The sequence below is a fragment of the Pteropus medius genome, unplaced genomic scaffold (genome assembly GCF_902729225.1).
Source record: "Pteropus medius unplaced genomic scaffold, Ma_sr-lr_union100, whole genome shotgun sequence".
Classification (NCBI taxonomy): domain Eukaryota; kingdom Metazoa; phylum Chordata; class Mammalia; order Chiroptera; family Pteropodidae; genus Pteropus; species Pteropus medius.
The window spans coordinates 13,767,127-13,839,215 of NW_024354499.1; the positions used below are offsets into that span (position 1 = coordinate 13,767,127).

At 38.7% G+C, this 72,089-nt stretch overlaps 2 protein-coding genes and 1 long non-coding RNA gene across 3 annotated transcripts in view; 2 read left to right on the forward strand and 1 right to left on the reverse strand.

The window, feature by feature from the left end:
• Positions 1-1,184: 1,184 nt before the first annotated feature.
• SUCLG1 (succinate-CoA ligase GDP/ADP-forming subunit alpha) lies at positions 1,185-35,961 on the reverse strand. Its single transcript, XM_039852773.1, is given in 10 exon segments — positions 1,185-1,430; positions 2,945-3,133; positions 8,471-8,622; positions 10,326-10,409; positions 17,825-17,882; positions 18,028-18,240; positions 21,207-21,323; positions 26,443-26,546; positions 35,849-35,924; positions 35,926-35,961. Coding segments are annotated over 10 exon segments (1,041 nt in total). The 5' UTR covers positions 35,947-35,961; the 3' UTR covers positions 1,185-1,403.
• Positions 35,962-36,152: 191 nt separating this feature from the next.
• Positions 36,153-37,061, forward strand: LOC120594607 (uncharacterized). Its single transcript, XR_005650644.1, has 2 exons — positions 36,153-36,401; positions 36,502-37,061. It is a non-coding gene; the product is annotated as an uncharacterized LOC120594607 (long non-coding RNA).
• A 25,856-nt stretch (positions 37,062-62,917) lies between these two features.
• The window catches only part of DNAH6 (dynein axonemal heavy chain 6), a 236,789-nt gene continuing 227,617 nt past the window's right edge, over positions 62,918-72,089 (forward strand). The window contains exons 1-4 of the mRNA XM_039852518.1: positions 62,918-63,057; positions 64,255-64,487; positions 68,680-68,850; positions 71,762-72,015. Coding sequence (XP_039708452.1) covers positions 64,263-64,487; positions 68,680-68,850; positions 71,762-72,015 — 650 coding nt within the window. The 5' untranslated portion in view covers positions 62,918-63,057; positions 64,255-64,262. The remainder of the gene's footprint in view (positions 63,058-64,254; positions 64,488-68,679; positions 68,851-71,761; positions 72,016-72,089) is intronic.

Sequence of the window (72,089 nt, forward strand, 5' to 3'; positions counted from 1 at the left end):
TTTCCAGTGCCATCAAGTAATTTTCTTATAAATTATTTGTCCAGATTTAATAATAGTTATCTGTTGGAAGATTAGTCTGATCAAGCTATTCCATTATTACTGGAAGCTAGAATTCCTCCACCGCATCCTCTAACAGAAATGAAAGAAATCTTCGTGCTGTGAATCCATCTCCTGACATCGCTCTTTGTGCCGTCAGCTACCTGGGCATGGTCAGAGGAACTACTGAAACACCCATTTCCCCGGCATCCCCAAATCTCCTCCAGCCCCTTCCCGGGCTCTCTGCCCTCAGGCACCAGGCTTTCCTTCACCTCCACAAAACAAGTTCTTCCCTCCTCCCTGCCTTTGCCTAGATGCACATCCTTTTTGCATGGCTGGTACCATCTCAGCTCTCAGGTCCCAACTCATGTCTCCTCCTCAGGGAGGCCTTCCCAAACAGTCTTTCTTCAGGGGCTTCTCCCTAATGTTATTTTTTGGAGCTCTTTTTGATTCCGTCAGAGCAGGTACACAATTTGAAAATATTTTGTGGCTCTCTTGCTTCGGAATATAAGCTCCTGACAATGGACACCATCTCTGTCCTGGTTAGTGACAATTATCTACTGGAATTGCTTCTTGTTAACAAGGTCCCCTTTAAATACTACGTAGGATGGCTAACAGCTCTCCTGCTTTCTTGCAGTGAAAGTCTGAAACCTCAAGGAAAGAAATGTAGGCTCTGGATGGAGAAGGAAGGGAAGAGCTCTCTGCAGAACCACAGAAAAATAGCACTATTGAAGGCCCTCTATTTCCCAATTAGACAAAAAGTGAAACATGGATAAGTTTCTGCCTGTAATCCTGATGATGATGATAATGATGCTGTGATTATGGTGATGATGGTGATGATGAGAGTTCCTTATTATGTGCCAGGAGACTATTATATATACACAAGAGAAAACTAAGACTCATAGTAACCTTAGGTCACTCTACATCTAAGATAATTAGATAAATGCCATACTGAAATTTTTAGTCTCATCCTCTCAAAAGTTTTAGTTAGAATATTCTCTACAGAGCCCATTTCACACACACACACACACACACACACACTCACTCACTCACTCACTCACTCACTCACTCACGCATACACATATCCCTCAATTTCTCCTACTCCCCAACTCCCAATACTGGAACAATAAAAAGTCTCTAAAATCATATTCAAGTCAAATGGTAGGTTTATTGGCTGTCTCTGTTACACAGATGAAAAATGTCTCAACGTAGGGCGTTCTAAACCTTGTTTTGGCTTCCTGCTGTGCTGGACGCCCAGCGACAGGAGCAGAGGCCGAGGATCAGTAGACAAGAGAAGCAAACTGCTGCTGGTTCACACTTCTACAATGATTCATTCCACAGGCTTAGGGAACTTTTTGTTTTTTCTTTCAGAGCATCTTCCTCTTTTCGAATTCCTTCAGAAACAGAAGAGAGGGAGAAAAAGAGGGAATAAAAATATAAAAAATCCAAATTACATTTATAGTCAAAGTGATTCTGAAACTTCTTATCTTTAGGATTCTTTGAACAACCAAATATTACTGGAGTAAAATGTACCAGGATGAAAGTATTTGAACACAAACTAACAGCTTTCAAATTAGTCTGTCAGCTTGAATTTCACTGAACTAGATGCAGAGCTTCAATTTTATGTCTCCTAAACAAAGAAAACAAGAGGCTGTGCATTCTACTTTTTTCTACTGCAGTATTATTATTAGCATTTGACAAACCTGATTGTGCTTATCCAAACCTTTAATGCAATACATGAACCATACTGGCCCTTTAATAAAGCAACAGTAAGAAGTTTGCTTGGTTTCTCAGAGAATACAACTAAACAGATTCAGTAAGATTTGAACAAAATGTCAAGAACCTCAGAAACATCTGGAAAGGAAACAATACTGAAAACCATATTTCTCTAGATTGTTAACAGTTAGAATACAACAAACGTGTAGATAGCTGCTGCCACTTACTGGAGTAAAACGGTATCGCATGTCTCCAATATGAATTTTTAAGCATTTGCTTTTTCTTTTTCTCCTCTTTTAAATAAAATTTGTCTTCACACACTTACTAACCACCCAGAATTCATTCAAATACTATGGCACACAATGTCATATTCCATAAGACAGGATCATGCAAAGATTCAATAAAATGAGGAGTCCATTTTATAATCCTTAAAACAAGGGCGAAGATTGCACCAAGACACCGTTCCTTCTTGGGGATACAATTTGGGCCTGTTTTCAGCATGCTTAAAAAGTTTGGGTTTTTTGTTTGCTTTTTTGACAAGGCTATAATCACAGTAAAAATAGAAAGAGAGCCTTAAATGATAACTCAAAGAGACAGGCTGAAAATCATTATCAAGAGATTATGGAAGATACCAAATCATTTAGAATATTTTAAACAATGTCCTATTTAAAAAGGATAAGAAAAGCAAGTGGTTAAGAAGTCCATCCTCTAACCTGTAACAACAATGGCATCCCGACTTAGCCAGGGCCAGAAACTAAAGGCTGGAACCCCCACCCTCTTCTATAAATCTGCCTTCATCCCAACGCCTTTTTCATTCAGCTTTCATTTCTTGTTACTCAGCCTTCAACCCCTCCCCCTAGAAACAGAAACCTATGGGATCAGGGTAGCTGCATCCCAAAGGCCCTCCACAGAAAAAAAAGACAAAGTAATTTTCTGCACCACTCCCCAAATGGAATTCATGGCTTTCCTGTATATCATAGCTTGCCATTCACAAAAGTTGCCAGAAGGTAATTCCTGATCAGGCCCAATTAGGATGTTAGGATGTAAACAGAGTTGTTAGAGAATGTTAAGCTGCACACCAGAAAGAATAAACAGATGAGAAAGAAAAGGCCATGGTTTCCAGGTACCCAGTGTGGTCGCACACCATAAGGCCCGTAACTTCAGAGCAGTTAGGCCACTGTGAAGAGCTCACCTTGTAGATGGTAGTGCCCAGCTGCGCAGGAGACATGCTGACCACAACTCCTGCATTCTGAAGGGCAGAGATCTTCTCTTTAGCTCCACCTTTTCCTCCAGCAATAATTGCTCCTGCATGACCCATCCTCCTGCCAGGAGGAGCCGTTAAACCAGCAATGAAGGACACCACAGGCTTGGCTTTGGGACCCTAGAAAGTGATATTTTAAACACTCTAATGAATAAGTTGATTAAAACTGAACCCCAGTTTCATGACTGTCAGTAAACGGCAAATGGCTGGGACAGCGCCCATTATTCAGCATCATTAAGAAAACGGACGCGAATAATAAGCTGACTGAAACCACGGCACCCTCTCTTTTTGATGACCCAGCTTTTCATACAAACTCAGAAAAATAATTTCTGAGTAAATTTTGTAACTGTTTAGATATTAAACTTTGTCTAAACTTCATCACTGGCACAAGCTATTTTTACAAATACACATGTGACATCTGAAAAAACAAAAAAGCGCACTTGAAAATATCTAAGTTATGAGATTTGTTTTACTTCAACCTGATTTTATGTCTTAATTCATTACCACTTAATCCTTAATGCCCCTGCTAAAAGAAAAAGAGGAGGTGGGAAGGTATCCTGGGAAAGACAGGAGTAGGAGTCACCAGACTTAATTTCCAACTGACAAAAACTGCATGACCGCGGATAAGCCACATCACCTCTCTAGAGCTCTGCTTCCTTGTCTATGAAACAAAATGGCTAAGCCAGATTGATGGCCCAGGGTCCTTTCTCCTCTGAAATTCTATGATGTCTAAAAAGAAAGACCAGGACTAATTTTATTCAACAAAAATCCATTCTAATGTGCAACCTCTGTGTGCAGAAACAGCACTGTATTATGTTCCGAAGTAAAAATTAAAACACGCTCACAGAAAATATAAGAATTTGTATGCTCTAGGCTTATAGTATAGTTGAAGAAATAATATAAACTATGTATACACATCAGTAAGTTAGAGATACTATAAAGCAATATATGAATATACGGTTAAGTTTCATGCAAATGAAAAATACCATGTTCATAACAGGATTCCGGAGGCAATAAAGAATCCAGGTGAAACAGGGAGGCTTGCGGAAGGCAGAACTTGAGCACAAGGGGAATCCGAGTACCTTCTTTCAGGCACTAATGCCTTCCCCTAGGCCAGCAGTTTTCAAATCATTCCATCTTGGGACCCATTATACTTATAAAAATTACTGAGGATCCCAAAGAACTTTTGTTTGTGTAAGTTATAACTGATATTTACTGTCTTAGAAATCAAAACTGAAAACTTTTTATATTTATTAATTTATTTTAAAATAACTTTTAAAACTATTTTTTAGAAAACAGGAAGAAGAGTAGCACTATTTTACATTTTTGCAATGTCTTGATGTCTAATAAAATGCAAATCAATATTAATATCTGCTTTTGTATGTAATCTATTACAATGTTGACTGAAGTACAAGAAGTAAAAGAAGAAAATCCAACCTCACACACATATGTGGTTGAAAAAGGGAGTATTTTAATAGCTTGTCGGATAATTATGGATATTCTTCTTTGATATGACAGGAACCTCTTCAAGTATTAATTTCTTAAAGGGTAGATGCAATCTTGGAATCTGAAACCATAACAATGAACTTTTTGGCCTCTGTTACTTTAAAATCCATTAGTCTGTCTTGCCTTTGAATGGATCTTTAGACTACAGTCATTTTATAACATGCACTGGTCAGATGGAAAATAGGAGTCCACGGAGTTATGTAGATCTTCCCCAGGCTGACACATTTCATCATTCAATATCAACAGATCACACTCATCACTATCACTATCACCATCAATCTCATTAGAAAAGTTTTAGCAGGGAGCAGTTGTCAAGTTCACAATGGCAAATATAAGTTTTTCAAAATATTATTATTCACTTGAGAGCTCAAATTTTATCATTGGCAACAAATACTATGAGTTGTTTTCCTTGATATGGCAGGTTCATTTTGTTCATTTTTGAGATGAGTTCTGCCAAATGCCCAAGTCTAAATAACCAGTTTGTCTGCCAGTCGTTCTTTTGAGGAAAAACTGGCATTCCATGAAAAAAAGCAGCTAGTTCAGCTCAAATCTCAACTGAGAAAGTGCTTTACTTCCCATTTCATCACAAAATACTGACTCAAGGGTCAAGATTTAATTAAATTAATAATTTTTACTGCTTCATCAAGGACATTCTTAAATAAAATTGGCTTTTTTCTTTTTACTGAGAGTACAAGGCAGATGACTAGCGCAGTTTGCTTCCACTGCCCTGATTCACGCTAAGATGCCAGCATGCAGGTTATATGTGCTCTGGCACTGCTTACTCCAGCCTCGTCTCCCACCATGCTTCCCTGCCCTCTATCTTCCAGTAATCCCAGACTGCTCTGCCGCTGTTTCTCTGCTGAGGATGTTTTCCATCTTCCTTGGCTAGCTGGCAAATCTCTACTTAACCTTTAAGACCTCTCAAGACTCCTCTTCCTCCATAAGCCTTTCTAACCCTCCCAAACTCTCCACAAATGCCCTCACAGTCATCCATCTTCTGTTCAGTGACCCTGCTGTGCCTTTTGCACTTTTCCATTCTTATACTTAGTACACAGGCAGTCACTTATTTCCCATGTGTTCGCCCTCCTAAACTATGAATTCCTTGAACACAGGGACTATGTCCTCATTTGAAAAGACTCCACAGTACTTATGCATTCACTTGTGGGCTCTGCAGAGGATATGAGCATCTCATATTTGAGTGGCACGAATTCCACTTGATCCCTCTGTCCCTACACTCAAATAGTGGGACTACTGCACTAGAAAGGAACAAGATTATGATGAGCCTAAAATGTCAAACAAGTTTACACTATGTCCTATTAACAAAGAAGAGCCACTTGAGATTTTTAGGCAGAGAAAAATACAATTAAAAGACTGGGGGAAGTGTAATCTGAAATTACGATAAGAGTAAAAGCCTAAAAACAGAATGACCATTTAGGATGCCACCAATATAATCCGAGCAGACACTGAAGACTGCTGACTCTTGTCCTTAAGCCCTGCAATTGACCCCTGATCCCTCCATGGTGTGATGGAGCAGTCAGGCAAAACTGGGTACTAATCCTACCCCTGGTTCATTTGTTATATACCCACCATAGACAAGTTATTAAGGTCCCTGTGCCAGTTTACTCACTCATAAGAGAAGGGCAAAAACATCTTACTTACAGGGTCAAGGTAAAGGGTAAACACTATTTTTTGCAAATCATATTGTCATTGTAATGATGATAACAATAGTAGTTGCAGCAGCAGAGAGCATTATTGAGAGTTTGCTCTGTGCCAGGTATTGTGCTAAGTGCTTTATATGTCAACTGAACTGTTCTACTTAGCATCTTGGACACAGCATGTCCTCAATAAAAATTAGCTCCATATGAATTAACCAGGAATAGGAAAACATGTACCACATAAAACAAAATGTATACATTTAGTTTGTCCCATTATATTCTAAGCTATTCAAGGGATTCAAAGTTAGACCTAAATATATTTTCATATTCACTTTAACACAGTGTCATGTCATATCGACCTAAGTTTTTTTTTTCTAAAAAGCAGTCAGTTTTTAGCTAAATTTCCAACTTTATAACTTTTCTGAATTCAAGAGACTCTAATAACATTCTACTCCAAGCTCAACATTTATTAGTGCCTACTGTGCCAAGGATTGGGCTGGGCACCAAGGATACCAGTTCTTTGCTGTCCATAACAGTCCAGAGTGAGAGTCAGATACCACACATGCTTCGCAGAAGGAATAAGCAAAGTAAAGTGAGAATGAAAACAACTCGCATGTCAGAGGAGACATGGATCTGAAGAGGAAGGTTAGAGTGGTGTGTGAAGACTGGAATGCCATGCTAAGTCTGGTCGTTAGCTTACATGTACCTAAACCAGAGCAGATGGACTAATAACAGATGATGCTCTCAATTTCAACATACTGCTGAAATCTCAGAGACACATGTTGGTAACTGAGTGGAAATGAGAGATGAGAGATATAAAAGATGATGCCTGAAGGATGATGTTGTTTACATGCAGTAATCACTCACACTTAAGAAATAGGCACAGAAAGTAACTCCAGGGAAAGATAAAGAGAAGAACCCAGAGAAAAAATCAAGAGATGGAGAGGATGAGGAATGAAGTGAGGCCACTGATGATCTCTGCAAAAGCAACGTCACAAGAGTAAGATTCCCAGCAGCAGCAGCAAACAACTCAAAAAGGGCACTTACTACGTGCCTGGTGCGACTCTGCTGTATGCTCCCAAGTCATTTAAACATCACAGTCCTTAAACACAACAATGCTAGTAGGCAGGCACTACTGTAGCCCTATTTTGCCAAAGAGAAAACTGAGGCACAATGAAGTTAAGTAACATGCACAAGGTCACACAGCTTTTAAGTAGCAGGCAGAAGCCAAACTGCTGAGGATTAGGGGGTAAATAAAAAAAAATAATAATAAAAAAAAAAGAGATCCAGAGAGTGAGAGGAAAGTTGAGTAACAACTTACATAGAGATCAGAGTTTCAAACCACCACAGAAGAAAATCAAGTATACTCAAATTAGTCCTTGAAAATTCCTTAAATCACACATAAATATGTGTTGTTTTATGGATACTACTCTGTAAGTGATACTATTGGTTCCTTTAACTCTCCAGTATTTATTATTTTTCTATGGTATTTAAGTCATTCACTCCTCAATTTCTTTCACAAACATAGAAAGTTACCTCCCCCTGCCTGCCTGGCCTCCTGAGGGTGATTCTTCATTCATTCATCAATGTCAGGGAAATCCTAGAAATCATTCCCATTGTTGCCCCCAGGTCTTTGCACACATTCACTGAGTGGGGGCTGGTGGACACCAAGCTGCTTCAGTAGTTACTATACCCTCTCTCTCTCCTCCACCCCAGAAAGATTCCATACCACTTTTTACATTTAATTCCAAGGGAGAAGCAACTAGGAAAGCCTTCATAGGTCATAGATAATAAAGCCTTCTACTTAACCTTTGAAGGGAAGCACTACGCTACAAAGAAAGACCAAAGCTAGAGAGAGGTGAGATCCTGGAAAAGGGTATAAAAAGGTCAGCCCTAAAAAAGAGAAAGAATGCTTATATACTCTAAAATCAGAGAAGGAACACCAACGATAAGTGAAAAGTGCACCAGCAGGTTAAGTGAGGGCTTTCGGGCTGATGACCGGAATAGTTCTCCATTTAGCAAGAGGCCAACTTACCTACCACAAATGTGTGAGGTGATGCCTGGGGAGGAGGGCTCAGAGTAGATAACAGGCATTGTGAGAAAGAAGGAGAGTCAATCCAGAAAGAGTCCAAAGTTTTCTGAGTGCTAGTACTAAAGGCCCAGCTCAGGAAGGTTTGATTTTATCTTTCATGTTTTCTTGAAAAGTTAATCGTTGAAAAAATAAAAACACCTTCCAAAACAAGCCAGTGATATTTTTCAAGAGCAAAAAGCTATATTTTTCCAAAGCCAAACTTACTGAATTATGTTGCTTCAAAAATTCTGCAGCATTTTCTTCTGCATTACCACCAATTTCACCAATCAATATGATGCCTTCTGTGGCTGGATCATTCAGAAAGACTTCAAGGCAGTCAATAAAATCTGTTCCATTAAAAGGATCACCTCCAATGCCTGAAAAAGTCAAAGAATATCAACAGCATAAAAATTAGGTCAAGAAATGTTGTTTCAACTGGTTTCTCATTTTGCTTACTCTGCTCACCAATATTTTTAAATGTATCATCACTGTAGCACTAAACATAAAAAAATCACAAAATAGTACATTTATTTAGAGTATTATATGAATACTAAATGATGGTTGGATTCTAATACACACAAAGAAAACTCTCTTTTTGTTTACCTCCTTTATCAATCCTCTTCCCTCCCACAAAATTATTCCTAGATGTTTAAAAATGAACATTTTAAGAAAATATGTTTGCGCTGCAAGCAAATGAGAATTTCTCTGATTAAACATTTAACAAAACCCTTTGAACAAAGGAACTATTAGACGAGGCACGCTGCAGAGGAACCACTCACAAGTTTTAAGACACAAGTCCCAGTGACGGATGCGGGGGTGGCGCCCTGGCCCCTCTTCCCTCAGATCCAGAGTGGGTAATGACGGAGACTACATGTAGGGGCTCTACTCCAAGCACATGACATTTAAGAAAAAATACTTGAATAGAATTAAAGTAAATGTTCCTTACAGGCTGACTGCCATTTTTTTTTTTCTTAAGTTATAAACTTATTGAAGGCAGGATTGATTTCCTACCTTTAATGCAGCTCTGAAGAATGAATTTGAAGAAGGGAAGTGAGATTTATTGAGTGACAACCATGTGTCAAGCACAGTGTCTCAGCACACATTAAACCTGCTATTTCCTAATTCTATCTGCCTCTCTGTGACAGGGACATTATTATTCTCAATTTAAAAATTAAAAATAGAAGCTGGAGAAGATGGAATTGGCAACTCCGTTTCAAAACCTTTCTTATTCTCCATCATACTAAGTTAGCTAGTGTCTAAGATTGTGCTTTACACATAGAAAAGCGAGATGAATGTTTCCAATACTGATTTGATAGATCTAAGTCTTAATAAAAAGCTTCCAAGCCTATATTTTTTCATTTTTATTTTATAATAAAATATTTATGTAAATATTATAAAAATAGCTTTTTACAAAGCTATTTTTGAAATATCTTTAAACGATACCCTAAGAATCTGAAGAAATAGTTATAAAAATGGGAAATTTGCCTGGCTTTTGGCAACAAATACCAAAATTATTTTTAAAATACATTATTTAAATAACTTTTTTATTTTTAAAAGTGGGAGGCAGTACAATGTGGTAAAAAGAGTGGTTCTAGGCAACTCAACCTTCCTCAATCTAGGTTTTCTCATCAATATATAGCTTTATGCTATACTAATAAAACTTTTAAGCTCAGAGGTACCTTAGAGGGTTACCATAAGAATCAGACAATGAATGGCAAAGAATTCAGTAACTATGAAGCACTGAATTGTAGCTTATAATGATAATAGATGACAATTATAGTCACAAAAGTCCTAATATGAAGGACCACTTCTTCACAGCAAGCAAAGTAAGTGATGTTTTCAGGCACCAAGGCTCTCCAGGAGCCACATGTCTGAGGATGTTTGTTCTTCGACATGGAATCTTGGACTATGAATCTTTAAACAAACCATAGAGCTTTATACTTAAGCAAATTAAGTTTGAGATCATGACATATTTTTAATAAAATGGTATCAAAACCTCTTGCAAATAAAACAATATTATTATACTCATTTAATGAAAATATTGCTTTCCAATAACATGATTTTAGCAAAAATCCCTCACCAATGCACAAAGACTGCCCCAATCCAACTTGTGTTGTTTGGTGAACCGCTTCATAAGTCAGGGTGCCAGACCTGGACACGATACCTTAAAGAAAGAGAATTTAAAAATATTAGACTATCACAGAATAAACTAAATTACAAATATGAGTATATATAATATCCATTCCATGATTTGTCATCCAAATCAATATTATCTTCAAATGATGATATAAGAAGAAAAGGCTTAAATTAAAGCAGGAAAGTTTTAAAAGTTAGACATAAGAGAAAGTACATCATTAGTTAGTGTTATTTTATGACCATAAAAGTAGTGCAAGAAAAACCTAAATTACCTCTTCTAAGAAATCTTTATGAAAGTGGTAATATCCATATGACTTGGTAGGTACAATCCTGCTGAGGGCAGCAGAACATATAGCTTAGACTTATAGATACCCAAACTATTACACTATTAAAACCACCATTAGTCATACTTAGCAATGCTATCTATCTTTCCCACAACTATTTTTCTAATAATTTTCAAACAATATATGTAAGCTTTAAAGGAAACTGGGAAATAAGGTCACAATCCCTCTAAGTTCAAATCTACCACCTAATTTCCATTCTACAAGAGGCCTATGTGAAAGGACCTCACTTCACATCTGGACAAGCCGTGTACATGTAGAGGTAGGGGATGGGCGATGGCAGTTAGACATGTAGTTCATTAAGTCTGGCTGAGCTACAAGAAAGCTAATTTATTTCATGCCACAATCCATATGCAATGTGTGGATCTCTAATTTTAATCGGTTGAGAAGTATAAATGAGTTACTTTCGTTGTTAGAACACAAATATTTTTAAAAATAAAACAACTATTTTTATATGGGCTAAATCAGAGCATGGATTCTGGGGTGATGAATAATTCTAGTATGCCCATGGTTCACTTTCTTTTAAGCTTCTGCTTGGAGCACTTTTTATAAACTATGAAGATTCTTTTCTAACAATACGATCCCCCTATTAGGACAAAGAGAATTCTTGTCAGACTAAGACAAAAACCATAACCATAAGCTGCCTCAACTTCGGTACAGCATATTTACATTCTTAAAGTTTCGTGTTACTGTCACTGTATACTCATGGGTACCAAGTACGTGATCTGTATATAAACATCCATCTTCTCACTAGGAATTCAGGTGCACATAACTTTAGATTAGTCAAAGTTGATCCATCAAATTAAAAGACGTGTTTGTATCTTGGTCAGCATGAGACAGTTCCCTACAGAACACTGTCAGGTTGCTTTTAGATTAATTTCACCAAATGCTGAGAGCTATATCACTCCGTGACACAACTGTTCACTTCATATGGAACTCTGCACCAAACCCTCAGCCCAGCATTGTTCCAATCTATCTCTCCAGATTCGTTTCCCATTTTTCCATAATCTAGTGAAACTGATTTATTCCTCAATTATTTATATTTGTTCTGCTTAAAACAGAACCCTCCCCTCCAATATCTGAAAATAACTCTAACTATCTATGGTGGTCCATATTAAAAAGTTAAATGTCACTTTCTCTTTGAAGTCTTTACTGATTCTTCAAGTAAGAACACTGTTCTCCTGCCATTTGGTTCAGTAAGAGACTGCCCATGATGCTCGAGATTCTGTGGTGACTGTCCTCCTTGCTAGACTGAGACCTCTGAGGGGAGTCAGTAAACGGGACTGTTTTCCCCAGCCCTGTGTTCCCAGCATCGAACACAGTTCAGGCACAGAAGGAGCACAGTAAATATTTACTGAACATGTCAAAACTGAAAAACCTTCAATGGAGTACAAGTCTCTGCATAGCAAAATCTAATTCCAGTAGTTTTAAGACTATTCACTAACTGGAGCCTAATTCATGATAAATGAGAATTACTACCACCACCCCCATCTATCTCTTATCAGTTTTTCCATATTCTCAGAGCTTCCTTTCTATCTAAATCCTCTCTCCGTAACACAGTCCCTCCTCTGTGGTACCTTCCATAACTAAGAATGTTAGGTAGGCAATACCTACGTACCTATAAATTTGGTTCATTTCGTTTTTAAACAAAGTATAAACAGTAACTTCTTAGTTATACAACTTGTATGCAATTATCTAGTCTCCTCTTCACTCCACTCCTACTTGATTCTTATGGTAAAATTATGTTTTAGGTATCCATTCAATGTCTTAGATTACTGATAAGAACAGCTATTTTACTCTAGTCTTTTGATAAATCAGTAATAACAATCAGTGAAAAGTAACACCAAGATCATTCTTTTAAGGAGTTTTCATATTATTATATAAATGATATTTAAATTATATAAATACAAACTGCATATATATTGAAGGTACTGAAAGTAACATGTTTAGGGTAGATTACACCTGCCATCCTTAAAGCGTACTATCACTTTCAATGATCTATCAAAAGGGTACTCCTGCTTTTCTTCCTGCTATTCTTCCTGCTAAGTACAACCAGAAACCCTAGGCAATATATGTAAAACAAACGTAAGAAATCTCTGAAAGATGGAGAGAAAGCAGAGTGGCCAGGGACCTCAAGACTCAAGAACTGATATAGTGGTGAGTTCCCTGGATTTTCTTGTCTCATGTATACCAGCCCAGACATGGAGCTGAAAAAGCCAGCATCCCAGAAATACATAAGGACACAGGGGAGAAAAAAAAGCCCCATCCTCAAAACCTGTTCTCTCTAGCTAAAGAACCACGAGCAGGACAGCCTAGCAAAACAGAAACTTTTAGACAATAATCACTCCATACCAGTCAAAGACTACAAAAAAAACTGTGTGTGCCTCCACCTGCATTTACATGAGCAGTGGCCAAAAGGGAATCCCATCCACATTTTCGAGACTGTAAAGAGGCACACAATACACCTGCCAGGACGGTGAAAGGAAAGGCCAAGTTGGCAGTCAGGACTGTCATCTATGCAAGCTGGTAATGAGCCCCTCCTCACGCCACAGTATCAGTGGAAACTATGTGGGGATCCTGTATGTCCTTCCTCATCTGGCAGTAAGGTACATCTCTGTCTCCTTGGCTGGGTAGTATCAGAGAAGGCCTAGCAGAGAGTCAGGACTTTCACCATCACCCAGCAATAATAAGGCCACGCCCACTGAAGTGTCAGTGGAGACACTTCACTGAGGAATGTGGAACTATCATCCCCAGTAAGGAGCCCACCTATTCTGGTATCAACAGAGGCAAGTAGGGGACTTAGACTTCTACCTCAACCTGTCAGTAACAAGGCACGATCCCTGCTGAAGGCTTGTCAATAAAGTCAGTGAAAACAGAAGTTCAAACAAGATCCAGAGTCCCACAACGTAATACCCAAAATATCCAATTTTCAATCAAAAATCATTCGGCATGCCAATAACCACAAAGATATCAAACTGAAAGAAAAAAAACAATCGATAGTTGCTAGCATCAAGATGAAGGGGACATTAAAGAATTATCTGACAAAGATTTCAAAGAAGCCATGACAAAAATACTTTAACCATTATAAATATGCTTGAAACAAATGAGAAAATAGATAGCCTTATCAAAGAAATATAAAGTCTCAGCAAAAATATAGAAGCTATAAAAAGAAACCAAATAGAAATTTTAAAACTGAAAAATATAATAACCAAAGCTAAAAGCTCAGTGAATGATCTCAACAGCATAATGGAGAGAAGAGAGGAAAGAATCAGTGAAACATGAAATAGAACAATGGAAATTACCCAATGTAAATGGTAAAGAGAAAACAGACCAGGGAGAAAACAATGAAGAGAGCCTCAGAGACCTACAGAACTGTAACAAAAGACCTAATATCTGTGTTATCAGAGTCCTGGAAGGAGAAGAAAAAGAGAGCACAGGGCTGAAAAAGTACTTGAAGAAAGTCTTACAAAATCCAAAATTTAGTAGTAGACTCACTATATATTCAAGAGGATGAGCAAACCCCAATCAGAATAAACCCAAAGAAATTCACACCAAACTCATCATAAACATCAGAAAAGCAAGGACATTAAAAAAAAAAAAAAAATCTTAAGAGCAGCAACTCCTTACCTACACAGGAAAAACAATTAAAATGACATCAGCTTCTCATCAGAAACCATGGAAGCAAGAAGTGGAACAAGATTTTTTAAGTTCTAAAAGAAAAGAACTGTCAACCCTGAATCCTACGCCCAGTGAAATTATCCTTTAGGAATGAAGGAGAAATAGAGATACTCTCAGATGAGGGGAAAGTAGAGAAGTTGTCACCAACAAATTTATCAGAAGAGAATGGCTAATGTAAGTTCTCTAAACAGAAGGGAAATGATAAAAGAAGGAACCTTGAAATATTGGGAAAAAAGAACACAGCAATCAGAACTATGAGTAAATAAAATAGACTTTACTTCTCTTAAGTTTTCAAAGAGGAAGAAATAAATCTGTCCCTATTTGCAGATGACACTTTCTACACAGAAAATGCCAAGGAATCTACCAAGAAATTCCTATTAAGTTCAGCAATTCGGCATGGACACAAGATAAACATTAAAAAATCAATTGTTTCTATATATCATGGACACCAAATGAAAATACAATAAAATATACAATTGCTTTCAAAAGAAAATACTTTGGTATAAATATAATAAAATGTGTACAGTACTTACATGCTAAAAACCACACGATGCTGATGAAAGAAATCAAAGACGATCTAAATAAATAGAGAGAGCTACCATGCTCACGGACTGATTTGGCAGAATAAAGACATCCATTCTTCCCAAACTGACATATAGATTTAATAAAATTTCTATCGAAATCCCAGAAAGAGTTCTTATAAATATAGATAAGATCATTCAAATATTATATGTAAAAGTAAAAGAGCTAGAATAGCTAAAATAATTTGAAAAAGAAAAAAGTGCAAAGAAACAATTTTAAGACTTATTATATAGCTATGGTAATCAAGATTGTGTGGTACTGGCATTAGGATAGGCACATAAGTCAATGAACAGAAGAAAAAACTTAGAAATAGACCAACACAAATATGCCAAAATGATTCTTGACAAAAATGCAAAAGAAATTCAATGGAAGAAAGATAATTTTTTCGAAAAATGGTGCTGGAGCAATTAAAGATCTATAGGTGAAAAAAAACTTTGATCTAAATTTTACATCTTATAGAAAAATTAACTAAAATTGGATCATGGATTTAAATGTAAAATGCAAAACTTTAAGGAAAAAAACAAATCTTTGCTAGGCAAAGAATTCTTGGACTTGACGTCAAAAGCATACCTCACAAAAAAAAAAGATTAATAAATTAGACATAATCAAAATTAAAAGACTTTTCTCTCTGAAAGATCATTCTAGGAGGATGAAAACAGAGCTACAGAAAGCTATAGAATGGAAAAAATATTTGCAAAACATCTAAAAAGTACTAGTATCTAGGAAAGATAAAGAATTCTCAAAACTTAACAGTAAAAAAAGCAAATGATCCAATTACAACATGGGCAAAAAAAACATGAAGAGGCTTCACTGAAGAAATACAGATGACAAACAGACATATGAAAAGACAAACAATATCATTAGCCACTGGGTATATGTAAATTAAACCCACAATGAGATACCACTAAACAATTATCATAATGGCTAAAATAAAAAATAGTGGCACCACTAATGCTGGCAAGGATGTGGAGGAATCGGATTACACATACGTTGCTGATGGAAATGTAAAATGCTATGGCCACAGTGGACAACAATCTTTCCTCTCCTCACTTCCTCAAAAATCTTGTAGTGTCACTCTTTGTTTCAGGCAAATTTTTTTTTTTTTAAGTACTGTTTTAAAGGAATTAAAAGCAGTCTCCCAGATGACTGCCTCATCCCTGTGTTATGGACATTCAGAGAAGCAAGATCTAAAGGACTTCCCTTACCTTCTCAGTTTTTTGGTTTTCAGGTTTATGGGCACCTAGAAAAGCAGGGTAGTGATCAGAGAGGCAGCTCAGCACAGCTGAGTTTCCCTGATGACTAAATGACTTTTCAGGTGCTTATAGGCTACTTATATATCTTCTTTGGTGAATTATCTGTTCAAGTTTTTTGCACATTGTTTTTTATTGGGTTGTCTTTTTATTGTTGATTACCAGAGGCTCTATAAATATTTTGGTTATAAGTTGTCAGATATATGCAGATATTTTCAATGCTCACCTCAAATCCACAGCAGTAGCCATTTAAAGCAGACCAAAGAGCACAGACAGTACTCAAATATGTCCAAGAGCATCAGTGACTACATGGCTTAGGCCCCCACTAGAGCTCAGATGGTCTACGGAATTCCCTTGACAAGTACCCTACTGGCAGCAGGGCTGAAGCTCGAAGAGACATTAGTAATAAAGAAAAATCATGACCTTTAACCCAGTCCTATAAACTACACAACTGACATTCACCTACTGTATGTTGATTATTCTTATTCAGTATTAATAATCATGGCTTATAGATAAATTGCTGTAACCATCTATTGTGAAGTAACTATAACTTAGTGAGATTTAGTGTGAAGAGTCTAAAAATGGGCATAATGGGCTAACTTTGAAATGAGAATTTGGTTCTTAACTTGAGGAACTAAACAGGTAGCTGTACAATTTGCCTAAAACATTCTGAGAAAGTCTGTGATATCCAAGAGGGCAAAGTAATTGTAGGACAGGACACACACAAAAAAAACAACAAAAATATCCACATATATCTGACAAAGAACTTAAACCCAAAATATTTATAGAACCCCCTATAATCAACAATAAAAAGATAACCCAACGAAAAATAATGTGCAAAAACCTAAACAGATAAGTTACTAAGGAAGATATATAAATAGCCAATAAGTACCTGAAAAGTCATTTCATCATCAAAGAAACTCAAAACCATGAGAAACCATTTCATTTCCAGTAGAATGGCTAAAATGAAAAACTGACAACACTAAATGTTTGTGAAGATGTGGAACAACTGGAACGCTCAAATACTGATGGTAGGAAAGTAAAACTGAACAGCTACTTTGCAGAATTATTTTAAAATTTCTTAAGTTGAACATACTTCAACCCTATGACTTATTGATTCCATTCCTAGGTATCTTACCCAAGAGAAATGAAAATATGTCCACAAAAATACCTGTATACATAAACATTCGCCTTAGCCTTATTTATAACGGCTAAAACCTGGAAAAACCCAAATATTCATCAATGGGAGAATGAACAAACAAATTGTGATACAATTACATAACAGAATATTACTTAGCAATAACATGAAATCAACTACTGAAAACACATGGAAGAATCTATGGCATCTGAAGAGGAAAAGAATCTTTAAAAGACGCCCAAAATATCTTCATTTATCCTGTAGAATCATTATTGCTTCTCAAACTCATTCAATCTAGGACACAGAATTAATTAACTACAAAACTTCCCTGGTAAATTCTATTGAAATTAAATTAATTAAAATGAATTTGACTTACACAATTATAAATTCTCTTTGTAAATTTTGAGCTTAGAGCAGAGAACTTTTTTTTTTAATCTATGAGAAACATACTTACCAATTCTTCCTTTCTTGTGAATATGGCCGGGCATGATGCCAATCTTACATTCTCCAGGCTGAAGAAAAGTAAATCAGTTTCAGAAAAGAAAAAAAACACAACTATAATTCATAGTTCAAACTCACATGTACACCTAGACTGATTTGAAGCTACTTAGCCTCTGAGAGGCTGAAACTGGGCTTAGTTTTCTTTTTCACACTCACATTGATGACTCCAGGACAGTTTGGCCCGATCAGCCTTGTCTTTCCCTGGCGCAGTAGTCTGTGCTTGACCCGAACCATGTCCTGCTGTGGGATACCTTCAGTGATACACACGACCAAGGGCACTTCCGCCTCAACAGCTTCATCAATAGCAGCAGCAGCAAAAGGAGGAGGGACGTAAATGACAGAAGCTGTTGCTCCTGTCTGTTCTTTGGCCTGAAAGATTAACCATGAAGCACTTTATTATTCGTTAAGTCATAAACATTAAAAAATGAATTCAATACCATGATTTTAATAATGTCTTGGAGTCAGAAAAGGATACCACCAGGAGACATCGGATGTCTTCATGGCCTTCTCTCTGACCTCGTGAAATGCCACTCTGAATTGAAAGATTCTGTGACCTCTCTCAGGCTATGGCATGTCAGTAAACATGAAAGCGCTGCCTGATTTGCATTTGTGTCTCCTCATTCCTGTGGCCACATTTATTTTTGTTGCTCTACAAGACATTGTACCATCTATTCAGTCCTAAGACCCTATACTTCCTTGGGAGAAAAAGGACTACTGAGTCCCTGAGGCTCAGAACTAGTCTCTCAAACACCTGTTTAAAAATACATCATACTTGATAAAAACTATCAAGAAACAGCAAAAATGAAGGGGTTTTTTTAGTTGACAATTTTTAGTCTAAACACATGTGTATTAGAAATAAACTAAAATGCACATGCATAGGTGGCCATAGAATAAGAATGTGGGTGAAATAAGCATTAGGGTCTACTTTACACCATCCCTCACAATACAAAGCACTTAAAGACATCAATTTGACCATCATTCTTCTCTCTGTGGACACAAGCTTACGTTTGGTCTTTACATACTCTCTATGTCCATCAATACGATGTATCTTTCCCACTTCTACATGTGGCCATGTCTCTTGTGCTGTACTGGAAGATCTTTGAAGATGAGCAGTGATCTCTAACTCTACAAGAGTAGCAGCATCTATTCTGTGAGAGGGCTCTACATAGGTCTCAGTTAAGGCTTCACCACAATCCTGCATGCTTAGTATCCTCTGCTACAAATCAACATGCTGAGGCCAAGAGATATTAAATAACTTGTATGAGATTACACAGCTAGGAAGTGGCAAAGCCAAGACTCAAACCTCAGTCTGATTCCAAAGTGTCCATTCTTTTCAGTTAATGGCAAGCTGCTTACCTGCAAGTGTTAAAATGTAACTTAGTTACCACATAAATCAAAATCTTTTAAAAGCCTGTGCCATGAGATTTTACCATGGATACAAATACTAAGCTATAGAATATACAGGTACAAGTAGAAGAAGGCAAAAGTAAAAGACAGTGTCTTCGAGAACCATCCCTGAATGATTCCCCATATCCCCAGATAATGAGAAGCTTTCCCTATTGCATCCCTAATAAAAGATTATCTTGACAATGATAGAAGAACAAAGCCAAAGGATGCTGACAGGTCATCCATAAATGATAACAAGGATTAAAAATAATTTTTAAAAATCTTTCAGGTGATAACAGATAAGCAAGAACAAAAAATAAAAACTAAGTTGGAACCAAAAGAAGGCAGATTATAGGTATGTAGGTATTTTATGGAAAATATATCCCACAGTTCTCTACCTCTTAAAGCTACAAATACTGTCAGAAACTAGGCTCTGACAATAGGGTCTACGCTGATAAGTAATACTGGATGAAAGATACCCATCCTACTCATTCAGAAAGTTCTTTGTAAGAGGTGTACAGGTGAGAAATAAACAGTATCTGTCAGAGAACTTAAATAATCCAAATATATCTATTTGTATCATGATGAATAATAAATGAGTTGCTTAGCAACAAAAACTTTCTTTGAAAGAGCAAAAACAGACTCATGACAAAAGTCAAATCTACCTAGAGAAATAGCTCCTCTCTATATTTTGAGGTCAGGAAAGCAATCATAACAGAATTTAAGTGGAGGAAAAAACAAAAAATTGAAGCAAAAACATTCTAAACAATTCTTCTAAAGAACGTGATCTGTAACATTTACTCTTTAAAATACAGTACACTTAAAACACACATACACACATATAGTATACACTATTCTCAAATTTAAAGTAAAATGAAGTAATCAAACTAGAATATTTGTTTTTTTCTTACATTTTAGGATTAAAAGTACAAATTAATTTCAACTTGAAGTTAAGAGTCTGAAAAGAGAATGTCTATAAATTTGTACTTAAAAATTTCAATATTTTAAAATATGCCTTAAAAGGAAAGGGGGAGGAGTGTATTATTTATCATTAATACATCACTCCCAAGTACTAAGTTTATTTCCTAGATATTTTTAATGAAATAACTAAGAATTTGTATAACTGTTTCTTTTAAAATACTATTGTTTTTATATATAGTCATGTAAGTGTAGACAGGAACAAAAGAATACACATAGCTTAAATTAGCTCTCTATAAGGGCAAAACATGAGATGTGAAAAACACTATAAAATTTAACTTTATATATCTTTATATCATCTGAATTTGTAAAATAAGCGCATATTCATTTTGTAACAAAGAAGTAAAGTTTAGTTTAAAAATAATTTTTAAAATATTAAGAAATCAGTTGTTTGGGAAGAGACTAAGACTCTGTGATTTGTCAATCTGACTCAACAGACCAGTTTTTTCACACAGGGACACCACACGACCTACTTGAGCCATGCTAAGCCTGCCAGTTACAGGCAGTATCGTTGTCTTTAAAATGGAGATGATAACAGCAACTACCTCAGAGGGTTGTGCTGAGGCCTGAATGAGGCAATGTATAGGAAGCACCCAGCACAGTGCCTGGCAAAGAGCCCATGCTCAGTAAGTGTTAGAGGGTAAGTGCTGACATATATTCTACTGACATCCTGGAACAAGAAAGGGAGGAAAGGATAATAAGGCTAACAGAAGCCAAGGCACAGCATGTCTTCCCTTAAGAGCTGATGCATGCCTCTAAACAAAAGTGACACAGCCATGGAGAAAACATCCTGAGTCTATGTGACTAAAGTGATTCCACTGGTTTTTATTGTGATTTAAATTAATCTAGGTTACTGGATTTTAAAATGGCAAGTGACTCTCCCAAAGGAGACACAATTAAGATCTCTATCCAAAGAATGCTTGTCCTTCCCTGTTTTTCTTTTCTTGCCAAACTTGGGTCCCATTAATTACCTCCTTTACAGTATTAAAGACAGGTAAGCCCAGGTGCGTCTTTCCTCCTTTCCCTGGGGTGGTTCCTCCAACAAGTTGGGTGCCATATTCCAATGCCTGCTGGCTATGAAAGGTGCCCTGAGGGAAAAAAGCACAAGACTCATGAGAAAAGGCAGGCTGGGATGCCTGAAGGAGATCTTCAGCAACTTGGAAAAGAAAAACAGGTAAACTACTCCCTTGAGTATAACATTAACATATATCCAGCATTCTCATCAAATTACTATAAACAAAGCTTTGAATCTTGAAGCAAAACAGGCCTCTGCAAAGCCAAAATAGCTGTTTGTCAAAAAAAAAAAAAGGGTCTCTTTTTAATCCATTTGCAAATTTGGCTGAGGATCAGAAACACCCTGGTGTTTACTTCACATCTCTCTTTCGCTGTTTCTCAGCTCCTGAGGTCTTCACATCCCCCTTTACTCTGTTTAAAATCCATGGTCAGTCATTATACTCACACAACAACCTTTGAGCTCTCTTACTTCTACACACATCTGGCAAAATCACAACCTTCATTAAATCCAATTCTCCACCTACTCTAAGATGGCACGAGTGCAGCCAAACAGTACCTGCAGAAAAACAAAACCATGCAAACTGGTCTCACTTTAAATTAATGATCACTAACCTTAAGTGAGCCCTTTAACGCTGCCCTGTCTACACTCTGTACTTCCCTATCCATTCACTCTCCCTCCACAGCCTTGGCATTACTGACATTGTGAACATGTTGATTCTTTATTATGGGAAGCTGTCCTGTGCTCTGTACAAAGTTTAGCAGCATCCCTGGCCTCTACTCAGTAGATGCCCGTACCACATCCTCTTCCCCACCCCAATCAGCTGAGACAACCAAAAATGTCTCCGAAGATTAAAAGATTGTTTTTCACTAAGCTTCTGGGGCTCTACCTCCCCCTGGGTCCCTTCTTCTCTTTCTCTCTCTCCTTAGACTTCTTTTTCAACTGAATTAGTGCCCTTGGTGATCTCATTCCTTATCATGGCAATAAATATCCATATGGTGACCCCTCCCAGAAACATGCAGACACCCACCACACACACACACACATACACACACCTATCTAGCCCAGACCTTTGCCTTAAACTTCATACTCACATTGTCAATTGCCTCTATGACATCTCCACGGAGATCTAGTAGGCATCTCAAACCTGAAGTGCCCAATACTGAGTTCCTGGTCACCCCCCTCCACAGTCGACCCATCTCAGCGGCAATTCCACCCACTCCTAATAGATGTTCAGACCAAAAATACTGAAGTCATCCTTAGTTTTTCTCTTTCTCTTATATCTCACATCAGGTACATTAGTAAATCACATTGCTCTACCTTCTAAATGAAACTGACAACATCTCACCCTTCTACTATTTCCACCTTGGTCTAAATCACCATCAGCTCTTGATAGAATATTGCCCTTGTTTCTTTCACTCTATTCTCAACACAGCAGCCAGTAATCCAATTAAAACATAAGGAAGGTCATGTCACTCCTCTGCTCACAACTTCCAGTAGTTTTCCATCTAATTCACAGTAAAAACCAAACTCCTTACACTGGCCTACAAGTCAGTATCCAAACTGCCTCCCCAACTCAGAACTCCTTAACCTGCCTGACCCTGTTTTCTGTTCTCTCCCCTGCTCGTTTCACTCCAGTTACACTGACCTTTCAAGCTTCCTTACACGCCTGGCACATTCCACGTCACAGCCTCACTGTCTCCTTTGCAGAATCGCTGGCCTCTACCCAGTAGATGCCAATACCACACTCTCCTCTCCACCAATATACTGCTCCTACATATCCACTTGGTTCACTCCCACAACTCAGTTAGCTCTTGAGTCAGGGGTTAGGCTTCCCCTGAAAAGCTGACATAAAATCTCCCCTTCCCCATCCCAACCACTACCACGACTCCACGCATATAGACACACTCTTTCTTTCTCTAGTTTATTTTTTCCAAAGCATTTATACTTTCTAATGTATCACATAACTTACTCAATAATTTTGTTGATGTGTTCTCTCCCCTGCAACTAAAATGTAAATTCCATGAAGGCAATGATTCCTGTCTACTTTGTTCACTGCGAGATGGCGCCTAAATCAATACATGATATACAGTAGGCACTCAATAAGTACTTGTTGAAAATTGTATATATGGATCCATGTGGTCATTCTACAAGGACCTAAAAATGCTGATCCAACTGCTCAAATTCTATTAAAGGCATAAAAATTAGGGCCTTAAGAGAGATTTCGAAATATCCTGATTCAACTTCTCCATTTTTTTAAATAAGAAACTTAGTCCCAAGCATATGAACTGACTTGTCTAAAGTCAGTGGTAGAATTTTGGAAAGAATCACAGCTCTCTCTTTAAAGCTGTGCTGTTAAAAGACACTTGCTGGTCTGCAGTGACAGAAATGCAAAAAGGAAGGGAATAGGCGGGGTGGGGAGGAGAAGGAAGGAGAGGGAAGAGGAGAGGTGAGAAAGAAAAAACAGGAAAATAAAAATCTAAGAAAAACAAAATAAAAGTGAGAATGTTTGCAAATTTTTATAGCAACAATATTGCTTCAATTTTTACTGCATTTTGCAAAAAAGTACTGATCTGCATTAGACAGAAAAGAAAAATTAACACCCAAACCGATCTTTCATTCCTGATAGTTTGACAAGCACTGCTTTGACTACACTGAAAGATAACTTCGAATGACCCAATTTTTTAGTCATAATGTAATGTTAAACAGGAATAACATTTCCTGTTAATAAGCTTATTCCCATTATCACTAGCCAGTACACAATTAAGAGCAAGAATAATTTTAGCATCTATGCAGGCTAGTACAAGAAATTCCGTCATTGGAAATCTGCATTGTTGGAATGCATTCTGAAATACAAATATTCCTCATTCGTATGTGAAATAATGTGGGCACTGAAAAAAAAAAAAAGAGCTGAGACAAAACGCAGATTTCCCATGAGATAAGCTCTAAATTTCACACTTTATCATCAGAATGATGACCTCTATAATATTAGAATCTTAACCAAGAAATCTAACTGAATGAGAAGCAATATAATTGCGGTAACTGAAAGACACAGAAACCAACTTTGGATTTCCATACTTAGGCAAATCATCACCTAATCAAGGAATTAGAGACAGTTCCAAACAGTACTTACACCATGGAAGATGGTTCTTTAAAAGAAAAAGGTCAGAGGATAAAATGTCATAAGATCATATAAAGTTTAGCAAACAAAAACAAAATTATACATAATAAACTTAAGTGGGGAGTTTGGGTTAATCAAACATTTGGTTATATGCTAACGAAATTAATATATAATTGAAGAGGGACTGCATATGATTTTAATAGGCAGGGAATGATAAAATGTATTTCAAATCTTAGATGAGCATCAACTCTCTTTAAAATGTATATATGTAAAAGTGATACTCACAAAATATATGGCTATCAGAATAAATAAACCGATTTTATCTATGAACAAAATTTCAAAGTTTTGTAGGTGTTTCCTTTTTTGTTGGTAGTGGCCTTTTTTTTAAGAGAGTAGAGGAATAGAAAAAAGGTCTACTGCAATTCATATTTTTGTGGCCAGTTATTTCAGAAATAAGTCAAAAAGCAAAAGGACATTTTAAATGAAACAACCTTCTAACCAAATTCATTCTTTAAATAAGAACTATATAATCTTAAAGTAACTTCTAAATACTTTAAAAATAAAAATTATAGAAATTTGGGTACCACTCTCTAGATTGAGGGTTGGTAAACTATGGCCTGAAGGATTTGGCCTGCCACTGGTTTTGTAAATTAAGTTTTACTGACATACAATCATGCCCATTTATTGACATAGCCTATGGCGGCTTTTGCTGTCACAATGCTATTGAGTAGTAACAGACACAGCAAGGTCCACCAAGCCTAATATGTTTACAATCTAGCCCTTTACAGAATAACCTTGCCAATTCCTGCTCGATGACCAAAATACTACATAATAAACATGACAATTCTTTTAATTACAGAAAAATCAATAACTTTTAAGTTATAAAAAAAAAAATCGTTAACTGGTTTTATCTTGCCATATCTCCTTTAGTAATAAAGAAAAGGACACTCTGAGTTAAGACACGTGGTTATCTTTTAATTGATCTGGTAGTATTCCCTCATTTATAAAAAAAATGCATCTACTATGCATCTACTATGGTGGAACTATAAATCTGTATAAATGTGTTAAAGGGCAACTTAACAGTAGCTGTTGAAATTTTAAATACACAGAAACTGTGACATCCAATTTTACCTTTAGAAATCTACTTTACAGACATATATCTGTATGACCTATATTATATACTGTATGTGTTTTTTATATATTACATATTGTTCTATTCAATAAACTATAGTATGCACATTAAATAAGTATACGAATGCCTGTACAAGCAAGAAAAATATCTGGAAGAATATATGTCAATTTGTTAACAGAAGAATTCTAGGAGAGTAGAATGGCGGGAAAGAGGAAAAGGAGATTCTTACGTTGCATTTTATTATGGAGTCACATCACAGATGAACTTATGCAAATTCTATGATACAGGCAAGGGAAAGGGAGAGAGAATGAATATAAATAAATGAGAACAAATTAAAATGCTTCAGGCAATTCTTCTGGCCAGTCTCCTGGAAGGCCATTTTCCCAGAGAGAGTATAAGACAGGAAAAGTCAATGAGCTGCTTCCTCCATCTCTCAGATCCCATGAGGCTCTCTGGGCTTGAGCATTTCCCCACGCTGAAGGTAGATCCATGTTTAACTGTGGGATTGTTTGTCTATTTTTGTTTGGATGGTTGGTTGGTTGGTTGGTTTTTTTAGTACAAAGCCTAAACACAAGCAATCTACTTTACCAAGTGCTTAATTAATAGTGATCTGTTACAATGTTGGAGAAAAACCAGTGGTGTTACACTTGCTAAAGAGAATATGTGGGTTTCCAACATAATATAGTCCTCAAAAGGAATTTTCAACATAATATAGTCCTCAAAAGGAATTTTCAAGGTTTCAATTGTTTAAACACAATTTTCATCTTACAGACTGAGTATAGCAACTAACTCCCTCCTAAGATACAACTCCATTGCTGTACTATTTTACTTTTCTGCAACAAACATGTATTATAACTTTTATGATATTAAAAAAATATATAAAATAGTTATTTTTTTGGTATCTCTAGTATATATCTTATAAAAAAATCTTGATATACATACCTGCTTACCAGTGAAGCCCTGGCAAATAATCTTTGTATTTTTATCAACATAGAGATGTTTCCGGGAAGCTGTATAGGAACAATGCCGAATTCCATTCTGTTGCACTGAAAAGCAAAGTAAATACGGCACATTATAATTTTTCCAAACTTCTGGATCATCAAAAAAACATCCTCTAATGCAGGAGCTATCTTGTAATCATGACAACTATAAATGTTACTTTTTAAATAAGACATATTGACTATAGAAATAGATTAGAGAAACAAACAAACAAACAAAAAACACTATATTATTCTCCAGAATCCCCTTTACTGAGAACCACAATCTTGTAGCTTTCCTGAGCTAAAAAAGAAAAGCTCAGGTTCATAATTTTCATTCCTCAGAAAGAAAACTGGGGCTCAAAGACAAATGGCTCAAACAAAATCCAGGGACTGAAAACTAAGTATCGATCCTACTAATAGTGTTTACTAAACAGCCACATGCTTTCCCCAGGGACCCAAGTTTTTAAGCCCAACATCTATAAACAACGGGCGAGCTAGGAGGCGAACTACTGGGCAATTCATTCCCCAATAATATTAACATTAAATGTTAAGTCATAGAATTAAACTTAAGATATAATCCAAAATTACTTAATTTCATCTCTTCTGATATAAGACTCAAGATCTCACATATAAAAGAAATAGTGAAAATAAAATAAATAGGAAAAGTAGGTAAGGGAGAAACAGGTTTAAAGAAAAATCTGTTATTTTCATCAACCCCCCTCAACGAAAACTGAGAAATCTAAGTTGTTATTAAAAGTTAGTTGCCCATATTTGAAAAAATCAGTAGAAAGTAGAGCACAGATGAATTAACACTGTGAGCTACTTCTGACTACCTTTAAACTCCCATTAGAGCCCCAAACTCCTATCTCTCTGGCCCACCGTTGGCCTTTTCAACGTGCCGGGCTAGCCCATAAAAGCTAACTCCACAAAAGAACATTGTGTCACGTATCTGTCCAGGGTCAACTCCATGCTTCTGGTCATGAATCATTGCCTCAAGCCCTCCTAAATCCTCAGAGCTTAGGTCCCAAAACTAATCTGCGTCTGGCCCTTTGAGCACCCCTGAGTCATCTTCAACTCACATACTGACCTCAGCTTTTAGTAACTTTGAATTCTGGAGTCCCTTCGACCTCTTGGGAAGAGAAAGGCCCAGATTTCATCCTTACCAACCAGGAAAGGAGTGTTTGTGTGCACAAATTTGCTGGGTAACAAATAGCTGCGTTCTTGAACTGCACTAGGCTGAACAAGGGGCCTTAAGGAAGCGATGATGGTCAAGTCCTGGCACACTGGGTTCAGCTATGGCCCTGAACCTGGGCCAGTAGACACTACAACAGGAATTTGTAGCCTAAGAGTCCACCCTACCCAGTGCTGTCACTCAAGGCCCATTCTTGACCTTAGCCGCCAGTTCTAGCGGGATACCCACAAGCACAAGAGCCATGCAAGAGCTATACCCTTTCTTCCCCTGCTGCTATTCCTGGCAGAATCTGCTCCCCCAGTCCCTCCCATTCCTGGAATCTCCAATAAATAGCAGAAGATTTGATTAAAGATCAAATGATAAAATCATTTTATCATTTTTATCATTTGGATATCTGGAGCCCTTACTAAAAGAAAATACTTGTTTTGGAAGATAAAGCTTGGTTTTCCACATGTATTCTTATACTCACTAACGTACAAAAGGAGACATCAGACTGTTTTCTCCTTCCACAGGGGAAGGAGTGGCTCTCTCAGCCTGAGAAAAGACAGGCCTACCTTTGTACATAAAGCATGGCCTCAACACCAAAACAACCAAGATCACTACCTTCTCCTACCCCATCTCCTACTCCAGACCTTCTAGATCAACTCTATGGAGCTCAAGCTTCATAATGCTAGATCTCTGGTGCTCATTAAAACTGCACTGAAAGTGTGATGAACAGCAGCTCATCTTCTAGGCTCCAAGCCCTTTGGTAGTGTTCAACCTGTGCAATGACTCATATTCTAAAGCATCTAGTAAAGGGGAGCTTGGGAGAGCTATCACACATGGTGTGGGCACGTACATGTACGTGTGATCTCCTCATCTACTGTATGAGCCCAAGCTCATCAGACCTAATTTCAGGTAAGCAAGAACTAACAGGCTATCACCTTTGAGCCAACCCCAAAATACATGTTGAAAGACGAGGAAATGAAATTCTGACCACATTTTGTCCTGACAAGAAACCTGGATGATGCCAGACAAGGTATCTTTGGTACTGAAATGAGAGAATGCTATTAGAATAATTGAGTACATATCCCAGTTCCTGGGATTGTCATGATTATTCATTTATTCAATCAATATTTGGGGAGCATCTATGCCAAGCCACAATGCTGAGAGTCTAGGAATAAGTGTTGAATAAGAGACTCTTGGTCTTCAACCTACAATCTGTCTGAACTGACATAAAGTGGGCCATAACTGCACAGTGTGAAACGTACTGTTGAAGGACTAAGTCTTGGACATTTTGGGTAGATATTCTCCTATCCCAAGTAAATCTGTGGGGCAGGGGGAGGGATACAGGCTGGGGGTACTGAGAGGGTAGGGTTAAGGGATGTATTCTTCATTGGGGCTACCTCCAAACTGAGCTCTGGACTACTGGCAGTTTACTCCTAAAATCCAATACTTGACCTCCAATCTCCTAAAAATAGAAGTCTGTCTAGTTTCTGGCCATGGCTGTACTCTCTCAGGAACTGAAAACTCTCTTCACCTCTGCCCTAGTCCCAAGCCATGAACTCAGCTTAGCCCCATCCCATCCAAACTGATACCTACACCTGCACAGTAGGGATAAACCACTCACAGGAGGTCCTAGATAAGGACTCACTGACCATTACATCCCTCTTTTTCTGGAATACTGCTCTAGGACATGTAGGTCAACTAAGTAAGAAATGCTGGCAATCAAAATGGCCTCTGAAACCCAAAGAAAAACCTTGAGATACCCCAGCAAGCCATGATGGCATTCCAGAATCACCACAATGCCTTTTTCATCCCAGAAACTCACCCCACACTGGAAGATGAGCCTGTCCCAGCCCTTTACACCAAGCACACTCTCCCACTGCTATGGCTGTGAAGAAGACCTAAAGGCCAGTTGTACGTTATAATTCTCTTCGTCTTAACTTCTGCCTCCTCTACACTTTCAGGTGACACATACTCCAGCTAGGATCAACCTTCAGTCTCCCACCACTCTACACCATCGTGACACAGACAAAACTGGCAGATATATTTAAGGTAATACTGTTATTAAATCAGCGATGTCTTACCACTGCTGATATCATAGAATCAAGGAAATTCTTTCTCTTTCGCTATTTGTTTGCATTCAGGCAAAAATAATGCAAAATATGCTTATATTCCAAATAAAATTCACCAAATTTTAAGTCACTTATGTCATTCTTCTCCACCTTATATAACCCAAGGCCCAGCATCACAGGCTGGAGGCCCCCCATGAGAGCAGCCTCTCCTGACCCTTACCTCCGCATCTCCCCACCTCTCTTCACCTCCCCTCCTACAACTCCACCACTCTATAAGCTGGGCCAGTAAAGACTGAAAACTACTAACTGCTCTAAACATTAAGTCTGTCAGATTGGCTCTCTGCATTTTCTTTCCCTACTTGATTTCTTCTCCACCCAAATTAGTAATCAAATGTCTTAAGTTATGAAAAATAGCCTATTCTACTTCTGCTGAAGAATGTGATGTGGTTTACAGCATAAATCTTCAATTGTCTGTCTTATACTTAAAGAGGCTCAATCATATTTTGGTTTTAAATATAAACCTAAGTTCTATGACAAAACCAGCAAATAACCAGAGTAAGCTATTTGCTACAGTTAAATCTAGAATATAGGGCATACATTAGTGGCCAAACCATCTTGCAAATATCTCCCACCTTTCAACCAGAGAGTTAATGTTCTCAATTTCCTGAGAATTTCACTTGCATTAATTCACATAAGTTCATGTTTAAATAAAACATTGTACAAGAAAGAATCCTTAAATTTACACATGACATTCACAACTTGTGAATATAATGGGGGTTTTATAGGGGATCTGAGACTAAGAAGAATGAAACCTGAAAGTATGTGGATGGCAGTACATATTGCTACTTTCTTTCCTGAATTATTTCTATTTAAGGATAAATTTATTTCCAGATTATTTCAAGTACCACCTAAATATGTGTAGAACTTCTAACTGTAAATCCCTGACTGTAAGAACCATATCTTATACATCAGGGTGTCTCCCAGGGTATATAATACAGTGTCTTACAGAACAGGTGCACAGAAAAAAATGTTTGAATTTCAGGACAAGAGACAGGGTCTATAAACACACACACACACACACACACACACACACACACACACACACACACACACACACACACACACACACACACACACACCCCCCCAAGCAAAATGTCCTAAGTGCCATCTCTTTTTGTGTGATTTGGAAAATGTTAATCTCAAACTCCTACTCAAGCTCATCAGGAAAGGGTGGGGGGATACACATCTATTTTTGTACCTACAAAGACTGAAGGTTTCCCTAAAATTCATATAAAGATTGCACAGAAGTCTAGCCCTAAATGCTACTAGCCGTCCTCAAAGCTACATCAACCTAGTACAAATTCCATGCTAACCTTTTAAAAAAAAAAAAAAATGAAATCCATAAGCAGCAATGTAATACAAATGGACTATTTCACTATCAGAGAAAATAAAGAGCTTAGAGCAAAACACACCACAAGCAGAGTTAAGGCAGTGACAGACAAGGAGAGTGTTTTCATGACATTAACAGCCAAGAAATTAATGACATGAAGCACCAACAAAAAGAGACCAAAAGCCTAACAGAACAATGAATAAAGGCCCTGAACAGGAAACACAACTGATGGCAGACAAATGGCAAATCAATATATAAGGAGATACCCAACTTTAAGAAAACAAACATTTTTAACTAAATATCAGGGAAGTAGGAAGGCCTGAGGCTGGCCACCAGGAAGACTTTCCCCATGGTGAAGGCTGTAGCTGTCACACCTTGGGCCATCTCCAGGGAATGTGGTGGAGTCACCTCCTCTTCAGGTTCTTAGAAATTGGCCCCTAACCTTGGGACAGAGTCCCAGAAGTAGCTGAGAACACAGTGCCAGAAATCAGAAGACCTGATTTGAGCTTGAGTTTATACTCAGCTGCTCACCTGCCATGTGACCTGGGGCAGGCTTTTTGATCACCCTTAGCCTCAGTCTTCCCATCTGTAAATGGAATAACAGCTGCCCACAAGGATGCTGTGACATTGATATGATGCCTTTAAACTGGGCAGCAAAGTGCCTGGTCTACTCCCCAAACTGGGTTCATATCCCACATGAGCACAAAGGTAAATCATATCCTAAAAAGAGAGCACGCATAATTCACATATTAAAATAAGCCCAACCTGAATATTTTATATATGTCTTCATGCATATGTTTATGTATAAAAATACTAATCCATTCTATATATAATGCATATATGCACACACGTGTAAATTTTTAGCATAGAAAACATTTTTAAAGATGCAGCTGCACTGTAAAAATAGGGATACTATGTACCTCACAGGTGATATGAGAATTAAATGAGTTCATAATATACAGGGCATGTAAAATAACGCCTAGGGTAGAGCGAGTGCTATTTCACTATTAGCTATTTATTTTCATTATTACTGATGCAGAATGAGAAGGCCAAACTGCTTTGAGGTGTTCATTGTGCCAGGCTACCTGCCAGATTCTAGGGATTCAGGGCAGGACATGATGGACTCAAAGGAAGCACCTTGCCCTGTAAAACAGCTAAACATTAAACAAAGAAACATGAAACTACAAAAGTGCAAAGTGTAACAAAGGCTAGTAAGGAAAGTGACTGAATAATCTGCAAGAGATGTGCTTGCAACAAGGATGACAAATTTGTATTAACCACATGCTAAATCCTCTTCCCTGTAACGAGCAACTACATCATTTATAAAATGGCTGTGGGATTGATGAAGCTGTCGCCAAATGCACCTGCCTAGCTGTGACTCTAACTGTGGCCTTGTATGACCAGTATCATACTCCTAACCAATAATCTGAGACTCTGTTCATGAAAATACTCATACTCCTCCTCCAACTCACCTCACAAACTGTGTCTTTGTTGCTCATTTATTCATGCATGTAACTCATGAATTTAACAAATGTACACTTATTAATCATATATATTATGTATATGTAATATATAGCTATGGTGGTCCCTACCTGTCCTGTAGAAGCTTAAAATATAGCAGAGTAGCTTAGTAGCCACTTACTCCTAAACCCAAAACAATTCACTATTCAAATGCAAAAATATACTCATTTAGTATTTACTTACAAATAAAGCTTAATTAGTGGACGCATCATATCTCATCAAATCTAAAACACCATTGATTTTAATTTTAGAAATGCTATAATGTAAAAAAAAAAAAATGTGGGTCTATAGCAACAAAATACCTGTTCTTTGGTGAAATAAAATTGTCCCCCTTACTTAAATTATTTTGAACATCCCCAATTATGTTTCTATGGAAGAACAAGTTTGAGTTCAGAAAATCAAATCCCTTTCTCATGGCTACATTGATACATTTAGATCAAGGCCATTTTGTATTTCTGAAATAAAGTCTTGGTTCTTGGCTGCAATGGCAATAGATACTAGTATAAGAAACATCACTGTTGAGTGTCCCCTTTTCCCGACTACACTTCTTAATGTGTTCTCCATTCCAAAATCAGACCTACACAACTTGGCAAACACATGGAAAAGGCAGGTGGCACACCTTTAGCAGGGTAATCAGTCACTTTTTCAATAAACCACTGGGACTGCCAAAAAAAAATCAGAGCTTCAAAAAAAAAAAAAAGGCTCATAGTACCACGCAACATGTATTAGTGGAAAGAACTACAAAGTCAGAAGACCTGCATTCTATAGTGTCCATTCTGATGGTGGGTAGGAAACATTTTTGGATTTATTTCCTTATTTGCCAAACAAAGGTATGGGATTGTAAGGTTCACTTTCTGGCTAAAACACCATAATTCTGAGGTTTGAAAATACTGGTTCTTCTTATTCTAAAAGATTCATTTTATAGGAACTCCTGGGCTTATGTTTAAAAAGATCTTGCCTTGCTTTATACTTCTTGAAAAACTTTACTATCTCTACTTCAAAGGTGTTTATAAAAACCTTAAACTTGCTCATGGAAAGTCTTCCTTATCTTTCATATTATTTTCTCTCCCACTTCAACTGGATTTTCTCCCTTTTTTCACAAGCTATAAAACTGGGTTTAGGGGAGAGTGGGGCACGTGCTAAGGAATTTCTAAACTTTCCAGGCTGCCCCCAACGGGGCTCTAGAAGGCATCTGCAAATGTTTAGGGTTTTTTTCCTAACTCAAATCAATATTGCAACACTTGACCTTCAGCACAAAATGTACCATCAATTGACACTTAAGAGAATAGAAGAAACAAAATTCCCTAGCATTTCTAGTTTTATTACTAACTTCAGAGGCTAAATAATTTGTGACCACCTTAAAAAAAAAAGTTTGCAAAGCACTATTGTTGTGGCTGCTGTTTTTCTAGTGGAAACAAAAATGAGTTTAGAAATATGGCATGAGAAAGGGAAGATTTGGAGATTTAGAGGTTTTTATACATTAAACACAGAAGTCTGTAACCCCTCTAATATAAGAGATAAGTTGGTTTAGATCTCAGATCTCTCAGATTCTTAGTAACAGGTTAATCACATGACTAGGATAACTGAAGACCTCCCCAGCAGCAGGAAGCTAAACTAGATGATCTCTTAATGCCTTGTGGTCCTGAGGGTATAGGAAAAAAGAACTTCCAGTCATATGAGAAGAGAATTATGAAGTCTTACTAAGGGTGGATTAAGGATCCTGATCTTTTAGACACTCTTCCTTTTTCTACAGACTCTCCTCCTACTAAGAGAGCCGAACTATCTGAGGCTAGGATTTTTCAGAAACTCGGAGGAGCAAGACCCCAGGAAACAAAGATATGGGTGGTATAACTAAATCCATTTTTCCTTTTGCCTACAACACCTTCAACTGTCTTTTAAATTATACAATAAGAATCTCCAGAAAACTTTCCCAAAGAAACTCAACTTTTTCCTACTTGCTTATATTATCTAGCCAGATCTTTGTCCTCAAGTAGTCTGGTAACTAAGTGTAGCTATTGAGCACACACCCATCACTATACACTTTAGAACATAATCTTCTCAAGAAATGAATTGTTTTGTCCAATATTTAGTACAAGCAGTAGAATTAAGAGCAAAGCACAAGGAAGAAAAGAAAATAAACTTTAGTGCCTACTACTCCCCAGGTGTTTTATATAAATTGTTTCATGTATTCTGCACAATGAACCCGCATCATCCTAGACATCATCATTTCTAGGATACACGGTTTTTCACTTAACATTTCTTAAATCAGGATGCATTTGACAACCAATGGTGTGTTACAGGTTTAATAAGCAATCATTTTCCACTGTTAATGATAGACAAAACAATGATCCATCATACAAGTGATGATGTTTTAGATTCATTAAAATATGGCTATTTTCATGGGATTTAAAACAGAAATTGAGAAACAGATATAGAAGTGGTTGTAAGGGGCTAGCCAGACCTCAAACTCTGATGTGGCTGATTCCAAAGTCTCTTCCTACACAACCTACCTTAAAACAGAGACTTTGAACATCGCAAGAATTTTCAACAATCAGTGTTACTCAAAGACTAGGAACCTTGGCATTATGTTTTCGGGAACTGAGGGTTCACATCACCTGGTGAAGACACTTCAAATAAGCTGATTAAGGTCTCGGCCAACCCTAAGCTTCTAGAAGTCTTTTGGGCTATGCTGACTCTGTGTGCAGAACCCACCTCTCTGCTAAGCCTACAATCTACAGAAAGGACAAACAGAAATGTAGGACCCTTCCGTACAATGGAGAGTCTCGCTTCTCAATTTTCTAGAAAGGCATCCTTCTCCTAACTATGAACCCAAACGCTCACCCTTCCAGCTGAGCTCCTCCTGGACGACTCCCCAAAAGACCAATCTAGATGTCTCCCCCCATCCCGCCACTCATCGCCACGGGGACAACAGCAAGCCCCCGGGTCTGCAGGGTTCGCAGACCCGAATCCTGAAACAGCCATTCTACGTTCCTATCCACCAGCAGCCTAAGTCATGCCTCCGCCTCACATAATCAGCAAAGTTTCCAACACCCCCGAGAGTCCCCGACTTGGGGCCGGAGTCTCGGGGCTCCCAGGCCCCCGCCAAAGTCCTGCCTCGGAGGGCGCGGGTGCGGCCTGCACCAGGACATTGGGCCCGGCGGGGCCAGAAGGTCGCAGAGCATAGAGGAGAGAGTCCCGCGGGACTTACGGAGGAAGGAGCGCGACAGGAGACGGGCGGCCGTGAGGCCACTGCTACCGGAGGCCATGGTCGCAGTGGCAGCTGCAAGCAGCAAGGGCGGCGGTCATCCACCAATGACACTCCCAGGCCCCCGGGGACCTTACAGAGGCCGAGGCCTGGGGAGAAGGTAGGTGGCTAGAGCAGTCGCCTGAATGAATTTTTCTCCGCAAACAATAGGACCGCAGATGGATTAGGAAAAAAAGGTGTCTTGATGGAGAAGTAGGTAATAATAACTCGGAACTGTGGGTTTGATTCAACATTAATTACAACGGCAGCTTAGGGAAATCCCACGCGAGGCTGGTCGGCGCGTGGCATTGTGGGAACTGTAGTCGTTTGTCATTTAAGTGGAGACTGCGGGAAGGGAAGGAAGTCAACTCCAGGAGATGAGGTGTCAAAAGGAGTGAGGAAACAGTGAGGTCAAGGAGTTTCCGTGACCCTTGGCCAATCTGCACCTCATTTTCCTCATCTGGCATATGGAGAAGGTAATACCGCCAACCCTTGCGAGGACCCAGGATCACTTAAGGTAACTGGCCTCTGAACTCAAGCTAGAGTCCAGGGTGGGTAAGGACGGGACGACAAAGACCAAAAGCTACTTTACTGATGGTTACTCTATTGGAATATAGATCTTTTGCTAAAACAAGCTAGCATACAGCCTTTGACTAGCAGTAATTGCCACTTCCCCTGGGGTCCTGGAGGACTGAAGTTATGTCAAGTGTGACTGCTCCAGCTTTGCACACGCCAATCACTCCTCTGTAAGAGCTTAAGAAGGAACCTCAGAAAGTCCCAGAGTCAAAAGGTAAAGGAGATAAAGTAATCTACCTCCCTGACTCCATCGTGCCCCTGAGATTCTTCAACATTATCATCAATGAAATTATAATTTTAATTTCTTCAAGTAGTCATTATAATTTACACTGAGCTGTGTGATGTGTGAGTGGAGATTGCCCAGTATGTCCTCTATGACCCAGATATTGTTAGTCCCAGGTTGTACTTGACTGCACACAAAATCCCTCCTTCATCTAATGAATCATGTCCTTGTGATCATTTAAATAGCATCAATGATTTTCTAAATAGGCCCAGTATGAAGATTTGTTTTAAATAGCAAAGTTTTTCCAGAGATGTCACATGATAATAATTATGTTTTTAGTTTCCTTTAATTGGTAAAATGCACAATGACAAAAAAAAAGTATAATTTTGGCATGATTTTCATGAATTATTTCCACAAGGAAAGGGATTTTAGTTTCTTTTGTACACTGATATCTCTCCCTAACACCTAGAACAAAGAGAGAACTTATTATTTGTTGAACTGAATTGATATATAAGAGAAATAGCATATGCTTTTATCTATTGAATTCACACACAATGTTTGAAGAACCTAAGGATATTTCAGTCCCTTAAAACTACACCTCCACCCCAATTTCATAGATCATTGGTGACAGACTATAGCAGTACACTCTTAACTATACCACTCATCTTTATGTGCAGATTGATTTTTAAGTCAAACAGACCTGGATTCAACTTCAAACTCTGCCACTAGCTATGTGACCACTGGGTCTCAGGTTTTCTCACTGAGATGGAGATGAAACTCCCTAACTCTTAATAGTGTTGTGAACAGTTAATGCATTAATATGTAAAGTTCTTAGTACCTTGTAAGCCTTCAATAAACGGTAGTTATTGTCATTAAAGATAACTTTCTGCTTTGCATGGCAGGATGATATTTTGAAGTTTTTACTAATGTGAGTAACCAGATGTGGAATAGGACATTCTATTTGTCTGAAAACATTTGCTAAAGCCCCAGTGCTGAGGGCAATAGGCCATAAGTACCTGCACATTCTAAGAAAAGCAGTCTAGAAACTGTCTCTCTCCAGTTTTGATAAGAGGTGGCCAGACTTATTTCTGGATTTTCACCCTCACAGCCTAGCAGCTTAAATAAGTGAAAGACCGGAAAATTCATTGAATGAGGGAATTCTTCTGAGTCATAAGCTGCCAGCTTGATGTTCTCCTTTCCTCCCACTCCCAGACAAGTTGATGGAAGAAGGCCCCTTACAAAAAAGATTGTCATAAAACCCCAGCCTAAATCTCTGCGGAACTCCAGAAATTCATGAGCCCACCTCAGCACTCTAGTAAATCTGGCCAAAGAGTGCTCAGAAAAACTTGAGTTTGGATGGCAGACGTAACCCAGAAACTAATGTCTGCTTCCTGCCGGGAGAACTCAAGGCAGGAGGCTGGCTGGCCCTCCTTAGCAGACAGGTCAGTATTTGATGTGGCAACATGTGTAATAGTTCCATGGGTGAAATGGATACTAGGAAAGAAAGCTGAGCTTCCCTCTAAGAGGATCTTCTGCTGGGGCAAGCAACTCTAGCATAAAGGACCGTGGAAGACTCCTCAGGCGTAGGAGGGGCCGAGGGAGATCAGCCCAAGAGCACAGTACACGTCAGGATACTGTGCAGATGGAAGAGGAGGAAGAGGGGAGCTACTGAAAATTCCACAGAAGCCAGAAATCCAGAGTTTATGGACCATCAGGAGAGAACCGCAAATAACACCATCTAAGGGATTTATCCCAAACCTCATCCCACCCCTGCAGGAGCCAAGAGTAGGGGAGTGAAGGGAAGGAGGAGCGAAGGAAGGAGAAGGAAACAGAGCTTGACTCCTTCCCAGCTGCAGGTTGCGGAGCCGCAGATTATGCCAGACCTGGGAGCAGGGAAGGAGCTTTGAATTAGGTATAATTAAACTGAAGCGAATGGGATTTATTAATTTTTAAAATTTTATTCCCATGTATCAAAATTCAAAAGGTACAAAAATTTTATATAGTAAGAACTGCCAGCAGGCCTTTCACTCTACGTATTCTTACCTTTTCACGCTACATACTCTTCCCCTTCCTCGCTGTATGTCCATATCAAAGGAAATGGGAACTAAAGAATGACATATAAACTGAATTCCCTGAACACTCTGGGTCCCTGTCATGCCCCCTCTGTCTCTTACTTACTTTTCACTTCTCTATTGTCTCACCATCCCTCTCACTGTCCTCGTCTCTATTGTCTCTGTCCCTCTAGTTCCCTCTCAGTACCTTTACTCTTGTCTCTCACTGTCCCTCTCACTGTCTTTCTTACTCTCTACCTCTGAGAGGAGATCATACCCTGTCTGTGGAATGTTACCCCTCTTCCAATAAACTTCCATTTTGACGCTAACGTTGGCATGTGTGTCGAATTCTTTCTACACTCTCCGCCAAAGAACACTCTTCTTTTCTCAGTATAGAGTTTGGTCTCCCTGTCACTTGGGGAAATTTGCCCTGTCCTGCATCACACCTGTCTTCCTACCATCCTGTTCTCCCCAGGAGAAATCAATATTATCCAGTTTCTTGTGTTTCCTTCCAGATCTATTTTGTGCATATACAGGCATACACATATATCTATCCCCTCCCCCCTCTTATATTGCCACTAATGTGGGAATAATCTAAAACAATTAGGATTTATAATCAGGGCAGTTCAGAGACTCAGGAGACTTAACAGTCAGGGTGACTAGTGTCCATGGTGACAGCCCCTGAGGCAGTGTCTTTTTCTAAGTTAACCTGAAGTGATCTCTGTCTGCTCTTTGCAACCAAGAATCATGATAGGTCTGACTCTAACAGGTTCAATCTGTTAGAGCAAAGTCTCTTATTGTTTTTAAGGAAATAAATCATTCAGCTGTAGTCATTGTTACATGTAAGCCAATCAGACCAGAAAAGAGAAGTGTCTGACCGAGACTGGTGGGGTTTATGCCATCTGCTTTCACCAGAGGTTTATCTAAATTTCTGAAGTAATGCTGGGGTGAGGTGGATAAGGTGGAAGGAGCATTTTGGTCCTCTGATCATGCTGGCATGCCCTGATATGTACATCTTTCCATCTAGTTCTCAGCTGCTGGCCAGGCTACTCCTGCATCATCCCTTACTCCCACTTGCAAGGTCCCTTTGCTCTGGCTCTATCGAATATCTCTAGGCTTTTCTCAGGTACATGAGAATCGTTCAGCCTCTCTGGTGCTATGCTCGGCCACAGGAAACATCTTTGCTTACCTAGACATATTTAGCTGGGTCTTGCCACCAGTTGGCTCACTCTCTTGCTCCCCTTCTACTTCTAATCCTGCCAGACATACCAAGAAGGCAGGCGGCTCTCTGCCTGCAAGCCAAGAAGAGAGCGCTCACCAGAAACCAAATAGACTGGCACCTTGATATTAGGCTTCCCAGAATTGTGAGAAAATAAATTTCTGTTGTTTAAGCCATTCAGTCTGTGGTACTTTGTTTTGGCAGCCCAAGCAGACTAATACAGGCAGCAAAATGACTGGGACTAACTGTGACCAATTACAACATTGGTTAGTGCTATAAATGGACACCAGAGGCAAAGAATCACAATTATTAAAGAACAGAGAATTTTAGGGGGGCACGGTGAACCCCTAATCTTTATGTTTACTGAGAAACTTCCCAATACCTCTGTATCAGTTACTATTGCTACATAACAAACCACCTAAAGCTTACCCTGCTTCCTGTATTCCTCAAACCTTTATAGTGATTCCTTTGACTACTGGGACAAGAAACTCTAGCATAAAAGAACATGGAAGGGATTCTTTTTACCTTATCCCCAAACTGAGGGAGATAACACTGAAGCTCTTTTGGCTTCCTCTCTTCTTCCCTAGCCTAGGAATCCTTTTCTGGTCTTGGAGACATTAGCTCACATTTTTGTCTTAAATCTAAGTTATTTCTGTTGTTCTCAGGGGCTTTGAAGTACATGTTTCTTTCTTGGGACAATGGACTGAAAATGCCAAACAGAAATTAGTAAAGGGAAGAGGTGTAAATATTGCTGAGTAGGAGGTGAAAGAATAGAAGGATATACTGGAAGGAAAAGCATCTTCCTCCCGATATCTGTGTGCGCCAAAGCTTTGTGTATATCCACCTAAGCAGTCTGACTCTGCCATGTGGAAATGGAATTTAAAAAACCTTCCCTAGTGTCTTAGTTAGCTCTGGCTGCTGTAACAAAGTATCAGAGACTGCTAGGTGGCTTATAAACAATACAAATGTATTTCTCACAGTTCTGGAGTCTGGAAGTCCAAGAGAGAGTGTCAGCATGGCCAGGTTGTGGTGAGAGCCCTCTTCCAAGTTGCAGACCATCATCTTCTCCTTATATCCTCACCTGGCAGAAAGAGGGCAAGAGCGCTATCTAGGTTCCCCTCTATGAGGACGCTAATCTCATTCATGAGGATATCACCTTCAGGACCTAATTACCTTCCAAAGGCCCCGCCTCCGAATACCATCACATTAGGGTTGAAGATTTCAGCATATAAATTTGGGGGAGATTCGGACATCCAGTCCATTGCATGTTGAGCCAGTTCTACCAAATTCTTTCTGGGGGAAAAAACTGCCTTCTAAAGGGAAAAATAGCCGCTTCATCCCCAGCGATACAAGTACACTTGAAGAGAAATGCATCCATGAGAGGCGAGGGCCTCGGGGCTGACAGCCAGCCTGAGCACGCAGCCCCACTGCGGATGTCTAATCCCGTCACAAAACAAATGTAGAGAATGGGGAGCTTGTATCTTTGGCCTTAATTATGGAATATGGTATGACGCAAATCGGAAACACTTAACCTCAGACAAATCTTCAGCGTTTGAAAAACTGGGAGAAGAGATGAGCCAAAAAGGCTGGGGCTTATTTTCATCTGAAGGGCAGCCACAAAGAGAGGCAGAATCACACAGCCCAGTTCTAAGAAAGAGCCAGCTAACACCACTGGCTGATGTGAGCAGAGGCCAGCTCTTCTCTCCCCTTCCAGGAACTGACACCGCTAGCTCAACTGCTTTTCTAAAAAATGAGGACAAAGAACTTTCAGAGCACTTACAGGGCCCTCCTCAAAGCCTATTGTAGTTTCTGAGTGACTGATCTGCTCAGCACTTCTGAAGGGGAGGTCTCATCTGTACCTTATAGGAATGTCAAGAGCTTTGGCCTCTTCTTAAGCAGAAATGGTTTCCAAATATAACGTTTTCCCATACTTGAGCCCTGTTTCAGATTTGGCCCCCTGGGAAGGAGACCGTGAATAGCCCATGCAGGAGGGCCCTGGCAGCCAGCTCCTGTAGAAGGGAAGGGAAGAGAGCAAGGCTGGCAAAGGGAAGGAAGGCCCAGCTGCAACACAGACCCAATGACAGTCTTGGCCAGTGCACTCTGAAATTGCCCTGAATGGGGAAAGATGGTCAGGACTTTATACCCCCCATACGTTATCACTAGGTGTGTGTGGGCGGGGGGGGGCATGGTCGTGTATCCAGGAAACTTCTAAAGGAAGGAGAGACAGCTGAAGGGCAGCACGTCCTTCATTAAAGGGGCATCTGGCTGGTACATCACAGTATCTACCAGATGTCTCTTCCAGGAGAAAGTCTGATGAAAAAGCAAGAGTCTTCAGCAAAACCATAAAGAAGACAGCTTGGTTTGGTGTCCCTCCTTCCCCACTCTGTGGCCCCCTCCTTCTGAAGCCCGAATCTTTTCTTTTTCCCTAGGTAGGCAGTACTCTCATCTCATGCTGTCCAGCACAGGGTCCAGCCATTCTCTCACCGTCTCTGAGAATGGCAGACCTTTGCCTTGTTTCTCAGGGCACTGCTATCCCCTAGAGAACAGATACACTAGGACTCCGGCCAAATTACGTTTGTATTTTAGCAGAAATTGCCAATGTCACATAAATTAATGATTTATGTTGAGAATTTCTGGAATTACCACAAGGAAAGCTATTTTTCCACACAGCCTCCTCTAATCCTTCTAGGATAACTTTCTTTCAACGAGAATATGTTCTAGAAGTGTTTCTCTTTCTCTCTCTCTCTCTCTCTCTCTCTCTCTCTCTCTCTCTCGTTTATTTTATTTTTTATAGCACATGAAAATCCAAGATACCAGGAAAAAGCAAGATTCCCTGAGAACCTGGAATGTAGCTGAAGACATGGTGACATTGTGTCCTGCTCTGCAGCCTAGTGGAGGAGGCAAAGAAGAGTCCCCAGAATTAGTACTAAAAGGAGATAAAAGTAAGGCCCTAAGGCCCAGGGAAGGAAAGAAAAGAGTCTTGGGATGCTGGTTATGGCTTAAGAAAGACTGCAAGGTAACGGAGAATGGCCCATGTTCCTGGAAGGCAAAGGACCCCACAAAAAATAATTCCAATGGCCACCAGGTGACCAGGGCTCTGGCTCAGGCTTCAACACTCTCCTTTGTTCAGCATATACATGGTTTGGGGCTATGAAAGTTACCTTGTTCATTGGGGCTTTATATATTTATGTAATAAGTGAGAGTGTTGGGCTTTAAAGAAGTTGAAAGGGTCTGGGGACCCAAAAGGATTCATTCCCTTTCAGTTCTATCCCGGAACATTATCTAACATGCCCACCAAATCGTTATTTTATTCTCTAGAAGAATAAACCTTTATTTAACTTTGTTTCATGGTCAATACAAAAGTAATATACTTGTTCATTATAAATTCTACAGATAATTTCTACTTTGGGATTTATTATTTTCAATATCTTCCAAGTGTTCTCCAAGGTTAACACATTACTTTTATAACCAGAAAGAACAATCATTAGTTTTTGGGTTTTTTGTGGATGAAATAATGTGATTAGGATTTAGACTCTGAAACTCTATGATAACTTACAGATTTTTGTCTGGTAGAGATACAAATTATTTGTATCCATCAAAAAAAATTAACCCCAAAGTTTATGGTTTCATTGTTCTGTTGGGTATTTCCTAGTTTTGCATGTCACTTGGAAATCTCTACGCCTCAGTTCCCTCACTTGTAAGTAGGGTATGAAGTACCTACCTCATAGGATTAACTGAGATACTTTATGTAAAACACATAGAAAAGAGACAGCAGATAGTAAACATTCAATACATGTTGGCTGTTATCACAGGCTCCTTTAACTGAAAAAATCTAGGGCGTACCCTTCAGACATAGCTCAAATAAGGCATGAGGATGTGCATCCTCACAACTCCAACCAAATCCTTCACTAAAAGAATGCTTCTGTCTTGGTTCCTCTAGCAAGTACATTGGGACTAAACCAATTTAAAAGATTTGGCATACACTTGTAGGTGCAGGTGCCAGTGGGGTGGGCAGCCTCAGGCAACAGGTGTTCCAGACAGAGGCAAAGGCACAGGCAAAGGCGAAGTGACTCCATACCCTAGAATCTCGGTCCTGCTATCATGACTTGAGGCCCTAAAGTCATACATTGACCCCAGTATCTCTGCTTATTCCTACCTCATGATTTTAGGCTAAGACAAATGCTTAATAACAGCTAATATGAAATATTTCTTTAAAGACAATTCTCTATGAATTTACCCAAAGAGGGGCACGATGAAATGGTAAATAGGAAAGAAGCAAGATTTAAATTGAAAATCAAATAAAAATATCCTCTGCATGTCTACCCAGTGCTGGTGAAAGAGACACACCTCACAAATATATGGAACAGAAAACACATGGACTTCGTCACCAGATAATCCTGAGCTCAGACTTCTGCCCCCGCACTCACAGCAGTGTCACCTTCGGAAGTCACCTAATCTGAGTCTCAGGTTCCTCACTTGTATTTAATAATGCTCAAGGAGCAACACATATGCTCTGCTCTGTTCTCCATATGTAGGAAATAGCAAAGAGATAAAAAGTTCAGGTCTGCCTCCCATTTTGTGCCTCTTAATGTTATGACAATCTTAAAGGCGTGGGAAATGACCCACCTGGCTCTGCTACTCTGACAGAAAGAGGTGGCAGAGGTTCAGGCTGTAGAAGCCCCTGTTCTCAGGCAGCACTGCTGATCCCCACTCTCCCACTGAATCCTCCGTCTCCCACAGTGACCCCGGAATACTGGTTCAAGACTGGTCCAGGTATCTACCACCTTGCCGATCCACCATCCTCCTCTGTTTCTGGTGACTCATTCTTCTCTCCGAACAATTGTGGCCTCTCCTCTACACCTTCCTCTGAGAGAGGTCACATCTCTGACCCCCAGTTGGTCCACTACTAGTGTAAGGGAAGCGCTTTCAAAGGCTCCCAGGTGATTTCCTGCCTCTGCCAATACTGTAACATAGGTGGCAATTTCTCTTACTAAAGAAGAAGGACCTCCCCCCCCCCCTGCCCCCCCCCACACACACACCTTCACAAATTTAATTTTTGGAGAGTACCCATTTGTATGGCTTCCACAAGCCATATACTTTTTATGTTTCTATATAAAATATGGATTTAACACATACTTCACAGGGGGTATTATAAGGACTAGAAGGAACAACATACACAAGAAGTACATTGCCCACTTTGGGCACATGGAAGGTCCTTGGTAAACGTTAGTTCCCTTTCCCTTTGATCCAGTCAGTTCTTTGTCATGGTGGTGTTGGAGCTGACATTTAAGTAATGCCTCCGGGTTAAACAGATGACCAAAAGTTTTGCATCTTCCTGAAAGTGAAATAAAACCTGACAGGCACTTAATGTATTAAGCTACTGAATACCATCACCTTACTTAAACAGACTAAGAAAGAGAATGCCAGCTGCTCCCTCCTGAGGAAGCTAAGAGCAGGTTGTCTTCCTGGAGACTTAAGCCAGCCTGGAGGATCTGTCCAGTGCAGTCATTGTCTAAATCATGAAAGGCAGCAACCCCAAATTCGCAGCTCCATTTTCTACAATAGCTACTACTCAGGAAGCAGCTGGTCAATTTGAATGTCACTTATCAGAGCCTGGCAGAGCCTCGAATGGCACTCTAGGTTTGGCAGTTGATTTGTCTCATGGTCCTGAGTCAAGTATAGTGTTCTGAGAGCAGAGTTGCAGTGCAGGGCGGCTGGGAGACCTTCCGTGCCTACCGGGCTTTCTTTCCTGCCTGCAAGATTCAGGCCCCCAGGAAGAGGCAGGTAAAAATGCAAGTGTCAAACAAGCGGAAGGTAGCAAAAACAAAGTAGTGAGTGTAACCCGTTTTATTTAACTCAGGTTTTTCTTGTATTCCATTTTATTCTGAACATTAATCAAAATTTGGGAAGCAAAACCTCTGTCATAAAAAACAATATGCTAACCAGAGTAAAGAGAAATGACGTGCCCCAAGTAATATATTTAGAATAGAACAGATCAAGGGTTATCGCCATCTCTTAACATCTAGGCTCAGTTGAGTCAGAGCAGTAGATGGAGCCCGTCAGAACCACCGCAGCATTGGTTCTATGATGCTTCTTCAGGATCTAAACAACTAGAATTTCCCAAGTGAAGCATCTCAGGAATTTATATTTTTACAAAGTTCCCCAGCTGATCCTCATGGAGCTCCTGGCATGCTCCAGGCAATTCCCTGCTTTTGACTGGTAGTTCTTAGGAAGTCATACATAAAGCCTTGATTACGCCCCTGACCTGCTGTACATGCCAGCGTGCCAGGGTGCCAGCTGGTGTTGAAGATAACAGAATGTTGCAAAGAGAGACAGTGTTTCAAACTATTTACCAATTGCGAAACAATTAGAAATTAGCACTGTCTTCGTCTTTGCCCACCCCTAGCTGCACCCTCCACCCCTCAGGATATACAGTCACCGAGCATAACCATGAGAGGATGAGAAAGAAGAGAGCACAGTTTTTAGGGTGTTTTTTAAATTTTTATTTTGAAATAATTATAGATTTAAAGGAAATGCAATGACAGTTCCGGAGGTGGAGATTGCCTTGTTGCCCCTGAACGATGGTATAAGTTCCAGCTTCCCACTTAGCCAACTCTGACACCGCCCAGGAAGCGAGGGGGCAGGGAGCCTTATTACTGCTGGGTGGGGTTGGGAGTCCAGTACTCAACGTGGCCTCTACTGACTCCTTTGGGGAAGGACTTTATTATTACTGAGTAGGGGTGAAAATGCCAAGTCTTCTTTGGGAGGCCCAGGGCACCTTGATCAAGGATGGAAGTTTAGGTCACCCACTTGGCCTTCGTTGACAGGACAGGCATGGGCCATATTTTTTCCACAGTGTCTGGCTGGGATAGGGTGGAGTCAGAATCTGTTCAGGCCTCTATAAAAGAATAACGTAGACTGGGATGCTCATAAACAAGAAAAATTTATTTCTTACAGTTCTAGGGGCTGGGGAGTCCAAGATCAAGGTGCTGGCAGATTTAGTGTTTGATGAGGACACCCTTCCTGATTTATAAATGGATGTGTCTCCATTTTCAAATATCTTCAATCACCATAAGATAAATTTTGTGAGCTACTAAGTTTTTTTTTACTTAGTAGATTTTTACTTATTAGTTTCAAGTATACAGTACGTTGGTTAGACATTTACATTGTTTATGAAACGATCCCCTCGATGACTGTATCACCCATCTGGCTCTACACATGGCCATTCGTCACTGCTGACTGCATTCCCTATGCTGTGCCCTCTATCCCCATGATCATCTCTCCACTACTAATTTATACTTCTTCCCTTCACTCCTTTCTCCAAGCCCCCCAACCCCCCTCCCCTCTGGCAGTCACCAGGTTGTCCTCTGTGTTTGTGCATCTAATTTCGATTAGTTTGGTGTTTTTGTTCCTTACATTCCGCATATAAGTGAAATCACATGATATTTATCTTTGTCTGACTTATTTCGCTCAGCATAATAACCTCTAGGTCCATACATATCATCGCAAATGGTAGGATTTCATTTTTTTTATGGCCGAGTAATATTCCATTGTATATATGAACCATAACTTTTTTATCTAATCATCTACTGATGGGCATTTAGGTTACTTCCATATTTTGGCTATCGTGAATAGCGCTGTCGTGAATAGAGATGCATAGATCTTTACAAATTAGTGTCTTATTTTTCCTTGGAGAAATACCCAGAAGTGCAGTTGCTGGGTCAAAAGGTAGATCCATTTTTAATTTTTTGAGAAACCTCCAGACTATTTTCCATAGTGGCTGCACCAATGCGCACTCCCATCAACAGTGTATGAGGGTTCCCTTTTCTCCGCATCCTCACCAACACGTTTTTTGATTTATTGATGATAGCCATTCTGACAGGTATGAGGTGATATCTCACTGTAGTTTTAATTTGCATTTCTCTGATGATTAGTGATCTTGAGCATCTTTTAATATGTCTGTTGTCTGTATTTCCTCTTTGGAGAAATATCTATTCAGATCTTCTGCTCATTTTTTAACTGGATTGTTTGATTTTTTGTTTCTGAGTTGTATGAATTCTTTACATATTTTGAATATTAACCCTTATCAAATGTATCATAGGCAAATATCTTCTCCAATTCAGTAAGTTGTCTTTTTGTTTTGTTGATGGTTTCCTTTGCTATGCAAATACTTTTTAGTTTGATATAGTCCCATTTGCTTATTTTTTCTTTTGTTTTCCTTGCCATAGGAGATGTATCTGCAAATAAATTAATAGTAGCGATATAAGAGAGTTTACTGCCTATGTTTTCTTCTAGAAGTTTTATGGTTTTGGGTGTTACATTTAAGTCTTGAATCCATTTTGAGTCTATTCTTGTATATGGTATAAGAAGGTGGTTCAGTTTCTTTTCTTTTCTTTTCTTTTCTTTTTTTTTTTTTTTTTTTTTGCATTTATCTGTCCAGTTTTCCCAACACCATTTATTGAAGAAACTGTCTTTACCCCATTGTATATTCTTGCCTCTTTTGTCATAGATTAATTGATCATATAGGTGTGGGTTTATTTCTGGGCTCTCTATTCTGTTGTATTTATCTATGTGTCTGTTTTTATGCCAGTACCATGCTGTTTTGATTACCGTAGGCTTATAGTATAGTTTGATATCAGGGAGTGTGATATCTCCAACTTTGTTTTTCTTTCTCAAAATTGCCATGGCTATTCATGATCTTTTATGGTTCCATATACATTCAAGGATTATTTGTTTTACTTCTCTGAAAAATGCCATTGGTATTTTGATAAGGATTGCACTGAATCTACAGATTGCTTTGGATAACATGGCCATTTTAACGTAGTTGATTCTGCCTACCCATGAGCATGATGTATGCTTCCATTTATTTGTATCTTCTTCCATTTCTTTTTTCAGTGATTTATACTTTTCTAAGAATAGAGTCTTTTACCTCCTTGGTTACTTTGATTCCTAGGTATTTAATTGTTTTTGATGCAATTGTAAATGGGATTGTTTTCTTAATTTCTCTTTCTGAAAGTTTGTCATTGATGTACAAAAATGCAACCAACTTCTGAATATTAATTTTGTATCCTGCTACTTTTCTGAATTCATTGATCAGTTCTAACAGTTTTTTTGGTGGAAACCTTAGGGTTCTCTCTAGTATCATGTCACCTGCAAATAATGATGGTTTTATTTCTTCTTTTCCAATTTGGATGCCTTTTATTTCTCTTTCTTGTCTGATTGCTGTATTTAGGACTTCCAATATAGTGTTGAATAGAAGTGGTCAAAGTAAGCATCCTTGTCTTGTTCCTGATCTTAAGAAAAATGCTTTTAGTCCTTCTCCATTGAGTATGATGTTAGCTGTAGGTTTGTCATATATGTCCTTTTTGAGATACTAAGTTTTTAAAAAGAGGTGAAAACTGTGATCTTACAATAATGATATCAACTTTGTGAGATAAAGTGGAAAATATTTTATCTTAACTGCTAGCACTTATCCCTGAAGCCTGTGACTTTATCCCAAACTCTTTTCTGCCTCATTTCCCATTACAGACACTAGCTTACTCTACTCAACCTTTCTCAAACATATCTTAACATTTTCACAATTCTGTACCTTCGCTTTAATTATAAAATGTAAGGACCCAATACCTCGAGATGCCACCAATGGAGAATGAGTCTTAAATGGTGCCACAATACATTTGAAGTTTCAGGAAAATGTAAGAAGCTATTTAAGTCTCCTCCAACCCCCATCATCAATCACCAAGGCTGCACCTTTCCAACTTCGCTCAGCCTGCAGAGTGCCTGCCTGTCTGCGACTTCCTCCACCCTCAAGCTACCTGCTGTTTATTGTAACCACTGTCACCTGGATAGGTGGGGAAAGAGAGGGAGAACAAATGCACACTGTGACTGCCCAAGGCCTTACTGTGCCTTACTATTTTGGCTGGAAAAGGTCAGGAAAAGGTCTCTAAAGGGGGGTGCCTAGAACTCGATAAGTAACTGAATTATCTTGTATGTTGGTTAATAGCTAACCAATTCGCCTCCTTTATTGCCCAGACAGACGTGGCTATCTCCCAGATTTTCATACCTGTTTGCCTTTCCCATGGCAAGAAAGGAGTTTTCTTTCACTGCAAATGCAAAAGAACAAAACATTAAGTGGTCAAAGAGAAAAAGTTGCCAAAAGTAACCCGTTCAGTAAAACTACCTGCAGTGTTCCCTGGACTCAGTGGTTGAGAAGGAATTTAATGATTAGAGTCAACCAATCACTTGTTCATTCAACAAATATTTATTCAGCATTTCCTATGTGTCTGGACCGGAACTCAACGGAAGGTTACAGAGGTGAGAAAAGGAAGCTTTCTAAAACCTGAAGAGGCGTGGATGCCAGCTAGAGTTGCCAGAGAAGACCATTAGCAGCCAGACCACAAGTCTAACATTTACTCTAGCTTTACACAGGTTTTTATTTCTCTTTATTATTCATTCACCATGGACAGAGTGGTGGATATGGTCTGGGAGTCAAGAGACCTGGGGTTTTGGTCCTGGCAGAATAACATAGTTATTCTGACTTTTAAAGATACGATTATTTTATGTATTAAATTTCCCCATTTATCACAGGCAACATGCATTTCTGTTCCCCTTATTGTCCAGAACTATTCTTAGAAGCAAATGTGGACAAGGGGATTCTGTGTAGGTATAGGATATTATCATATTATCAGAATGCCTCAAAGTCAGATACACCAATTATAAGTGGCACCACCTGAGCTAGAAAATAAATGATTAACAAACCCAACTTATTTCTGATACCTTGAGAAACCGCAGCGTTATTCATGCTTCATAGCCAATGGAATCTGACTAATACTATATCCCTGGATGACAAAAAGTAATTCTTTAAGAGCCAATGAGCCATCACCTATGATCTATGGATGGAGGAGACGGAACCCAAATTTATTTCCTGCACTAAAGCCATAGATGACATAGGAAAGATTTGTTGCTAAATCCTGAGCACTTGTAGACATTCACCGAATGATGCTAATGATGCTGGCTATGAATCAGGGACCTGAGCCTACCCTTGACGAAATCCTGCTAGATTTCACAAATGTGATTTGGGTCCTCTGAAAGAACATCCAGATAGCAAGGAGAGGCCCTTTTCCAGGTCAGCAGGAGAGACGAGGTCAGTACTGACAGCCTGTTGCCAAGTTGCTGACAACACTCTTTGGAACTGGTACCAAGTCCATGTCCATGAAGAAAGCTACAAAGAAAGGAAAGTGCACTCTGAGGACATACACCCTGCTCTAGGACATCATGACCCTGTGGGATATTTGTATAGATCAAAGCTGTCTTTTTAAAGGGGTTCTGTCTCCTCTTCATTAACTGATACTCTAAAAACTCTAGCCCACTTTTATACTCGGTTTTGGGAATATAAATTGGGCACTTTGTTCTTAGACATGAAAAGAAAATTGTCCCAAGAAAATAATTCCGATGAGTATTATTAGTTATTTAACTATTTCTTAAAAGTGTAGTCTGCCTTTCCCAACTAGTCAGAGGACAGAAGCTACAGTGTATATTTATAGGTTTTGGGGGTGTTTGCCCATCTACATCTCCCTCCAAACTTTGCTCTTACCCCCATGATATACAATAGTTAGTTCATAAATTCTTGTTAATGAGTAACTGAAAAGTTCCACTCTTCCACACAAAATTGTGTGTATGGATGTTTATAAGCAGCATTACTTACAATAGCCAAGAAGTGAAAACAACCCAAATGCCCATCCACTAATGAATGGATAAATAAAATATGGTATATACAGAAAATGGAATATTATTCATGATTTTTTTAAAAATGAAGTACTGATACATGCTACCCCATGAATGAGACTTGAAAACATTATGTGAAGAAAAATAAGCCAATCACAAAAGATCACACACTGTAGGATCGTTTTATATGAAATGTCCAGAATAGGCCTATCTATAGAGACAGAAAGTAGGTTGGTAGTTGCCTAGGACTAGAAGAGAGGAAGAACAGGGTCGATAGCTAAAGGGTACAGGGATTCTTTTTGAGGTAATAAAATGTTCTAGCATTGATTATGGCAATGGTTGCACAATTCTGTGGATATAGTAAAAACTATTGAATTATACACTTTAAATGAGAAATATTCCTCTCTTCCTTCTTCATTCATACCACCTTTATTGATCTATAATATGAATTATCTATAATATGAATTATAGATCAATAAAGGTGGTATGAATGAAGAAGGAAGAGAGGAAAGGAGGAAAAAATTCAGACATACTTATAAAGATATGCATAGAAAAATAAGAACTGTACTAGATGCCCAAAGATAGAAATACTGAGCAGATATGTTAGTTTCCTATGGTGACAGTGACAAATTACCACAAAGCTAGTGGCTTAAAACCACACAAGTTTATTCTCTTACTGTCCTAGAGGTCAGAAGTCTAAAATCAAAGTGTTGGCAGAGCTGCGTCCTTCCTGGAGGCTCTAGAAGAGAAGGCTTTTCTTTTCCAATTGCTAGAGGCCACACACATTCTTTGGCCCATGGTCCCTTCCTTCATCTTTATGTGCATCACTCCAACCTCTGCTTCTTCATTGTTTCCTTTACCAACTGATTCTTCTGTTCTCCTCTTACAAGACCCTCATAATTACTTTGGGCCTACCTGGATAATGCGGGATAATTTCTTCCATCTCAAGGTCCTTAATTGCATCTGCAAAATTCATTTGGGCATGTAAAAAACTGCCAAACTGGTTTTTAAAGTGATTGCAGCTTTTTGGGGGTCCCACCAGTAATGTGTGAGAATTCCGGTTTTGTCTATGTTTCTAACATTTTCATATATTTGCATTGGTATTTGTGGCCGACATACTTTCCCACACAGCATCTTTTTGCATATTCTTTCTTGTCAGTAGAACCTTAATTTTTTTATGGGGGGGTGAGCAGTGTGTCTAGCCCTAAGTAATGGATCATGATGGTTCCAAGTCATTTATGATAATACGGTTCCCTACCTTCTCAGCCTCTCTTTCAGCTATATGAAACGTTTGGACCCAGTTCTGACCAATAAGGTATAAGAAAAAAATTAATCGCATGTAGAGGCTTGAGAAAGCTTTTGTTTTTCTACTATAAAGAGGCAAATATATCCTTTGAACTTATTCCTTTCTTTCTGTCTTGACTATGGACATGGTGGCTGGACATCATGTGGACATGATGCAGCAACCTTATTCCCACCATAATGAAAAGGCTAGGAAAATTATAGAAACACTTGACATCAATGACCCCCAACAACTATTTAATTAAGCAACTGTTAGTGGGTGTTCTGTTACTTGCTATTGGATGTAATCCTAACTGATAGAGCCTATTTCCTTCACTACTGTGAGGAAGGCTAACACTTAGTTAATGCACAGGATTTTCCTTTCTCTTCCTTCATCTTTGCTTTGTAGCCTAGATATTTGTCTTTCAGACATATTCCTCCAGAGTTTATTTTGGAGAGGACCCCATTGTGAGAAATAATGAAAAATTAGTGCATTCTGGATCTGCCAAAAGCACCCATTTTCAGTAAAATCTAGTCTATTTTTAACTGCATGTATTTTAGGCAGGGGAAAACAAGCTGACTTGGAAACTTTCTGGATACAGAGTATGGATCAAAAAAAGCAGACCTGTAGAAGAGACAATGCCATTCCTGAGGCATGCCAGGACAAGTTGGTCATAAATGACAGAAAGTCTCTTCAAACTTATGCCTTTTTAAAAGTGTTGGAATTTATTTATTTATACAACAACCAAATGTTAGAAAAAGCAGAGATTGTCTTAAAGATAATAGATCATGGCGTGGAAAGCTATCAGAACTCTAGACTGAGTCCATTTCTCACTAATATTACTCTATATGGCCAACTGTGGCCTTTTTCTTTTCTTTTCTTTCTTTCCTTATTTATTTATTTATTTTTATTACTATTATTTTTTTTATAGCGGGGAATATGGCCTCCAGGAGCTCCAGGCTTCTAACAGCATCATGGCTAGGGAGGAAGGAGAAGATTCTCTATCCCAGGTCCACTTTTTGAAATCCAAGAGAAAGACTCATCATCCCAATTTGAGTCATATGCTTACCTCCCAAGTTTTTTTTTTTTTTTCCTGTTTGAATGTTTTGGTTTCTGTCTTTTGTGTGAGAGATGCTTTCCTTGAATTGTCTAATAATCTTTTTGTCTGCGTATTTCGGGGGAGGGGCGGGTATCTAAAAACATGATTGGAACCTCCACACCCCCAGGTATACCTTATTTGCTGTGAGCTTCACTATGAAGTTGATCTGTCTGGACCATTTAATTATAGAACCTCCACTGTCTGTACACTCAGATCTTGCCCCCTGGGCTGGTCAGATTCCCCAGAGAGGATCCTGGTCTCCTGACCCAAACGGTCTGACTGTCAGTGTTTGAGACTAGGGTAACTAACTCATCCTGGTTTGCTCAGGAATATCCCAGTATTAAAACTGAGAGTCCCCATTCTAGGAACACCATCGGTCCGAGGAAAATTGAGACAATTGGGCTTCCTATGCTACCACTCTGGGAGCTACGAAGGGAAAGATCATTGGGCAATCCCAGCATCTCCTATGCCCACATTCAGATAATGCCACTGTTTTCAGCATGGTACTCACCCTCAAATGTGTCGCACGTCCCTCAGTCTAGAGACCTCTGTTTTACCTCATCCAGAGAATAAATTACCAGTCTTCTGCTGGAATTGGGGACCGTGGAATGGATCCGAAGATCCAATCACTTCCTGAACAGACAGTCAACCAATCTCCTTATTTAAGTTCATATTCCCAGAGATGTCTGGTACCAACAATTTCAGAGTTTTTGGAGATTCTCTAGTGTATATCTGGTTAGTTATTATCTTTCCCCACTTTTGCTTAGAATCTACCTTTTCCGTGTCCATTTAATAACTTACCATTTATAGTTCTGCTTTTGATAGTCCAAATGTTTGTAGCCATCATCTCTCCTCTCATTATCCTAATTTCTCTGAGTTTATAACGTAAAATAATCTGAGTAATAGGGTTTTCTTTTAAGGAGGGTAAAATAATTGGATATATTCAAAATGCCACATTTGCCCTAGAGTATGCAAGAATAATCTTTTCAACACTTTTTATCCAAATAGCTCAGTACCTTGGGGAATGTAAGCCTCAGAGCTTCCTTCTAATGTCCACTGTGTGTCACTATCTTCTTACCATTTGAAAGCACAATTTCTAGAGTCTTTAAACAATAAAAAATAATGCTACAGACTGCAAAATCAGACTGGCAAAAGTTGACAGCAATGAAAATTTTCCTAGAATATTTAATCTACTAAAATTAGAATGGTAATTTATCTTGACTTGGTGACTATTTTTTATATTGCCTATATAGTATAGCAAGAGTCAGCAAACTTTTTCTTTAAAGGACCAGATAGTAAATATTTTCTATTTTGCGGGTCAGATAGTCTCTGTTACAACTACTTAACTCTGTTGTTATAGTACAATAACAACCAAAGAAAATATGTAAATAAATAGGCTGTATTCCAATACAACTTTACAAAAACAGGCAGCAGTCCGGATTTCACCCATAGGACAGTGTTTGCTCAACCCTACTCTATACTATTAAGATTCTGATCCCAATTCCAACATGTGTATGTGTGTGTGTGTGTGCACACGTGTGCATGCAGGGGTGTTCTCACACCAACATGCAATTCTCAGACACCAGCTGAGAGCCCTACAATACAACTCATTTCTGACACTTTTTACCTGGAGATAGAGTCAGATCCCATGGGTTAAGGACTCAGTCCCACAGACTGGCCCCCAACCCACTCCATTTTGGAAGCTAATTGCAAACTCAGATTTAGACTGGAGATTCCAACCTCTCCTTCCATTCGATTAATTTGCTAGAGTGGCTCACAGAACTGAGAGAAACATGTTACTTACTAGATCACCAGTGTACTGTAAAAGGATATAATTCAGGAACAGCCAAATGGAGGAGCTACATAGGGCAAGGTATGGGGAAAGGACTCAGACATCCACATTCTCTCTCTAGCATGCCACTCTCCGCAAATATCCATATGTTCACCAAGCAGGAAGCTCTCTGAACCCTGTCCTTTTGGATTTTTGTGGCGACTTCATTACATAGGTATAACTGATTAAATCATTGGCCATTCGTGATTGAATCAGCCTCCAGCCCCTCTTCCTCTCTGGAGGTCAGGGGGATGGGAATGAAAGTTTCAACTCTCTAATCACATAGTTGGTTCCCCTGGCAACCAGCCCCCATCCTTAGTTCCAAAGGTCACTTTACTAATATAACAACAGGCACCTTTATGATGCTCATCACTTAGGAAATTCCAAGGGTTTTAGGAACTCTGTGCCAGGAAGAGTGGATGAGGACCAAATGCATATTTCTTATTACAAATCGAAATATCATTCTATATAGACAACATATGTATGTATACAGATTCTACACTGTATATATGGACTATATACCATATGTTTAATTCTTTTAACAAAATGAGATAACACCATGTACAATATTCTGAAACTCACATTTTTTACTTAATATATTGAGTATATTTCCCCATGTCATGTCATTACATACAGTTCTATTCCATTGTTTTAATTGGCTATGCCAATTAAATTTGTATCATAGTTCAGATATTATATTTTATTTAAATGTAGCATCAATAAAATCTTTATATAAAAATCTGTGTGTCCTGGTTCAAATATTTTTAAGGCAGCATTCTAAAAGAGAAACCATCTCCAAAGGATATGCAGAGCTTTCAAAAATCAACAAAGTCTGCAAAATTTCCAAAATGTGCCAATTTAAACTCTATGAACAAGCACTTTGGCCAAATCCAGGTGATTTAAATTTAAATCCTGGAGGTAAAGACATGTAAAACAGTCATTATTGAATGTCTTTAAAACATTCCTTATGGAATAGGTACCAGAAGACCCAATGGCTTTGCAAATAAAACAAATAGTCCAAACAGAAGCCAGGATGGGATGGCTTTAGAAGACATAACAGCTTCAGATTCAAATGTGAGTAAAAGGATGTCTTAGCCAGCTGGGGCTGCTATAACAAAATACTATGGCTTAAATAATAGACATTTTTTCTCACAGTTCTGGAGGCTGGGAAGTCCAGGATCAAGGTGCTGGCCATTTCAGTTTCTGAGGAGGACACTCTTTCTGGCTTGCAGACAGCCACCTTCTGTGTCCACAGATGGCAGAGAAGGAGAAAGTGAGAGAGGAACCCCAAACATTCATTCCATAATAAGGCATGAGTTGCTGAGATTGAATATTCAGAGAAGGAGAACTGATCTGAGACTGGGCCAGAGGAGACTGCTTATTAATTTTAAGAGACCAACATAACAGTTAAGGACTCCCCACCATGGCACACAGGATGTGTCATGCGGTCAAGCATGAGGCCACACCAAGGAGGACAGGAATAATTGTAATTAGGCTGAGCTTGGAGCCAAAGGCAGAACGGAGTGGACAGGCTGAGATCAGAGGCAGCAGGTGAGGTTTAATGGTTTCCCTTGACAGTCACACTGAGGAAAGAGGTGTCTCTGCTAAAGGATGTGGTGCTGGGAGAAGAGTTTGGGAGGGACATAAGTCTGACTCTACTGCGGGCCCCCTAGCCAGGACTCCCATGTTGGTCTCTCTAAATTCAGGGCAACATCAGTGGTCACACGTAAATGACCTGTGGCCCTGGGACTATCAGCATTGATTTGTTTGCTGGGTACAAATTCTCTATGATACAGCATTTGATGAAGATGCTGACCAATACCCGATTTTTAGGAAGAAAAGAAAGTCATTAACAGAATTTCTAGATACAGGAAAGTCATTTTCTAACTATACTTATTATGTTATGCCACATCTAGATTCTCACCTTCAGTTCTGCAAATTATTTTTAGTGTAGAATTACCAGGCATTCTGCAACAATATCATACATAGACTAAAGAAACTAGAAGGTTTGGAGGGAGTTTAAGAAGAAAGATTGAAGAAAGAACATTTCTGCCTTCAAATATTTTAAGAGATCATGGAAGCAGTTTGCAGAACTGGCAAGAAAGTAGATTTTGACATCTACCGAAAAAGACCTTTCTGACAATTAGAACCATCCATCAGTGGCATAGAAATACATTTCCTATAACTGAAAGTGATCAAAGATGAGAAGCCCACCTTTTGGGTACCATTCCTGCCTTGTGTATCCAGCAGATCTACTGGACATTCATTCTGTTCTCTGTAACAGCACTTCTTGAATTTAATATGCAGTGAACCACCTGGCAATTATTAAAGTGAAGACTGATTCAGGAGCTCGCAGGTAGAACCTGAGAGTCTGCATGTCCAACAAGATCCCAGGTGACATCAGTACTGGGATCTTGGCCCTGGGGCTGAGGCTCTTTTGGACTTGGCCATACCTTGCGATCACCCAAGGAAGAGGACACTAGAGAAAATGCCAATGCCAGCATCTCTCACTCTTAGTTAGCATGGAATGTGGCCCGGGCATCAGGACTTTTCAAAGCTCTCCAAGTGGTCTTAATATAGGGCTAAGTTTAAGGAGGACTGCTCTATGACCTTTCCAAACCAATCAATACCGGCTCAGAGATCACTTCTGAAAAGACCTTTATTTGGAATATAATTACCTGGGCTTGGCCAGGGCTTCTCACTCACACGTGGTTAACAATGGTTCAACATGTTAGATGAAAACTTTGTAGTAATTATTAATTCTCACAATGTGTGGAACATTAGACCATAGAATGCCTCAAGTCCTTTCCAAAACGAAGAAACTATTGCCCTGATCCAAAACCTCCTTTGGCAGTACATTCACATGACCATAAGGTGGTGATGAAGCGACAATAGACCACAAAACCCTCGGAAAGTTGAGCAGACTGCGACACCTGAAGAGTCTGTATAGTTCCTAGCTCTGAAGTGGGATTGGTCACCGACCCCTTTGAGACTCTAACAGCTGTAGACAAATGTACACCCTAAAACGTGAATACAATTTTAGCTAGTTCACAAACCTTGAAATTAAACTGTGGACAGCCAAAGTATAGGTGAGTTGCTCCTTTCCTCATCCTTGTTCAAATTAAACAGAGCTTCTATCACTCCCACCTTAATCCTTCTCAGCAGCTAACCTCCTGCTTCACTGAGAAAAGAGAAGAAATCGGGCCCAAATCTACCACTTTAAATTACTGATAAAGGACTTACTTTTGCCATTTTCTATTTGTTTTCTTTATATCACATATTTTTCGTTCATCTATTACTGCTTTCTTTTGTGTTGGGAAGATATTTTTTAGTATGCCATTTGGTTCACTTCTCATTTACTATAGTTTTAGTTATTTTCTTAATGATTGCTCTGTGGATTATAATTAACATCTTAATTTATATTTTTTTCTATAAATGGACCATATTTTGTTTGTTTGCATATCTTGTATTTTTTTGTTGCTGTTGAAAACTGCATATTTTATATATTATAGTGTGGTACCTGAAAATCAGATTCTCTTCTCTCCTTCAGATTTGTTGTTGCTACTTGTTGTGGGTTGTAGTTATTTATTGACTTTCCTAAATAAGGTTCTTAAAGATCGTTCTTTGTTATGTGTGGCCACTGAAGTGTTTGAAGTCACTAAAGTATTATTCACTGCTTTTGTGGAGAGATGAACTTTTTAGTTCCCTACTCCATCATTTTCGCTGATGTCCTCCTATAATTATTGTTTAATTTCATCATTTATTATCTTTAAGTATTTTGTATTTATGGTATACTTTATATCTAATAGTTCTAATATTTAATTTATTTGCCTTCTAGTAGTTGTATTTTTTAGAAAACACCTACAGCACCAGTATTCCTAGGTGGTCTCCCATCCAGGCACTAACCAGGCTTGACCCTGCTTAGCTTCCAAGATCAGGCACATTCAGGGTGGCATGGCCATAGTATTTGCCTTCTAAATCTGTTGTTTGTTGTGCTGACTTGTTACGTACGGGTGGCTTGTTTTCTTCAACATTTGGTAATTTTTTGCTGTGTATTTATATTTGGCTGAAACTAACTTGTGAGATTGTTAAGAAGTGAGAGTTGATGATGCTTTTCTCTTGGTAAATATTCTTAGTGGCTTGCATTTTTTTCCCCAGACCATTTAGGGAGTATAAACTCAAAATCCAAAGCTGGCAAGAGCTAGCTCATGTTTGCAAATTTTTAAAGGAGATTATTACATTTTTAACTTTTATTGTATTTTAAACTTTTTTTCCACCTAGAGCTGTAGGTAGAGACATACTGGTTTTCTTGTAAGCTTTCTTCACTGTCATTTTTTTCCTAGCCCAACCTATTGCTGAAGGAATGGTTGTGCCGAGGCTCTCAGATGGGTGTGGTAACTTAAAGTTTATCTCCTCCATTTTATGTAGATAAAAGTAGGCCTGTTCTTCTATCCACACTCAGTATTAATTCCCAAAGCCATATGTTCCTTGTATGGGCATTGGCTAGCAAGGTGGCCACAGCTTCCATGTTACTCATCTCTCTGGTTTCATTTCATTGTTGTTTGTACCCTTAAGAATTCCCTTATTCCCATGAGCTCAGCAATACAGTAAAACAAATATGCCTTGGAATTTATCTGACTACATAGGTGCTTTGATTCAGGAATTTTTCAGAATATAGTTTACCATACATTCAGTGGTAGAATTCCAAGATTCAATATTCTTGCTCTCAAAATCTTATAGAAATTTAACTGTTTAAGTAACCACCTCTGGAGTGATTTGGGGTAAGTCATGTAACTTCTCTAAGCCTCAATTTTTTTGGTGGAGTAGGTACAATAATACCTCTAAAATAATATAAAGTTGTTGCAATGATTAGTGTAGTGGTGAAAAGCACTTCACAAAGGGCTCAACACATAAATCTTAACTTAATGCTCAATAAATTTTAACTACTTTTACCTTAACTGTTAAAGATGTGACCTTTCATAATCTAGTTCTTGCAAACTTTTCATAGCCTAGTTCTTTAACTATGAAACAGGAATTTCAGGTTTGTTGGATGTGTATAAGAGAATGAATGGAAAGTATATAGCACAGTATCTGGCACATAGGGAGCACCTAATAAATAGTAACAATTATTGTTATTTATAAGATCTATGAAAAAAAAATCAACAGGCTATACCCAAAGCTCTCGTCTGTCTGCACTGATTTAGTAAGTATTTAGATATTAATAAGCTGACATCTTGCCATATCAAGAAAGTAAGCTTGGAGAGATTTGACGAGTAGTGTTTAATATAGCAATACTTTCATAAAATTCTGCGTCTATATCTTCTACCCTCCAGTCTCCTTGGATCTTGGAATGTTCTCAACTGCATAAGGTAACATTAGAATACAATCCTCTTCATTTACTAAAAAAAGGAATTCTGGGACTAAGGTGCAATAATAACCTTTGTCTTCACTACATAAACTTTGAAGGGAACAGATTAAAATATTCACTGCACATCTGAAATGAAATATATTTTTTGGATTGTCTAACATTGCATATTATTATAATTTTATGCTTTAATATATTAGGTTGGCTTTGCATTTCTTTTTATTTCTGGTTTATATATAATAAAATTATTAAATTTTTGGCTCTGATTGATTGGCTTTGTGTGTACCTTCACCTCTGGGGAATTCGCATTTGTTATTTCTACATTTGAGGTTTTTCTAAGTTGTTTCTAAGTTACTCCCTTGCTGCTACCAGTTCCTATTAGAAATTAGGAGACTGGTATTCTACTTTTGTCTCTGTAGAGACAGGTCAACTGGCTGTCTGACCTGGATTAAATCACTTGCGCTCTCGCTCGCTCGCTCTCGCTCTCGCTCGCTCGCTCTCACTCTCCCAGCACGCGCTCTCTCTCTCTCTCTCTCTCTCTCTCTCTCTCTCTCTCTCTGTCTTAGTTCTCTTGTTAATCAAACGGGAGGAGTTGGATTAAGTGATTTGTAATCTCCATACCAGCACTATCTTTATGAGATTCTCTACCTTGTAGGTAGTGTCATATCTAGCATGTAAAATACATACCTGGATATGAAAAAATGCAGGATCTATGATAGGCAAAGCATTTCATATAGGGCGTGGCATTCAAGACAAGAAACAAATATCATGGTAAAAAAAAAGGGGGGGGGTACCAAAAAGCGCAGAAGATAATGAGTTTCCAGGGGTGATTACGTCACCTTGGAGGGGAGGTTGAAAACCAAGACTCTACCATCTGGCGTAACATTTCCTCAAGGCAGACAAAAGGGCTGCTTTCCCCTAACACTAACTTCGATAAGGCATCTTCAGTTAGCAACCTGCGCTGAGTTTCGGTGGGGTTGCCTCCAAGCAGCATTAGCAGCAGTCTTTGGGGGAATTAATTAGGTGGGTCGAAATGTCAGAACAAGATCCGGGGTCTGCTTTGGTAAACAGGACACGAGGACTCAGCAACGTGGGCTCAGGCTATGTGTGACACTAGATTATCTTCCAGTTGGAAAAGAACAATAGATGAAAAAACACGGTGTAGTTCGAGAGGAAGAGCCCGCCGCGGTCCTTGCGCCCTAGGACACTCCGGGGAGGAGATGGATGGTGGGGCAGAAATGCAGGATGGTCGCTCCGGTTGAGAGTGGGACTCGAACTGCCTACACAACGCACCTCGCTCTACAGAGATTCTTGATTCTTCTAACCAGAAAAAGTTAGATCAAAGTGAACATCAAGTCAGTCAGTCTTAAGCCTCTTAAGGGGGAAAAAGAAAAGATTTCTGCAGAAGAGAGGGACTAGGAGCACGGGTGATTGCTAAGCGAAGGAACGAACTGAGCCACCTCCTTCGGCAGCCCTTCCTACCCGCTTGGGCAGTGCTCAGAGGCCGGCGCGGAAGAGGAAACCGGCGGGTATAGTGAGGATTCTTCACCAACTACCGACGTAGGAAATGATCCAGAGACGTTGATTGGCTCTCCTGTCCGGCGAGCTACTGAACCTAGAGCTGGCGTTGGCTGAGGCGTTGCCATGGCGATAGGTCGCGCACAGGCGCAGTGCACATAGGTAGAGGCCTGCTGGCTGCTAGGCAACGGGAAACATTCCCAGCTGCAGCCAGCTTTCTACTCTCAGCTCTTCTTTGCTCAGTCTTTGGAGACCCTAAGGCGGTGGTGACTGCTCTAGTCTGACTTGGTGAGTCTTGAGGAATCGAACCGTGGGGCTGGGCTCCGACTTACAGGCCAAAGACAGCATGGCTTTCAAAGCATTTCAGGAGGGATTCAGAGAGGCTTAGAAAAAGTCAATGGAAAGGCTTTTCAGTGATTCCCTACTACCTACCTATCATTTTAGAGGAATGGAAAGTGAGGAATAGAGAAAGCAAGACTTGTCTAAGATCTCACACTGAGTAGTCAACATGTAGCTAGTCTGCATTGATGTGTGCTCTAAAGGTGAAATACATACTGGATTTCGAAGACATCGTAACAAAAAATAAAATATCACATTAATGAGCTTTATATTGAGTACATGTTAAAATGATAATATTTTGGATATGTTAACTAAAGCATATTTCACCTGTTTCTTTTTGTATGTGTTTTTGAATGTGTCTTGAAAAATTAAAATTGTATGGGAGACTTGTTTTATATTTTGATTGGCCAGTGCAGATTTAGGCTACAAGCTAGGGCAACTGACTCTTGGTTTAAGACCTATTACACCATTTTGAAGAGAATTATCTCTGCCTATGTGGTGGGGTGGGAGTATGAGTGGTAATGAGGATGCAAGACCACTACAAAAGGCTCTAGTTCTAGTGCTCTAGGATCTTGCTACTTAATGAGTATGAATCAGAACCTTCATTTTAACAAGCCCCTTAAGTGATTCTCATGCACATAAAAGCTCCAGGAAGACTGTTGTAGGATTTAGCCCTCAATTCTCTTTTGCCTTCGTTTGGTTTCTTCATGACTGTATTTCTCAGATTGCTTGTACTAGAATTACCCGCATTTTAAATATGCTCCCCTGGAAATATTTTGCATTCTCAAGTGTAAGAAACATTCATCTCAATGCTACTTGCATTTCTCTTCATCCTTCCAATCTAAACCAGTGTGGTCCTCCAAATCAGTGACAGCAGCAGCGTCACCCAAGAACTTGTTAGAATTGCATATTCCTAGGTTCCGCCCCAGCTACAGGGCTTCTCGAAGGCCAGGCACAGTTCCTAATTTTTATTCTTCTGGTTTAAGTCCTCAGTTTGGGAAGAATGGGGTAACTTTGATGGATTTTCTCGGGGCGAGGCATGAGCAAATTCAGCTCTCCCAAGTTCTTAAGTCCCCTCCACTAACCCCACTTCCTCAGGCCTTTGCTCTACTTTTCATTTGTCTTTTCCTGACCCTACTCTTTCAGGAGTGAGGATGGCTTTTCATGACTCAGAGACTGACTCCACCCTAAAAAATATTGACAAGCAGATGGAAAACCCTGCTCTCAGAAGACTGAGTAGTTTAAAAGCAAAGGGAAAACTGAATTTTATAACACCCACGGAAAATGAATCTGCTACACAACTCCTGGTATTTAGTCACAGTACAAAAGCCCAGGAGAGGACAAGAAAACGACAGCAGCCTATAAAACTAGAGCCTCTGGTAAGTTTGAAAATCAGCATCTTAGCTACTTTTGGCTACAGAGAAAGTTGCAAAATTGCTTTGGGAGATAGAAGTTTTTCTAGACTCTTAACAAAGAAGAAATGAAAACCAAAAAGTTAAGACTTGTTTATGAGGTTGTAAACACAATTGCTTATTCAAAAAACATTGAGTTCTAAGCAGTTTGAGGTGAGAAAGATATGGTGGTGAACAAAATTTTCTGGTGGATAAATGTCTAGGATTATGTACAATATAGATACTTAACTCTGTAGGTTGTAAGGCTCTTTTGGATATTAGGGTAACATTTAATACTGGGAACTTCAGTCAGAGTACTATATATAGTTCTCTGTACGCAGGCATACCTCAGAGATATTGTGAATTTGATTCCAGACCACCACAGTAAAGTGAATATTGCAATCAAGTGAGTCATGCAATTTTTTTCCTTTCCCAGTGCATACAAAAGTTATGTTTACACTATACTGTAGTCTAGTAAGTGTGCAATAGCATTATGTCTAAATAGCAATAGCTTAATTAAAAAATGCTAACCATCATCTGAAACTGTTGGAAAAATGGTGCCAATAGACTCACTCAATGCCGGGTTGCCTCAGACCTTCAATATGTAGAAAACACAATATTGGCAAAGCACAGTAAAGCAAGCACAATAAAATGAGGTATGCCTGTAGTAATATAGATTTATTATTATTAAAGTAAATGCCTAACGTCCTAAATAATTTTGTGCATGTCTGAAAATATTTAATTTTAAGAATCCATTTGTGTCCTCAGATAATTATAAATCCATGTAAAGGAGCACTGAAAGTACATAAAGTAAAAAGTGAAAAATTTCACTTCCATTCTCACACATTAACTACTATTGTTTGTGGTTGCCCTTCAGGCTGCTTTATATGTTTATTCAAGCATATGTATATGTGTAAGTGTGTGTATAAACAAATATAGCTTTGGAGTAAAATTACACAGTACACACTGATCTTCGAAGTGCTTATTTCACTTAATCATATAGAAATCTCTCCAGTCCATATATACAGAGGCATCTTTTTTAACAGCTGCATTGTATGCTGTTGCACGGATATGCCATAAGATAGTAGTATCCATTACTTGGTCTCCTATTACTGGGAGTTCAGATTATTTCCTTTTTGTTTTGTTGTTATTTTTTGCTATTTCAGATAATGCCGCATTGAATGATTTTTCCTTTGTACAGATAAAGATGGATTCCTAGAAGTAGCATTTTATAGGCCATAAAATATGTACATTTTTAATTTTGAAAAATATTGCCCAATTGCACTCTAAGTTTTAATCAGTTTACCTTTCCACCTATGGTGTATGAGAGGGCCCATTTACCCACATCTTTATCAAGCCCGATGCTATCAGTTCTCTGATTTTTGCTAGACTGATAGGTTAAAATGTTGTTATAATTTTCATCTTATTAATGTATATTCTCATTAATGTATTTGTTCATTACTGTATATTTTCATCTTATTAATATATATTAATTAAGTATATTTTCACTCATTCATTGGCATATGTGTTATTTGGTGGATTCTGTTCATAACCTTTGTCCACTCTAAAATTAGGTTGTTTGCCTTTTTCTATCAGTTTTTGAGATTTTTTAAAGTATATATTATGAATACTAACCCTTATTCCATTGTTTCTCAAACTTAAGTACTGATTCCTTTTGAAGGAAAGCATTCTTGAGGATCCATAGTGCTGATTTGTTATTTTTATTATGTTAAAAAATTAATCTAGGAATTAGATCAAAATTTTAATAAACAAATTAACATCTTAAATACAAAGAAAACTACACAACCAATACGATTCATGGACAAAAAATGTGAAGCAACAGATGTTGTTGAGTTGACACTGAACTTCCATTTGGTGGCATGTAATTGTTCACAGTATTCTCTTATGATCCTTTGTATTTCTGTGATGTTGGTTGTAACTTCCCCCTTTCAATTCTGATTTTATTTATTTGGGCTCTCTCTGTTTTTCTTTATGAGTTTGGGTAAAGTTTTATTAATTTTCTTTATCTTTTAAAGAACTAGCTCTTAATTTCTTTGGTCTTTTTTATTGTTATTTTTAGTCTCTGTTTTATTTATTTCTGCTCCGATCTTTATTATTTTTTCCCTTCTACTAATTTTGTGGGGTTTCATTTTTTTCTAGTGCCTGTAGGTCTAAAGTTAGATTGTTTTTTGGTTCTTTTCTTGATTCAGAAGGTAGGCCTGGATCGCTATATGATCTTCTCTTTTAGAACAGCTTTAGCTGCACAGACATTGAAAAATTATATTTTCATTTTCATTGGTCTCAAGATAGTTTTTATTTTCTTTTTGATTTCTTCATTGACCCATTGGTTGTTTTGTAGCATGTTGTTTAATCTCCACGTGTTTGTCGGTTTTTTGTTGTTGTTTTTTTTTTTTCAGTTTTGTTCTTATAATTAATTTCTAGCTTCATACTGTTATGGTCAGAAAAGATGCTTTCAGGGCCACCTTGTCAGGCCAGCTAGCTGGGTCTGGAGTGGCTACTGGCTGAGGTGGCCCTGAACATGCTGTGACAGCCTTGTAGACTGGAGAGTACTTGGACCAAGCTCCCACCCATGCTATCTAGGTCAGCGGTCCCCAACCTTTTTGGCATCCAGGACCATTGCTCCTATGAGAATCTAACGCCTAATGATCTGAGGTGAAGCTCAGGTGGAGCTGAGGTGATGATGCTAGCGCTGGGGAACAGCTACAAATACAGATGAAGCTTCCCTTGCTTGCCCACTGCTCACCTCCTGCTGTGTGGCCTGGTTCCTAATAGGTCACGGACTGGTACTGGTCTGTAGCCCAGGGGTTGGGTACCCCTGATTCTAGGTGGAGGAAGAACATAAGCAATGGCATTCATTGGCTCCTTCAATCTTGGAGAGTTTCTGCAGTTTCCCACCCATTTGACAATCATCTTAGGGGGTTAGTAAATAGTTTTTTTTTCACCTATAGTATCGGTGCCCTTTAAAATAGGAGTCCCTAAACCCCAGACTGTGGACTAGTACCAGTCCGTGGCCTGTTAGGAACCAGACCACACAGCAAGAGGCGAATAGCAGGCAAGCGAGCAAAGCTTCATCTTTATTTGCAGCCACTCCCCAGTGCTAGCATCACCACCTCAGCTCTACCTCAGTTCATCAAGCATTAGATTCTCGTAGGAGTACCAGTTCCTGGTGCCAAAAAGTTTGGTGACTGCTGCTTTAAAACATCATTTTATTGCCAGGCCATAGGGCAGGTAAGTCTGCACATGGGCCCCTTAGTGATATCCCTCCCCACTGCAGGTTGCCTCATTGGAGTAGGATTCCCATGGTTACTGCATCTCCATTTCTCCTACCCTTCTCTGTGTGGTCCCACTCTAATTTTTTGTGCAGAAGCTGCTAAATCTGCCATCAGTTGTGCTTCAGGAGGAGTTGCTCTATATGTCAGTGTATACTCGGTGTGGGAGGTGAATTCAGGGTTTTCATACACCTCCATTTTGGAACTCCATTCCCCCTTCTTAACTTGTGATTCTGGTCATATTCCTTTTCTACATTGTTATATAGCTGAGATCCGCCCCTCATCACTATAGCACCAGTTCATCTTTTCTTCAATGAGTGACTCAAGAGGGATTTTTTATCCAAAATCAAATGTAATTTACACATACCTGAAAACTTAACAACTATTTACTATACTTACTCTCAAGCATTTCCTCTCATTCTCATATGTAATAAATTAGCTATCATGATAAAGTCACAATGCTTAGAACTTTAAGCCATTATGGTGAATTTCTTGATTTCATTTATAATATTAAAAATTGAATTTTTACTGCCTTAATTTAAAATTAGATTGTCATAAGATATTGCCACAATTGTTTCAGATCACCAATCAGTATGGCTATAGGAAGTGATTAATGACTTTTGGGTAGAAGAAGATTGTATGCTTCTTCTCACAGTACTTATTGTAGTATTTAAAGTACAGAATTAATGGACATCAACTAGAAAAGTCTATTCAAGCAATAAGCCATAGACAGACAATGGCGGTAGCTGCTACAATGATTGTGGTTTGGACTGGAAATAAATCCCAGGAGGAAATCATTTTTCAACAAAGATAGAGTCCAAAGGTAATGAAGAATAAAACAAGTTCACATTAAAATTAAAAAGATTAACATGGCTCTTTATCTCCCAAAGCCAGTGCTAAAAATCTACCAAGATCATAAGAAGCCAAAATACATACATGATCAGAATCGATTTCAGTTGATCAGTTCCGGAATCTTAAAACCTACAGGAAGCACTGAAGAAAGTTCTACCAAATCACTTAATCAGTTTCTTGAACATAAAGATGTGAAAAAAACACAACAGGTATAGTATTTAAAGTACTTAATTGATCCTTTTAATTTAATTTTAGTTTTATATAGCATTGCTAACATGCTTTTAACGCATAAGAATAGTGGCAAAATCTTTTTCTATTAGGTTGCTTAATGGATTTGAGAAATACAGTATTTCTCAGTTCTTCCTATTAAAGGAAAATTTGGACAATAGAGGAAAATCGTCAAGGAAACTTTTAGCATCTGTACAGTGTCTTCTGATCTCTTATATGTTAAAAAGAAGATGTAATGGTATTTTAACTTTTATGAAATTTTCATCATTCTCAAAAATGGCAATTTTTGAAGACCTTGGTAAAGGACAACAAAATAGAAACTGATGAAATACAACTTTTGTAACTAGTGAGACTTGTACAGTGGGGAAGTTGCCTTGCAAGCAATAAGTGAACAGTAGCTCTCGGGAGAAATCACCAGATTATGGCTTTATATGAATACTTGTAGATAGTTAAAGAAAGAAACAGAAATGAGAGAAAGTATGGAAGACACACACAATAAAAATACCAATAGAGCTAAGATTTCTCTGAGCTCTTTATTGAGAGGACCCTTTGACATTTGTTAAACGTTTCAGTGCTAATTGTGTTTCAGGCATTGGGCTGGAGTACGAGAAATGAAGAGTTGGGGACAAGCTCTGTCCTCAAGTATTTCAGAATCTGGAGGTGGGCAGATGGACAGTGAACACTCAAGGTGTAATAAGAGCTGTCATTGGTTATTTAATATATAAAATGATGGATACCTAGATAGAAGAAATGCTTACACCTGATGTTCAGGGGGTGGTCAGTAGAGGAAAAGCTACCATGGAGGGTTGCACTAAGCTTTGAGAAGCGAGTGGAAAGTTAGCGAGGCAGATAAGGCGGGAAAGATGGGGGCTTCAGAAGCCAACTAGAAGGAGGCTCACTGTGTGTATGGGTGAAATTATTCTGAGAGAATGATATTATATGATAAATTGTACAAAATTATATAGCCTCCATTAAATAACGCATCCTTTATTTCTCCTCTCACCCTTGCAAAATCTAAACTGATGTGACAAATTGAATCGCATCTTCCCGCTGAGTTACATACAAGCAAACCCCATTTTATTACACTTCGCTTTATTACGCTTTACAGGCATTGTGTTTTTTACAAATGGAAGGCAAGAGCCTTCACCGGCAAAAAGATTACAACTTCCTTTATTACAATACTCATAATATAAAATGCAGATTCTGTTAGTCAGTCAGTCTGGAATGAAGCCTGAGATTCTGCATTTCTAACCTACTCCCAGAAGATAAATCTGCATTTTATGACAGAATCTCATTTATGGTGGGCTAGAACTGAACACACAATATCTCTGAGGTATGCGTATAATTAGAAATTGTACTCAGATGAAAATGTATAGGCCTATTGCTGAAGAAATCTTTCATTTAGAATGCAGTAAAACTTTTTAAAGGAAATAATAAAGAAAATATATTTTCTATTAAAACATTAATACTATATCCTCTTAAAAGTATTAAAGTTGACTATAGCCCTTGTTGAAACATTGGAACAAAGCAATGTGTATTTTCTCTGGTTCTGGGGTTCTGGTTTTGTTTATTCTTTTACATAAGAAAACAGTGCCGTTGCTGTTATCTCTGGCCAATAAGAGAAAGAAGGACTTTTTATCTCTTGACTTCAAAGATGTTATTTCCTTCATCTCTGAAGTTTCCAGGATTCTCTTCTCAAACTTCTATTCAGTGTGGTATATTTATTTAAAGATGGAGAATAATGATCCCTGTGAATACAAACTTTCTGGGGAAGTTGTTCCACAGAGCTTATGATAATAAGTCTCTTGTCGAAGTGGCAACCTCTATTAGCTATGCTAGCAGGCAATAAAGACATCATTTAAGTATTTATATCAATTATTCAATAAAGCATGTCTGTGATGGTGATTCTTTTATCTTAAAGCCAGTTACCTCTGTATTGCCAGAGAGACAAAGTGATGTCTATTAGATGACTTGTGTCAAATTTCCTCAGACAAGGTTATCAGCTTCCTCCATAGGAGGAGAGAATGTGGGTGATGCTACCCCAAAGTTTGTCGAGGAGGAACAAAGAAGCGTGAGTGGCATTGAGAATGCAAACACTGGAACCCAGGGAATAGAGCAAAGCCCAGTAATGTGAACATGGTGTAGACTTGATGCTTTAACGTGGTCCATGGGCCAGTAGCATCCACATCTCCTGGAGGCAGGTTAGAAATGCAGAATCTCAGGCTTCACTCCAGACTGATTGACAGAATCTGCATTTTAACAGGACACGCAGGTAATTCACATGCACGTTTAAATGTGAGAAGCACATTTAACTTTTTTCTGTCTCCAAAACAGGCAATTTTGAGTTATTAACATGTATGCTTCTTCAAGGCTATTACATAATGATTCCCAATACTGAATGTAACCACCCCTCACGTTCACAGACAAACTATAGTTTATTATGAGTTAATGATTACAGCTTTCTAAAATTTCACTCATTGAAAAGCATCAGGTTGTCAAAACAAGGCGAAGAGGTTGCGGAGAGAGGCCACAATCAGGGTAGATGCAGAGCATCTGAGCAAGGATGAAGGTGGGCGTCCATGAACACCAGAGAGCTGATAGTATTTTGATGTAATACACATTGAAGTATAGGAGGGAACAGCAAAAGGATCTGACACTGGGCTGTTTTATGGGAAGGGGATGGGCATCTGGATAGGGAGTACTGAGAAGGAATATTACTGCCTAACAAATGTTTGAAAATTTTCAGTTCCAAAATGCTTGCTTTGATCCCTGGATATCTTAGGCAGTATAGTAATTGGTCCTTGAGGCTAATATTTCATCATTTTGCATAGTATTTTTTTTTTTTGCAAAAATTATTTTTTTTTAATATTTGGCTTTATTTAAATCAAACAGCCCTCTGCTGAGGTGTTCTCTCACTCTCCTCCTACACTGCCACGTGCCAGCATTGGAAGAAGAGGTCTCCATGAAACTAGTTCCACAACTTACCCTAAGTACATTTTCCAAGACCGGGAAGAAGTCGTTAAAGCCAACATTCGTAATCCTTTGCAAATCATTAAAATAATACGTGAAAATGAACATCTTGGATTTCTTTATATGATCCCTGCAGTGCCAAAGTCTTCCATTGAATATGATACATATAATCTGAAGTAAGTTATCTTTTATAAAGTAATTCATTAACATTAAAAATTACATATACTGTTGCAAAAGTGATCCATGATTG